This window comes from Peromyscus leucopus, unplaced genomic scaffold (assembly GCF_004664715.2).
Source record: "Peromyscus leucopus breed LL Stock unplaced genomic scaffold, UCI_PerLeu_2.1 scaffold_1435, whole genome shotgun sequence".
Lineage (NCBI taxonomy): Eukaryota > Metazoa > Chordata > Mammalia > Rodentia > Cricetidae > Peromyscus > Peromyscus leucopus.
In genome coordinates, this window is record NW_023504595.1 from 573 (window position 1) to 72661 (window position 72089).

The 72089-nt window shown below is 36.9% G+C and overlaps 1 protein-coding gene across 5 annotated transcripts; it reads left to right on the forward strand.

The window, feature by feature from the left end:
• Positions 1 to 3639: 3639 nt before the first annotated feature.
• LOC114688807 (vomeronasal type-2 receptor 116-like) lies at positions 3640 to 46415 on the forward strand. Of its 5 annotated transcripts, none has more exons than XM_037201786.1 (7): positions 24574 to 24756; positions 25974 to 25987; positions 28941 to 29232; positions 29506 to 30303; positions 31683 to 31910; positions 40628 to 40754; positions 45667 to 46415. In XM_037201786.1, exons 1-7 carry the CDS (start codon positions 24574 to 24576, stop codon positions 46413 to 46415), a joined length of 2391 nt encoding a protein of 796 aa, XP_037057681.1. The 5 variants fall into 5 exon arrangements, with proteins under 5 accessions (XP_028719154.1, XP_028719151.1, XP_037057681.1 ...); XM_028863319.1 differs by having other exon boundaries at positions 40628 to 40751; positions 45514 to 46415; XM_028863320.1 differs by having other exon boundaries at positions 28941 to 29190; positions 40628 to 40751; positions 45514 to 46415.
• Positions 46416 to 72089: the final 25674 nt, after the last annotated feature.

A 72089-nucleotide genomic window follows, 5' to 3' on the forward strand; every position in this document is an offset into this window, starting at 1 on the left:
GGTACAGTTTTGACTTCTTTGTCAAAAATCATATGTTCATAGATTTGTGGATTAATATCAGGGCCTTCAGTTTGATTCCATTGGTCCACATGTCAGTTTTTAAGCCAGTACCAAGCTGATTTTACTACTATAGCTCTATAGCAGAGCTTGAGGTCAGGGATAATGATGCCTCCAGAGGTTGCTTTATTATATGAGATTGTTTTAGCTTTCCTAGGTTTTTTTGTTTTTCCATATAAAGTTAAGCATTGTTCTTTCCAGGTCTGTGAAGAATTGTGTTGAGATTTTGATGGGAATTGCATTGAATCTGTAGACTGCTTTTGGTAAGATTGCCATTTTTACTATGTTGATTCTACCTTTCTATGAGCATGGGAGATCTTTCCATTTTTGATATATTCTTCAATTTCTTTCTTCAGAGATTTAAAGTTCTTATCATACAGATATTTCACTTGCTTAGCTAGAGTTACCCAAATGTATTTTATATTCAAATCTCTTATAACTTATATTACACTCAGTTGTGAACCATGATATTTGTTCTGGAAATCAAATCTTTGCCCTATCCAGGACTAGCTGCTGTTCTTAAATGCTATGCCATCACCCTGTCTCCAAAAAAAAAAAAAAAAAAAAAAAAAACAGTTTCAAAAGCTGTGGACCCAAATAGAATAAAAAAACTTTGATACCACAATACCTGATATTTGCTTTCGTAATGATGTAAGTACATGCGGGAAAAGAATATTTGTGGAAGGGATTAAGTTTTACAAGGTGGAAAGGCAACATTCTTTTACTATAGTTCATTTTAATGAGTCTACCACTTCAACACTCAGGAAAAGAAGCAAGTATCCAACAGACAAAACTTGGTCAATAAGTTAGTTGTAACACAACAATACCATTTTATATTTATATTTATGGGAAGAATAATAACTCCCATGTTTTCCAACTCATTTCATATTAAATGACCATTAAATGTCAAGCTCAAACATACTATTTCATTCTGAATGATTGATTCATAATTTGGTATAACATGTATGGAAAATATTTTCCATGCATCTTATACTTTCTATTCATCTATTTTACAAACATATAATACTGGCATGAAACATTTCAAATAATTTCCAGATGTTACTTGTTCTCAGTAGATTGCAAATGCTCTGTTAGTGAAACTGGAAATGTAGACAAAAGGTGTTGTCTAGAAAATATGTCCAAATAAATTAATAAGCATGTAGGACTGCTATTTCAGTGAGTGTATGTAGGACTGTCTTATAGTCCAACCACATTCCTCATGTAACCTTCTGAAAATACACAAGTAAGCATAGCACACAGATACTTTTCTGCCAATGTTTATTCCATTATTTTTCAGCATTTGCTAGATATGGAGTCCCCCTTGATGCCTGTCCACAGATCAGGAAATAAAAAAATTCAGCTAAAATTTTGTATATGAATAAAGATTCATTATTGTTATTTGCAATGCATTATTAGAATTTTGAAGTTTTTCCCATGAATTACCATATTTAAATATATACACAGTGATTTTTAACTATGCCATATACATGAATTTCAGGGAAGTTTAAATAAATAGATTCTATATAATTTCCAAATGACTGAAATCAATTATAAAATTTTAAAAATAAGATTATTGGGTCCAGACTTCTATTAGACATATTAGAATTCAGAGGAAAGCCACATAGGATTTATTTACATATAATGGAATTGTCTTCAGCATGCAAGAATTAAATGATGTCATTAGCAGGAATTGGGGATGAATTAGGAGGTCATCATGTTTCATAAACAGTCTCTGTAAATTCATGCTTTTCAGACTGTAGATATAATTGTGTGTGTGTGTGTGTGTGTGTGTGTGTGTGTGTGTGTGATTGTCAGTTTATGTGTACATGTGTATGTGTACATACATTAAAACATTTAAGGTAGGAGAGGAATTATTTGAGAATTTAAGGCCTTAAAGAACTAGGGATTGGGAACCCAGTGAAGTCAGTATAAGGAAAATATCACACCTGTCTCATTAATTCAATATGTTAAAAAACATCATGAAGTCAGAAGGAAACTTCTTACATTGAGGAAGATGAACAACTGATGTTGGTGAGAGGGGGAAAATACCAACTAAAGACACATGACACATATGTAAATTGCCAGAATAAAGTCCGTTACGCTGTATATTAATTAAAAAAATAATTATGCCACACAAAACAAAGCTGGATACAATACCTAAAATGGACAAGTGGAATTTTTATTTTCACACTTCATAAAAGGTGAATTTCCTGTCTTCCTATGAAAGATTTTTCTTGTCTCATTGCTCTATTCATACATCTTATGCCCCTAGGTTAGTTCATCACAAATCCAGAGGTCATGCACTATTTAAATATTTATTATTAATGGACAATCATATGCACATAAGAACATTAGCCCTATGTGCCTCATCTCAGATACTAAATAGGGCACATTTTCAACCACAGCAATGATGTGTCCTACTTTGTTCTACTTTCTTTGTAGTCCATATCCACCGAAGGAGGCTTATCAACCCACACTCATCAGAACACTCTGACACTGCAGGTTCTAGAGTGCAAACAAAAACAGAGGTCTAGAAAAATGTTATAAGATCAACTTTCACATTAACACAGGGTCACTTCCCATTTTGTATTTTCTTCTAAGATCCTCAAAACAGACTTCTTCACAGCCACTTCTGGACTGTAAAGTGGGCAAAAACAATGTAGGAAATCAAAGATAAAGCAAAAGAAATGGGTCAAGACAAGGAATTGAACTATTAGAACTGAGGCTTGGGGAAGGAGATGATGTTTTAGAAATCAAGTATTTACTTTATCTTCTCTGTAATAAGGATTGATTTGGAGGATCAGTGAGAGATCTTGTTTAGTGATTGATGTGTAGGACAGATGATCTCTATGGATCTTGTTGAATATTAAAAAAATTGTAATATAAGTGCAACAGTACATATGCAATGAGCTGGATAGGTATAGAACAGCAGGATTCAGGAAATTTTGGAATTTTGCCTGATTATTTGTTCTCAACACAGTGGAAGCACAGAATTTGGTTAGATATTCTGTAACTGTTATTGGAGTAGTATAGGTCCCACTCTGCATGCTGTGTGGAACTCAATTGCTCTAAAAATGGAGCTGCTTTTCCCTGAAAGGGACTTCATAATACAATTCCCATTGTATAACCAGGAATGTTGACTTTGTGAGTCCTTCCTGAATCATTACAGCATGTATCAATGTGAAACATCTGCCAAAATCTACTGACGTAATTTCTAAAGGCATTAAAATACACAGATTGTTCAAACAGTCCAGGGATCAAGTTTTCCCAAAATGGTATCCTCCAAAGAGCCTTGATTTTCACAACTATGAGTGATGTCATGAAACTAGCTGAACTCTCCTCATATATATTTATCAACCAAATTTAATTACATGAGCATCAGATGTAGAGCCCCAGGGAAGGGAGTGTCCAAGAATCCTACAAGGGGGAAGAACCATCTGGAAAAAAGGGATTGTGAATCACAAATAGCCAGTCCTTTGGCTACAGAGAAAAAAAACAGGTGGGAATATGTGTGCCCATATAATGTGCTAATTTTAATAGCATTTCACAATACACACTGACCAGGTTTCAAGTAGGACAAAGATGTTTACTTTGATTTTTCTGTTCTTGCTCCTGAACATTCCAATACCTGTGTCCAGTATTATTCATCCCAGATGCTTTTGGAGAATGAAGCAGAATAAAGACAAGGATGGAGACCTGTTGACAGGTTGTATCTTCTTACTTATAAGATTGCAGTGGACTGTGGAGAAAGATTATTTCAACCACATTCTTAATATACAGTAAGTTCCTTTATATTTTCCATATAAATGTCATCATGAATATTTCATTGTGGGTAGGAAGATGAGAGTCAGAGCAATGCTTTTTGTATTTGGCCTGATACCCAATCTGAAAACTATGAAATGACCTCAAGTTCTTTTAGAGACTCAATGCTCTTTTTCTGCTTTAAATTTGTCCAGAGAGTGTTTTGTTTTTCTCCCAGTTTTCCCGCTACTAAAAAGGCTGGAAGCTGAGTAAAGAAAGGGCTCTTTATCTTCTTCCATCACATGTAACCCTCCTCTTGACAGTTTCCACAGCACAGTAGCTGGTGGTGTCTTACAGAACAAAACCCCAATCTACTCAATGACTATCATTCTAAATGAGTGTAAGTAAATGATTGTCAAGTAGAGTCTGTGATGACCCTTTGATCACTATGTCACTCCTAATGCATGTGCTAGGACAAATAATATTTGCATCAACACTAGCTCCAGAGAATTTTTCCATAGCTATTCAGTTCCTCTCTCAGATGCTCTGCATGTGGTCACATTGTGACTTCTAAAGCTGCATCAAGAATGAAGTAGGAGACCTGTCCACTCTGAAGGTCATATGTGTTCCTGTTTCTCTATACTTCACTTATATACATGCATAAATACTGACCTTTAAATTCATAGTCTAGTTCTTTACATTCTCTATAGGCAAAGAAGCAATATGTAGACTATAAAAGATATATTTTCATTTTTTGAAATGTAAAGCTGTCACTAACATGGCGACTCCTTACTCTCATTGTCACTTCCCTGAATAAGAGCTGTGGCATGTGATACTTGGCAACATTTGGAAACAGCTACCTACCAGTTCATCTTTGCCATTATTTAAGAGTAATGTGTCTCTTCCCTTTATGACTAGGCTGTTTATTCCCTGACACTGATATCACACTAACCTCCTCTGTTTCTCTTTCTGTAATTTTACTAATTATAGTTACATATTTTACCAATTTGGGCACAATACACATTTTATTTTGTGTATTGCTGATAGTTGTTTCAAAACATAGCTCTTTAGTCCAGTAGGCAACTCTAACAGCTCAAGTCATTGATGTTTCTTAATGTTTAGTGTGCAGGAGTTAGTGTTTCAGATTCATAAGTTATAATCTCAAATTCCTGTTAACTGTTGCTGAAAATTTCAATGACACTTTTCCATGTGGTAACAAAGAATATTCTAAGATATTTTTGCTCACCAAATGTATAGATAAATATATTTATACACAAAGATACTACAGTGGTAGAATTTCTATGTGGGAAAGAGATTGTATTTAACTCTGAGAGAATTATTCAGAATAAAAGAGTATATTTGTTTGAGTTTGATTTTTATTGGTCAGATGATACAAAGTGAATAAGAAGATATGGTATTTATTATTCTTCCAATAAATATAAACAAAAATGCTATTGTTCTACTCCTACTAACTTGCTGACAATCTTTATTTTCAAAATTCGTAAATATTTCCTACACATCATACACTTTATATTCTTTCATTTTACAAATATATCTCACTGCAATTTTTAGATGACCCTAGTTCTCAATACAATGCTAGTTTTGTGTATTTGTAACTGGAAATGTATATAAAGTGTACTCTCTATAAGAAAATTTATGTTAGACAGATACACCAAGTATATTTCCATTGAACATACTTCTGTAAACATAAAATACATGAACAATACTGGGTATATGCACTTAATCTCTGCATTCAGGAAAAGAGCAGGTGTATTTCTGTGAATTTGAGGCCAGTTCATTTTAGAGCCACGTGTCATTCAAAACTATGGAACTCATGGCCCTCGTATGGCCTCAATGAGTATTTCTCATGTCCATACATACAGATGAATGAATTTACCAAATATATTGTAGTATTTATTTATTTAAAAATAAATCTTTTGAAAAAACATTTTTGAGCCTGCAATAGATAAACCAGAAAGAAAAGAACAGGATGGGGATGGACTTGAGGGAATATGTTAACTATATTGCCCACTAATTATAATTAATTATAAGTATAGGAGCCAAATGTTGCCTGAGAAACACTACTGAGCACTTACCAGTCCTGATTTGAATGCCTTATCTAATTCAGTTTGTTTCCTTAAAATTACCAGAAACTGCTCTTGCAGTACATGTATTTTTCATAGTGTTGAATAATTTCAAAATGAATTCATGATCAGGTTTACTGTTTGGTCAAGGCTGTGCCCTTGTATTTACCTTCTGAGCAAGCACTCAAAAACCAAAGATGGACAGCCCTCTCTGTGCAAAATGCAAAGCCTTATATTGTTAATGGGAGATGCATTCTCATGAACTTTTAAAGCTTTTGCAAGCTTCCAGCTTCTTATGTCATCCCAACCTCACAACAGAGAAGATTTGTTTCAATCATAGTAGATGGTTGGGAACACTATCCAATACAAGATAATCCTCATTCTGTCTACAAATGATCATCTGTAGATTTTTGTCCACAATAAACACTGTTCAATTTACAGAACATCAACTGTAACCTACCAGTTTAGCCTGGCCTTGGCTATTTCCATTGATGAAATCAACAAGAACCATGATCTTTTACCAAATATATCTGTAGTATTTGAATTACTAGCAGAAAGTATAATACTGTGTCACAATTACACAGTCTCATTAATTTTTTCTGAACAAAATCATGGAACTCCCCCTAATTGTGTCTGTAATGAAGTAATCAGGTATGCAGTAGTGCTTTCAGGACCTTACTGGGCAGCATCTGCAATAATTGGAACATTACTGGACATCTACAAATCTCAGCACATAAGTTTTTCTTTTGGAGGGTGTGATTCTGCAAGAAATCTTGTCTCCATTGGTGCTAAGATTTGTGAGGCAGAAACTGGCATCACACTTACGTTAAACTGTGTAGTTCAAGAGTACTACTCAGAGACTTGATTGGACTTCCACATTTCCTTGTGTGAAGCAGTGATAAGGGAAGAAGTAATAATGGAATTTTCTAGAACACTGCTTATAATTTCTTAGCAGTGCATGATACCTCATGCTGCTTCCTATGTCCTAGGTCCTTCAGAGCTTACTTATGGACCTTTCTTTCCATCTTATCTTGTTTGATAATTATCAGTTTCCCTATCTGTACCAGATGGCCCCCAAAATACATATATATCCTTGGCCATGATCTCATTGATGCTTTTCTTCAATTGTAATTGGATTGGGCTGGCCATCCCAGACAATGATCAGGCTACTCAATTTCTCTTACATTTGAGAACAGAGATAGAAAAATACAGTCTACTTCACCTTCATGAGCATGATCCCAGGCAACCTTCATTTATACATGCCAAGAGCTGAAGTGTATTATAACCAAATCAAGACATCATCCACAAATGTGGTTATTGTTTATGGTGACATGGACAGTACTCAAGGGGTGAACTTTAGAATGTGGCAATCTCCAGATATACACAGAATATGGATCCCCAACTCACATTGGGATGATACTGCACATAAGGTAGACTTCACACTTAACTCATTCATTGTGACCCTAGCTCTCACACAACACTGTAGACAGAAGTTTTCCTGTGTCCTGCAGCTGCTTGGTCACAAATAAACACACAGAGGCTCAGCAAATTTCCATGAAACACCACCATGCTGAGATTTCTGACTTTAAATTTTTTGTCCAGATATTCATCCATCTCACATACTCAGATGAATACATGGCAAGGCTGGGTGGATAAAATTTAACTATGAAGTCACAGCATCTAAGTCGAAGGCACTGAAGAACTGCTCATCAAATGCCTCATTACAATGGCTAATGGTGCAGACTTTTGATTTGGCCTTTATTGATGGCAGTTATGATGTATACAATGCTTTGTATGCTGTGGCCCAATCCCTGTATGAGATGTTTTTTTCAGCAAGAAGATATTCAGCTAATGGAAAATGGGAAAAAATCCTTTAACTTCTTGAAGGTAGTGTTTCTTGTATTGGATGTTATTTGGTGTTGTCAGTGTCATAGTGCTTAAGAATCTCTTAGATGCTCAAATCTAATGTATTAAGAAATATTCATGAAATATATTTCTAAACATTTTTTTCTTGTTGAGGAAATAAATCTAGCCATTACTATATGTCTCTAATGCAAAGGAAATTAAATCAATTATCAATGAAAATCAATGATTATGTTACAAAACACCTGAATATCTTCACCCCATCCTATACTGAAAACATATCAGTCCTAAGACATTAATGCTCTCCATTTTGAGAATATGAGCCTTCATTTATTAATTTTCAACCATATTCTAATCAGTGTAGGAGATGGTTTTCACATGTGTCTTTGGCTGTTTCTGCTCCCACTCTATGCTCTAAGGACCTCATTTATAACTCTGAGAGTAATTGTATAAGAAATTTGCTATGATTCATTTCAGTACATACATGCATGCTTGTGTATGTGAATGGATATTGTCACTGTGCATGGATGTATGTTTGTGTGTTTCTGTGTATGTGTCTGTGTTGATTTATATACATGTGTGCATCTGCCTAGTTGCAAATCTGTCTGTTTGTAGAAGTGATCATAACTTTGCCTTATGGCAATGTCTTTTTGTATAAGTGTTTGTTTTTGTGTGTATCTTCCTGCATGAATTAGTTAGTGCATGGGTCTACATGTGTGTTTTGCATGTTTCTGTGTATGTGCTTGAACATGCATATATATGTCTTTGTTGCTGTGCATGTGTGTGTCTGTGAGTATGTCTTTGGATATGGGCATAAATTTGTCTGTGTCAATGTCTCTCGTATATTTGTTTATATCTGCATATCTCTCACTCAGTGTATTTTGGAGATTATGCATATTTGTGTTGGCCTGTGGATGTATTTTGTGTGTTTCACTTTCTGTGTGTCTGTTTGAATGTATATGTCTCTCTGTTTATGGGTGCCAGTATGTTTATCTGTGTCTGGGCATGTACCTGAGTGTGTAGAAATGAGTATATGCCTGTATTATTTATGTATCTCCGTTCGGATGTCAGTATGTCTGTGTGTAGCAGTGTGTGTGTATGTGTGTGTGTGTGTGTGTGTGTGTGTGTGTGTGTGTGTGTGTGCTGTAACATCATGATCTCCTTCAGTAGTTTTACTGTTCTTGCTAAATCTTCAAATACTATATTGAAAAGACATAAAGAGAATAGACAGCTTTGTCTTGTTCCTGATTTTAGTAGGATTACTTTGAGTTTCTTTCTTTTCATTTAATTTGTTGTTGGCTATGGGATTGATGTAAATTGCCTTTATTATGTTGAAGTATGTTCCCCCAAGACTTCTTTTTGAGAAAAAAGTGTGTTTTTTATTCTGTGATTTGCTTAATATGATTAATACGGTTATTCCAATTGCATTTAATTTCCTACCAAAAAATACCCCACAAAAATTATCTTCATTTCTTTACTACTGAAAAACTTTATGCTTATATACCATGTGTTTCTCATTCAATTCTCTGTTGTTCTATTCATAGTCATTTAATTCTATGAAGTCTTTAATTTCTTTATTCTTGTCTTAATTCCCTAGTCATTCACTAGAGAGCAGTTCATTTTCCATGAGTTTGAAAGCTTTCTGTTTTTTTTCTCTTATTGTTAAAGTTTAGGTTTAATCTGTGGTAGTCTGTTGGGTTGCAAGGGGTTGTATCAACATTCTTGATTTATTTGAGACTTGCTTTGTGACCAAGTATTTAGTTAATTTTGGAAAAAGTTCGATGAGGTTCTGAAAAGAAGAAATATCCTTTTGTGTTTGAGTGCCATGTTCTGTAGATATCTCTTAGGTATTTTGTTTATAACGTCTATTAGCAAGAATATTACTCTGCTTTGCTTTTGTCCTGATGACTTGTCCTTTGGAGAGAGTGGGATATTGGAATCTCTTACTACCAATATCTAAGAGTCAATGGGTGATTTAAGCTATAGTTACACTTCTTTTTCTTTCTTTTTATGCGTCAAGGATATTTTAGATTTAACATTTCCTTTCTACATTCATATGTTACTTCACCTTTTTCCTTGTACCATTTAATATTCTTCCTTTGTTCTCTATGTTTAATGTTTTGATTATATTGTGTTGGAATAGTCATGGTTTGCTGTAGTAAGATAGCTGGCATTGGGGATGACATGATGTGTCAGCTGTTGCTGATTGTATACTTACACTTTTGTGTCTAGGCCTCTGAGTTTATGATAATTAAAGCCCTAGATGCTTATTCAAAGTTCTCCTTATTTGTATAAGTGTTTGGTTCTTTTGTTTCTGTTTTCTTTTTTGTCTTCTGGCCAATGTGTCCTGAGGTTCCTCAAGGCATCTCCACACAACTTGTGGGAAAAACTTCTAGTGTCCAGATTGGCTTCTGTTCCAGCAAGGGTACTCTCTGCAAGTTGAGCATGGAGACTTTGATGAAGAGGGGATTGAGATTGTGGATATGGTGTGGGTCAGGACATCAAAATGTGGGGTAGTAAAGAGAATGGTCACCAACATGGACTTTTTACAATCCTGCATTTTCTCTGGCTGAGTAGGTAATCACCCACAATGTTTTTGGTCTGAAGCACTGTGGTCTGGGATGTTGGAAATGGGCAAAAGCATTTTGTGGACAAGGACAGCAGGGGAGATTCAAAGATTGCCTACCTGGAATTCTGGGGGCCATTGTGGTCTCTGGTAGATCTGGGAGAATCTGATGTAGGTTGGCCTGCAATATTGTGGAAAGGGGAATGGAAAAGAGGGGCTAGGATGGGCTGGTATCAAGAGAATAGGAGGCTTGGGGTTCACCATGTAAGTGGCCTGCCTAGACTTTTGTTGGCAGGCATTTTACTAAGTAAAGACTTGATTGACAAGTGTAGGGTTGTGTTGAAACATTGACTTGCTCTATCACTGGTCTTTTATCTGTGGCGAATAGTCATTTGTTCATCTGTCCATGAAATGTTACACATTGTTTAAAATATGTGTTGTAATAACTTTTCTAAATAGTCAATTAGCAAAAATTAAGTAAAAATTCAAAGTAAATGTATTCAGATGCATCTCATAATGCTTCCCAAGTTGCATTATGGGCCTGTGTTGCAGCCTTTACTATAAACCCTCATCAAGTGTATTTTGCATCACCTGTTCCATCAAACCATGCATGCTATTTGACTAACTGCAGATCCTTCCTTTCCCTCCACTCCACCAAACCCAATCTCACAATCTCTTCCCTAGCTCAGCAGCACCCTACCTGCTGTGGACTCAATTCTCTACCTCTGGCCCTGTTGCCAGTGGAACACAGAAAATTTCTCTTTCTAATTTCCCTCCTATCACTCATTGCATTATCACTGCCCCAAATTCCAGGAGACTTATCCTGGATATTCACAGACCACTCCAGCCAGGGAAACATAAAAGGTAACTGTGAACATTCACCTTTCCTTTAGTTCCTCAAAAAAACATAATGCCATGTCATGTGCCCAGCTCTGTAGCTGAATACCCTCTTCTGCTAGCCACATCAACTTCTTCAGTGGTTCACAAAGATCTTCCCCCACCAAATCTCCTATTCCATACTCTACAGTTTATTCCAGTCATGCAACCTGTACAACTAATCCTAGGAAACACTCAAGACACTGTGGCCAGAAAAGCTGACTAGCTATCCGCAGATATTTACTTCTCCTTCCATTCTTCCCAGTCAAATTACCCATTACCAAACACAGTTTTATAACAGACATTCTGTGCTACACTTTCCTGACTCTTTAATGCATTCCTATGGGACTAAGAAATACTGATGGGAAAACCTGATTTCTTTGCTTCAATGTATCCCTTCAGATCCCACCTACATGTCCCATCTTCATTAATCAGTTTCAGCTCCCAATATCTAAAAATATATTTTACATGATAACCTCAGTAGACAATTCAATCAGGATGTCAAAAATTTTTCTACCAGGCAACACACAGCCACCAAAAACTACAATGACTAAATCACAATAACAGAAATCAACACTCATTGTTCATTCATATCTCTCAATAGAAATGGTCTCAAATCCCTTAAAAAAAGAGAATCAGAATACTCATAACAAAATGGATGTGAAAATATGACCCATCTGTTTATAGAATCCAATAAAGTCTCCTCAAAATCCAGGATTGACATTGCCTCAGCGTCAAAGTTGAAAAAAGATATTCCTAGAAAATGGACCTAAAAAACAAGTTTGGATATTCACTTCAATATAAAACAAAACAGAATTTAAATCAGAACTAATCTGAAGAAATAGGAAAGGGTACAATATACTCATCAGAGGAAATAACTACCAAGATGACATTTCTATCCTTAACATGTTTGGCCTCAAAAAAAGGGTATCCGAGTTTGCAAAATAATTACTACTAAAGTTTCACATACAGTGGGATACTTCAGTACCCTACTTTTACCAGTGGCCAGGTCAGTCCCACAAAAGATAAACAGGGACATCCTGGAGCTAACAGAATTTGTAAACCAAATAGACATAACAGATATTACAGAGCATTTCACAAAACCAAAAAAATACTATACACTCTTTTTGGCACCTCAACGATCTTTCTCCAAAATTGACGATATGCTTAGAAATAAACGAAGTTACAATACATATATGAATATTAAAAAAACTCACCACATTCTGTCAGATCATTATGGATTAAAGCTGGATATAAAACAACAGCAACAACATAAAGCTTAAAATATCAAGGAACCTTAACAGTTCTCTAATGAATTAAAATTGGATCAAAATAGAAAAAAGAAATTTTAGACATTTTAGAATTCAATGAAAATGAACACACAGTGTACACAAACACATTAGACATAATGATAGCCTTTGTAAGAGCCAAGTTTATGTCACTACATGCCTACATAAAAAGAATTAGTTTCATATTGGTTTTTAACAGCACACTAGAAAGCTCTAGAACAAAAAGAAATAACACCACGGTGTAGTAGACAGAAGTAATAATCAAGCTGAGTGACAAAATCAACAAAACACAATCAAAGAAAATAGTACAGAAAGAGTCAATGAAAGAAAGAGAAAATCTATATGGACAACCCATATTCCGAATTATGTAAAATGTGAAGTGTGTATATTCAAATTAACAAAATCTGAAATATAAGGGGAGGAGACTTAACAACAGACAAAGAGAAAGTCCTGATAATCATAAGGACATACTTCAAAAACTTATACTCCCCCAAATAGAAAATCTAAAATAAATGGATTGTGTCCTCAATGCATTCATTCCACTTACCAGACTTAAATCAAAGTTAGGTAAGCAGTTTACATAGGACTCAAAGAAATAGTGAAATAGAAGCAGCCATTAAAATTCTCCTAACTAAAAAAATGCAGAACCAAATAATTTTAGTAGAGAATTTTACCAGACATTCAAAAAGTGTTAATGCCAATATTCCAAAATTATACCAAAACAGAGAAGGAACACTGCTCAATTCACTTTATGAAGTTATAATCACAGTGATACTCAAACCAAATTAAGACATAACAATGATAGAGAATTACATACTAATTTACTTTGTAAACATTGATACAAAAATATTCATTAAAATAGATAAAATAAATCCAAACTAAATCCAAGAATACATCAAAACATTAACTATCATATTCAGTAGACTTCACCCCAAGGATGCTAGAATGTTTCAATTTATGAAAATGTATATCAACAAATGTATTCCACAAAACTCAGAAAAATAAAAACAAAGCATCATTGCCTCAGTTACAAAAAGGAAAACTTGACAAACTTTCAGAACACCTTCATGATAAAAGTCCTGGAAAAATTAGGGATGCATGGGACATATGTCTACCTAATGATGGTAGTTTACAGCAAGACTATAACCCATATCAATTTAAATGGAAAGAAACTCAAATTAAACCTACTAAAATCAGAAAGAGGACAAAGTTTTCTACTCCCTACATACTTTTTCAATATAGCATTTGATGTCTTACCTAGAATTACTGGAAAACTGAATGAGCTAGAAATTCTAAATGAAGAATTTGAAAACAAATATTTGCTGGTGATATGAATCAATACATAAATGACCCTAAAAATTCCACCGGGGATTTCCTATGTCTGATAAACGCTTTCAGCAAAGGAAAAGGGGATATAATTAACTCACAACAATCAGTAGTTTTTGTACATACAAATGCCAATTGGGCTGAGAAAAAAAAAAAACGGGAAACACTAACTATCACAATAGCTAAAGGCATAAAATTTCCTGGGTAACCCTAACTAAGCAAGTGAAAGACTTCTATAATAAAAACTACATGAACAGCCTGGACATGAGCCAGACTAATGAAGGGCAAGGGTCGAGGGAAAGAGATCTTGAGGGAGTGGGAGATCCCAGCTGGATCAAGAACAGAGAGGGAGAACAAAGAATAGGAGACCATGGTAAATGAAGACCACATATGAATAGGAAGAAGAAAAGTGCTAGAGAGGCCCACAGAAATCCACAAAGATACCCCCACAACAGACTGCTGGCAATGGTTGAGAGACAACAGGAACTGACCTACTCTGGTGATAGGATGGCCAAACACCCTAATTATCGTGCTAGAAACCCCATCCATTGACTGAGGGAACTGGATGCAGAGATCCATGGCCAGGCCCCAGGTGGAGCTCTGGGAGTCCAATTAGCGAGAAAGAGGAGGGTTTATATGATCAAGAAATGTTGAGACCAAGGTTGGATAAATCACAGGGACAAATAGCCAAACGAATGGAAACACATGAACTATGAACCAATGGCTGAAGGGCCCCCAACTGTATCAGGCCCTCTGAATAGGTGAGACAGTTGATTGGTTTGATCTGTTTGGGAGGCATCCAGGCAGTGGTGCCGGGTCCTATGCTCAGTGCATGATTTGGTTGTTTGAAACCTGGAGCTTTATGCAGGGATGTTTGTCTCAGTCTGGGAGGAGGGGACTGGACCTGCCTGGACTGAGTCTAACAGGTTGTTCTCAATCCTCAGGGGAGGCTTTGCCCTGGAGGAGGTGGGAATGGGGGATGGGAGGGGGGAGGGGGGAGAACAAGGGAATCCATGGCTGATATGTAGAACTTAGTTATATTGTAAAATAAAATAAGATTAAATTAAAAAAAAAACTTCAAGTCATTGAAATAAATTGAAGAAAGTATCAAAAGGTCAAAATATCTCACATGTTCATGAATCATAAGGTTTAACATAGTAAACACTGACAGCTTAGAGAAGCAATCTACAAATTTAACTCAATCCCCATCAAAATTTGGACACAATTATCTAAAAAGGAAAATTCTAAGTATCATTGAAAATATAGAAAATTCATGAAAGCTAAAACAGCTTTAAAAAATAAATAATGAAGTCATGCTATGCAATGTCTTTCTGTATGCTGTGAATATTTGTTGCTCTGATTGGTTGATAAATAAAATGCTAATTGACCAGTAGTCAGGCAGGAAGTACAGGCAGGGTGAGGAAAAGAAGAGAATTCTGGGAAGAGGAAGGCTAAGTCAGGAGATATCAGCCTGTCATCCAGGGTGCAGCATGTAATGGCAAAGAGGTAAAGCCATGGAAAATGTAGAGACATATAGATAAACAGAAATGGTCTGAGTTCAAGTGTAAAAGTAGTCAGTAGTAAGCCTGTTTTAGTTAATGTAAGTTTCTGAGTAATTATTTAATCAGTGGGCCACAGTACCACAGAAAGCCTGGCAGGACTGGAGAAATCTTCCATCTACATTTAGCATACCAACATGGAGCCTTCAAACATCTATAAGCCCTAAAACAGTTTAAAAAGGTCTTCTAAACACACAATAATGGAATCAAAAATATCTCTCTACTTCATGTGTCATGTGTGCTGAGATATAGAGACACCGAAGAACAGAGACTTCTTTGTGTATAGACTTGAGCTATAGTATGGTGGGTTCACAGTGTGTGGGTTGAAACACAGTGTGGCAGAGTCCCATTTGGGGTACACAGAAGCATCTCCAATCCAAGCAGTATGCTGCATGGTGATTTAGCATTTGCTAGTAAAAAAAAAATAGAAGAGTTTTCTGGGTTACATGCTGCTGCATGGAGGCATGGATCCACTGCCTCCCAGAGTCAGCAGAGAACATGGTATCCAGGGCACATTTAAAAGCTGAGGTGGGTGGAGTCAGTAACCAAGGCTCATTCTGTTTGTACTAGCCATGCAGTACAAAATTTAAAATCTCTCCTGGTTAGAGAAAGATTATAGATTCACAATAAGACAGACTCAGATGAAATAGAACTCTTTTTACAATGTATGTAAAAATGTACATAGGCTTGGAAGATAAAAGAAAATGAATATAGACAGTTATACTAAGAAATAGTTTTAAAAAAATAAAGTTTTTAAAGAGACAGTAAAGGTAGTATAAAAATAAGCCATGTAAAGATGGATATTAATTACACAGAGAATGTGGACTGTATTGTCTTTGAGATTTTTAACTGCAGAAAGACATTTGATTATAAATGCCACTCAGTTAAATCAATATGTGTATTTCAAAGGTGTCTTTATTTCAAAATTTGTGTTTAAGGATATGTTGCTTTGGAAAAGAGGTTCTGCTTTAGTTTTCACAGAAGATGAGAACCTATGGATTGCTTCCAGCCTAATACAGTTTGATCAAGGAAGACTCCTGAGAGGTCTCCAGATGTTCCAACATCCAGATCAGCTTCAAGGCAACTGGCTCAGAGATTATAGTGTCACAGACTATTCTAGTCAGTACTTGACTGTAATTCTCAATTTTCTCAGGATCTCCATAAGAATACAGTGCCCTCAAACAGCAGAAAGTCGCCTTGATAACTATGCCTACATTCCCCAAAAGTGGATTATGGATATTTGTCTTTTCTAGAGATTGGTTACATATTGTTATTGGTCATAGTCAGTATCTTTCTAAAAGTAAAACGGGGGAATATGACATAGATTTGATAAGATGAAATGATAGATTATATAATCTACTTTTTGAGAGCAACTTGCTATAATTTGCTATAGATTTTAATGTATTGATACAAATTTAAAGTTAATTTTGTTATACTCTATGTATATTTATACTATTGTTTAAGGATAATTAAGCAATACAGATTAATAATTAGTCTTCTATGATAGTCAAATTTATAGTCATGTCAAGTTTTATAGGTACACATGGATATAATTCAATTAGGTGGGTAACCTTCAGACACTTCAAAGGCCTACAGAATATCACATTTAAAAGTCTTAAAAACTTAGACTTTCTGGAGAATGAGACAACTCTGCCCCTGGTAACACCCATTTATTTCATGGAGGAAGATGGGCATTGAATACACTCCATATGGAGTTTATCTTCTTCTTGGGAAAAATAGCCACTTTGGCAAGAAACAGCTCTTGCCTGGACTGCTTGAGTAAATGTTGTTTAAACTGGACATACAGGATCCTTGGAAAGGTGACCACTAAACTTTTCAAGGCAAGATGCTCATTCAAGTTCCTGTTTCACAGAAGAAACTGCCAGAAATTCTACAGGGCACAGAGTGAAGTGACTGAGAGACTCTAGAACTATAGGCTAAAGAAGGATGCCCCCATATTGCACAGAAGTTGCAGTGACTGTCCAGGGAGACAGCTGTCTGTCATTCTAGATTTTTGAAGTTACTTACAACGCTCTTCCTGTTTACTTAGGTAATATTATATCCTGCTGAGTTCTTTGATGTAGTTGAAAACTAGATAGTTATAATTACAATTTTACTTGTTTATGCTAAAAGTTAAGCTAGATATGAAACCTTAGACTCACAAATGTAGGATAAACAGTATATTTTCTTTAATTATGCCAAATACAAATAAACTAGATATTATAACTGTAATTCATTTTTGGTAATTGTTTTGTTATATGTAATTTTACTATATTAAAGCTAAAACCTTCCTTTTTGTGTAGACAGAGAAGGGGAAGTGCTGTGGAATGTCATTCTCTGTGCTGTGAATGTGTGTTGCTCTAATTGGTTGATAAATAAAATACTGACTGGCCAGTAGCCAGGCAGGAATTATAGGTGGGATAAGGAAAAGAGGAAAATTCTGGGAAGAGAAAGACAGGAGATGTCAGCCTGCCATCCAGGGAGCAGCATGTAATGGCACAGAAGTAAAGCCACAGAAAAGGTGGTGACATATAGATAAACAGAAATGGACTGAGTTTAAGTATAAAAGCTAGTAAGTAGTTAGCCTGAACTAATAGCCGAGGAGTTTTAATTAATATAAGCCACTGTGTGTTTTCATTGGTCTGAGCAGCTGCGGACAATGCGGGACACAGGAAAACTTCAGCTACAAGTCAGAAATGTAAACAGGAATAAATGCAGCATCTTCAACAAATAGTGCTGATCAAGCTGAATGCCTGTATGTAGAAGAATGCAGATAGACCCATCTTCAATAATTTTCACAAAGTCTAGTACAAATGGATTAAAACCTCTAAATAAATACAGATACACTAAATCTTATAGAGGAAAATGTGGGGTATAGCCTTGAACTCACTGGCACAAGAGATGACATTTTGCACAGAATGGTGATATGACAGGCACTAAGATCAACAATTCATGAATTGGACCTTAGGAATCTTAAAAGCTTCTCTGAGGTAAAAGCACTGTTATTCTGACAAAAAAAGTAGATTACAAAAAAGAAAATGTTTTAGCAACTCCACAACTGACAGAAGCTAATATCCAAAGTATAGAAATAATGTTAGAAAAATTCCCCATTAACCAATAGGCCATGGCTGCCAGAAATCAAGATAGACTACCTGCAGACTTCTCTTCATTCTTTCAGTTCTAACTCCCCAATTCTGGTCATAAGTTTTACAACAGATCTCCTGTGGCAGCATTCACAACCCGACTCTTCCCATTTCCTTTGAATCCTACAAATCCCTTTCCAACATTCTTTTCACCACACACTGCTGTCTCACAGCATCCATATACAGCAGGGTCAGCAAGGCTTCTCATTAACCTTTTTTCTCTCACAGTTTCCTTATATCCAATTGCCCAGACTCAGCCCAAGCTCAGCAACAGAACACTTCTGAGAGCCTTCTCCCTGGCCTTCTGCCCTTATTAACTAGGGACCCCAAAGATCTTTCATTTATAAGCTCCAAACCCCAACTTGTTATATTTTATCAGCCCCCAACAGCATGTGGCATCCCCAGATAACCCAGGGGCTGCTTCTCAAAGGGCAACAAGTGGGGAGATAGCACACCCACAGCTCTCCTACTTCTCCTGACATCCAATCACCCAGGTCTGGTTCTTGGACCATTGTTGAAAAATTGTTTTTGTCTCTAGTTTCATCTTGGACACTCTACCCAAGAGATCATAGTCTTTTCTCCTCCAAATTTCTTTCCCCCAACTTATCCCAGTATTCTGGTCTCCAACACAAGCAGTCATTCCATGTGAACATAACAGAGCATGTCAGAAAAACAACTAGCACATTGCCATCTTTCTTCCAAAAAATCTAGTGTGGAAAGAGAAACCAAGGAACAAAACACTCACCTAAAAAGATAAAATCTAGAAATTGGCACCCATATCTATAAAGCTTCTAGACCAAGACACCCAGAAGCAAGCATATAAACAATCTATAAAGGCAAGCGAGATAAATCTCCACTAGAGCCCAGTTATCCTAATACAATGGGTCCTAAATATTTCAAGATAGATGAAGCCCGTGAAAAGTACCTTAAAATGAACTATATAAAGTTGGTACAGATCTATAAAGAGGAAATGAATAAACACCACAAAGAAACCCAGGAAAACACAAAGAGAAATTGGAGGAATTGAAGAAACCCCATAAACAAATCAAGAATATACAAATACAGAGGTGAAGGAAAATAATATAACTGCTAACAACATGAAAATGAAAAGAGAAATAATAAAGAAAACACACATTGAGACAATAGTGGAAATAAAAAACTTAGGAATTTGAATAGGAACTATAGATGCAAGATTTTACAAAATAAATGAAGAAATGGAAAATAGCATCTTAGGCATTTAAGATATGGTAGAAGAAATGAAAACACTGGTCAAAGAAAATATTATATCTGAAAAAATTACCAACTAAAACATTGAGTAAATTTGGGACACTATAGAAAAACCAATATAAATGTAAAAAAAATCAACACAGTAAAGGCCAAAAAAAATTTCCAACAAAATCAGAAGAAAATTTTAACCTACAATAGGAGATGCCTCTAAAGTACAAGAAGCATAGAGAAAACTAATATTAGATCCAGAAGAGAAACTTTCCTAATATTATCTTATTATTATAAGATAACAATCAAAAAGCCAAACATACAAAACAAAGAAAGCATATTAAAAGCAAAAAGGGAAAATACCAAATAACATATACAGACAATACTGACTTGCAAAGGGAGACTCTAAAAGTTAGTAAGGCCAACACCGATGTGCTATGGACTCTAAGAGACTAGAGAGAGTAGGTCAGGCTACTAAATCCAGCAAGGGATTCAATTGCTATAGATGGAGAACATAAGATATTCCACGATAATTCAAAATATAAATAATATGTATATACAAATAGAGGCAGAAAGAAGTTTCTAGGATAAAACCACCAACCAAAGGATTTAATTATTTCCATGAAAACACAAGGTATAAATAATCTCAGACCGGAAATAAAGTAAGAGAAACACACACACACACACACACACACACACACACACACACACACACATACACACACACATACAGCACCAACAAAAATATCAGGAATCAACAACCATTGGCCATTGATATCTCTCACTATCAATGGTCTCAATTCACTAATAAAAAGACACACTGACAGAATGGATGGAAAAACAGAATTCATTCTTTTACTGCATATAAGAAACACACCACAACATCAAGGGTAGTCATTACCTCTGGATAAATTGTTGGATTAATTTATTTCAAGTAAATGCACCTAAGAAGCAAGGTTGTGTAGACATTTTAATATTTGACAAAAAAGACTTCAAATGAAAACTAGTCAAAAGTGTTAGGAAGGCCACTGCATACTCATCAAAGGAAAAATCCACAGAAAGGATATCAATTTTTTACATCTATGCCCCCAAGACAAGGTCGCCAAAGTTCATCAGAGGAACACCAATACTGCTTAAATCATATATTGAACACACACATTGATAGTGAGAGGATTAATTACCCATTCTCACCAATAGATAGGTCATCCAGACAAAAACTTAATGTTGTAAATGAAATGGCCCTAACAGATATTTGTAGAACATTGCACCAAAACACAAAAGAATATACATTCTATGCAAATCATGGTACTTTCTCAAAAATTAACTGCAGTCTCAGAAACAAAGCAAGTCTCAACAGCTAGAGGAAAATTGAAATAACTTTCTGTGTCATATCAGACCATCATGAATTAAAGCAAGATATAAACAAAAGCAACAGAATTCTCACAAATTCATGGAAACTGAATAACTCTCTAGTGAATGAAAAGTACATTGGGACAAATAAAAAATATGACATCCTAGACTTCAGTCAAAATGAATATACTGATTACCCATAATTGTGGGACTCAAGAAAACAGTGGTACTAAGACGAAAGTTCATAGCACTAATTGCCTACATAAAAATACTGGAGAGATTTCAAACTAACAACTTTACAACACACCTAAAGTCTCTTGCAAATAGAAAGTAATGTTATCCCAGAGGTGAAGAGAAAAAAATATATAATCATATTTATCTTTAAAATCAATAAAATAGCATCAACATGAAAAAAGTAAAAACATTAGATGACAAAACCCAACACAATTTAATCATAAAAGTCCTGAACATGATATGGATGTAAGGGACCTGCCAAAACATGATGAATGCAGTTTACAAGTACATGGCCAACATAAAAATTAGTAATGCTGACTTATTTAAAACCCGCATATTTTACTTCCCTTTTTAAAATTATATATGACAACATTAGTGTGAAATTACATTTAAATATTTTAGCTATAATGATGGAAAACCACAGTTAAGATGTTCCACTTTACAGTGAGAATGAATAGTTGAAATAAGACCAAGCCAGGCAGTGGTGGTGTACACCTTTAATCCCAGCACTCGGGAGGCAGAGTCAGGTGAATCTCTGTGAGTTCGAGGCCAGCCTTGTTCACAGAGTGAGTTCCAGGAAAGGCACAAAGCTACGCAGAGAAACCCTGTCTCAGAAAACAAAACAAAAAAAAAATTAATGAGCATGTTTTTTGTTTTTAGAATGAGTAGAAACTAAGGTCCTCATTGTGGTAAGTACATACATCTAATTCAGTCAGTAAATGCAGCAATATCTTGAGGTCCATCTACACCCTCTATGGAACTTTCTGAAAGTAGATAAATCTGCATAGCATATAGACACTTGTCTGCCCATGTTTATTTCAGCATTATTCAGAATACAGAAGATATGGAATCAACCTTGATGCCCCTAAACATAAGATGAAATAAATAAAATACTTCCTATAAAATTTTGTTTTTATTTCATATAAACAAAGATTCATTATTGCTATTTCCAATTCATTTATAAAAATTTGAAAGTTTCATTTCATTAACTACCACAATTAAATATACACACAGTGATTTCTTTTTTACATTTTGAGAGAGTGTTTCATTGTGTAACAGTCCTGTCTGTCCTTAAACTCACTCTGTAGAACAGGCTGGCCTTGAACTCACAGACATAAACTTGTCTCTGCCTCCAGAGGGCTGGCTTTAAGGAGTGTGCCACTACCATTTGGCCAAGTGATTTTTTAACTATACCATATACATTGATTTTAGAGAACTTTAAATAAATAGCTTGTATGCAAGTCAAACGATTAAACCAGTGATGAAGATTAACAAATATGATTACTGGGTACAGAATGCACTTAGGCATGTGCAAATTCAGATGAAAGTCTCACAGGATTTATATACACATAGTGGAGTTTTCCTCCAATCTGAAATAAGTAGAAGATGTCATTAGCAGGTATTGGGGATGGAGTAGGATGTCATGTTAACTAAAAGGACAAAATCTGGAAATTAAGATTTTTCACAGATTCTAGATTTCACAGTATGCCTCTCTTTTTGGGTGTGCATAAATACACATATACACATTTTTTCATATGAAGAAAGTAGGAAAGGTATTATTTGAGAACAGAAGGCCTAAAAGAATTAGGACTTACTTCACATGTGAAGTAAGTATGACGAAAACATTACACGTCTCATAAATTAAACAAGAACAAATATCATGAAGTAAAAATAAAGGTGTTCTAACTAAGAAATGGAATCAGTATTTTCCTGAGCAATATATATGGGTGACAGAGGGGCAAATACCAACAAATGAAATGCTATACATGTGTTAATTACCATAATAAAAGCATTTATGATGTATGTTAATTAAAATCATTATTACACCCAAAACAAAATTAGAAACAATCCTGAATCTGGACCACTAGAATTGTGATTTGTACTCTCTAAGAAAGGTAAATTTGCTCTGGCTTCATAAGAAAGAATCTTCTTTTCCCATTCTATATCCACATATTAGGCCCCCAGTATAGATCATCACTGGACCAGAGGTCATGTACATTTTAAATATTTCTCTTTAAATGTACACTAAAATTTACAAGAGGCTAGTAGTCCCATTTGCCTAATCTCAAGTACTAAAGAAGACATATCACCACACACAGCAAAGACTTGGCCCATGTATTCCTAGTTTCTCTGCAGTCCATGTCCACTGAAAGAGGCTCATCATTCCATACTCATCAGAACACTCTCACACAGGCAGTACGTGTTCTAGAATACAAACTAAGTAGAAGACTAGAAAATGGTATAAGGAGGTCACATCCCAGTTTCTATTTGCTCATCAGATAGTAAAAATAATCTTTGCAGCCACAACTGGATTGTAAAGTAGGCAAAAACAATGTAGGAAATCAAAGATAAAGAAAAATAAATGGGTTATCGCAAAGTATTGATCTGTGAGACACAAGTCAGGAAGGAATATTGTGTTTTAGAAATCAAATATTCAGCTTGTCTTTTCATTAATAATGTTTGATGGGGAGTAGGAGAAGTGATATGTCTTATATAGTATATTAAATGTGGTTTGGTGTTCTCTCTGGGTCTTGTTGAATATTTAAAAATCACATTTAATGTAAAAATGAACTGTGATTCTTTGATGAGCTGGATAGTTTTGGAACAGCAGAATTCAGGAAATTTCTGAATGTGGCCTGATCACTGGTTATCAAGAGAGTAGAAACACGGGATTTGGTAAATATTCTGTACCTGTCATTTTTGTAGCATAGGCCCCATTGTACAAGTTGTGTGGAACTCAATTGCCCCAAATATGAAGCTGCTTTACCCTGACAATAACTTTGTGATACAATGCCCAGTGTGTAACTATGAATTCTGACTATTTAATCCTTCTGAACTAATAGTGCATGCCTCACTGTGGATCATCTATTAAATTCCCTGACAACCCATCTAAAGACATTAACATTAATGGGTTGATGAGGCAGTCATGGTCCCTAATTTTCTCAAGATTGCATCCTGCCAGGGGCATTAATTTCCACAAAGATGAGTGATGTCATGAAACTACCTGAACTCTCCTCATATATATTTATCAACCAAATTTAATCCCATGGACTGCAGACATCAGATGCAGAGCCACAGAGAAGAAAGAGTCAGAGATTGTTCAAGGAGTGAGGAAACAGCAGAAAAAAACAAAAAGCATCATAAATGCACAGGTGTCTCCTCTCCATCCACAGAAATGAAAGCAGATGGGGATACATGGCTGCCCATTTGATGTGCTTATCTGCATGGCTGGTCACAAGTGACAGTGCTCAGGCATACAACTGGACAAATATGTTCACTTTGACTTTCCTCTTCTTGCCTGTGAGCATTCCACTTCTTGTGTCCAGTTTCATTCATCCCAGATGCTCCTGGAGAAGAAATCAGAATGAAGACAAGGATGGAGACTTAGTGACAGGTTGTGTCTTCTCCCTTGCAGCAGTGCAGTGGCCAATGGAAAAAGGGAATTTCAACAATGTTTTATTTCATGAGGGATAGAAGATGAGAATCAGAGAAAAGCTTTGAATCTTTTGCCTCAATATCCTATCCTACACATCAACAAACACCCAAAATTATTTTAGAGACTCATTGCTATTTTTCTAATTTTATTTTGTCCAGAGTGTTCTCTGTTTTTCTCTCAGTTACAACTTGAACTTACAAGGCTGGAAGCTGAGTTAAGAAAGGACTCTACCTTGTTCTATCACATACATCCCTCCTCTTCAAAGTTTCTGTAACACAGTAGCAGGTGATGCCTAATCAAATGGACCACAATTCTGTTTCAATTAGTATCATTCTAGCAGGATACATGTAAACAGCCCTAGAGTAGATTCAGCTGATGGTCCCTCCATTACTGTGTAGGTCCTAATGCATGTGATAGGACAACTAATATTTGTGGCACACTTAGCTGCAGAGAATTTTCACATAGATGTACACTTACTATTTCAGACATTCTGAATGTGGTTCCATTATGTCTTCTGAAGCCTCATCGAGAATGGAAGTAGAAGACATGTTCATTGTGAACATCATGTTTTCCTATCCCTCTGTGCTTCACTTACATACATGTACAAAGCCTGGTCTTTAATTTCAAAGTCCAGTTCTTCACTCTTTATTTAGTAAATAAGGAAATTATAGAGTGTAAATGATTTATTTGCATTCTATGAAAAGTGAGGCTGTCTGTTTGCCAGTATTTTATTGACTAATTTTGCATCCATGTTCACGAGGGAACTCGGTCTGTAGTTCTCTTTCTTTGTTGTATCCTTGTTTGGTTTAGGAATCAGGGTAATTGTAGCCTCAGAGAAGGAGTTTGGTAATGTTTCTTCTGTTTCTATTATGTGAAACAATTTAGAGAGTATTGGTATTAATTCTTCTTTGAAGATCTGGTAGAATTCTGCACTGAAACTATCTGGTCCTGGGCTATTTTTGGTTGGGAGACTTTTAATGACTGTTTCTATTTCCTTAGGGATTATTGGACTATTTAAATAGTTTATCTGGTCTTGATTTAACTTAGGTATGTGGTGCCTATCCAGAAAAATGTCCATTTCTTTTAGGTTTTCCAGTTTTGTAGAGTAGAAGTTTTGAAATATGACCTGCTAATTCTCTGGATTTCCTCAATGTCTGTTGTTATTTCCCCCTTTTCACTTCTGATTTTGTTGATTTGGATTCTCTCTCTCTGTCTTTTGGTTAGTTTGGATAAGGGCTTGTCTATCTTGTTGATTTTCTCAAAGAACCAGCTCTTTCTTTCATTAATTTTTTTGTATTGTTCTCTTAGTTTCTATTTTATTAATTTCACTTCTCACTTTGATAATTTCCTGGCATCTACTCTTCCTGGGACAAAGAAGCTGAGAAGGAAATCAGAGATACATCACCCTTTACAATAGCAATAAATGACATAAAATACATTGGGGTAACACTAACCAAGCAAGTGAAGGACCTATATGACAAGAAATTTAAGTCTCTGAAAAAAGAAATTGAAGAAGATGTCAGAAAATGGAAAGATATCCCATGCTCATGGATAGGCAGAACTAACATAGTAAAAATGGCAATTGTACAAAAAGCAATCTACAGATTCCATGCAATCCCCATGAAAATACCAACACAATTCTTCACAGACCTGGAAAGAAAAACACTCAACTTCATATGGAAAAACAAAAAACCCAGGATAGCCAAAAGAATCCTGTACAATAAAACAACATCTGGAGGCATCACAACCCCTGACTTCAAGCTCTACTATAGTGCTACAGTAATAAAAACAGATTGGTTTTGGCATAAGAACCGACATGTGGACCATTGGAATCGAATTGGAGACCCTGACATTAACCCACACACCTATGAACATATAAGCCAAACATGTACAATGGAAAAAAAAAAGCATCTTCAACAAATGGTGCTGGCATCACTGGATATCAACTTATAGAAGGCTGCAAATAGATCCATATCTGTCACCATGCACAAAACTTAAGTCCAAGTGGATTAAGGACCTCAACATAAATCCAACTACTCTGAACCTACTAGAAGCGAAAGTAGGAAGTAGTCTTGATTGCATTGGCATAGGAGATCACTTCCTAAATATAACACCAGTAGCACAGACACTGAGAGAAACAATCAATCAATGGGACCACTTGAAACTGAGAAGCTTTTGTAGAGCAAAGGATACGGTCAACAAGGCAAAGGACAGCCTACAGAATGGGAAAAGATCTTCATCAACCCCACATCTGACAGAGGACTGATATCCAGAATATATAAGGAACTCAAGAAATTAGACATCAAAACAACCAACAGTCCAGTTGAGAAATGGGCTTTAGAACTAAACAGAGAATTCTCAACAGAGGAAACTCAAATGTCTGAAAAACATTTAAGGAATTGCTCAACATCCCTAATCATCAGGTAAATGCAAATCAAAACAACTCTGAAATACCACCTTATACCTGTCAGAATGGCTAAGATCAAAAACACTGAAGACACTTTATGCTGGAGAGGATATGGAACTAGGGGAACTCTCCTCCACTGCTGGTGGTACTGCAAGCTTGTACAACCACTTTGGAAATCAATATGGCACTTTCTTAGAAAATTGGGAATCAATCTCCCTCAAGATCCAGCTATACCACTCTTGGGCATATAACCAAGTAATGCTCAATCATACCACAAGAGCACTTGCTCAGTTATGTTTGTAATAGCCAGAACCTGAAAACAACCTAGATGCCCTTCAACTGAAGAATGGGCCACTCTAATGGCTGAGGTCTTGAGTTTCTGAATGTTTCGTGTGCAGGAATTAGTGTTTGACCTTCACTAGTTTTGGTCACAAATTCCTATTGTGTGATACCAAAATTTTTAATGATATTTTTCTGGATTGTAATAAAGAAACATTAAAATAATTTTTATTTTAAAAATGTACAGGTAAATCTCATTTATATACATAACGAAAACACAGTGGGACAATTGCTAAGTGGAAATGAGACTACTTTTAACTCTGATTGAATCATTCAGAATGAAAGAATATGTTTGATATGTGATGGTCAGATGATAGGAAATGACTATAAAGAAACATAAGTTATTATTCCAATAAACATAAACACAAGTTGATATTGTTCACTCCCAACTGTATATTACTCATTTTTATTACAAAACATACCCTCATAAACAATCTTTCATACATTTTACACTTTATAGTCTTCCATTTTATAAAGATTTAATACTGGCATATCCAAATTTCAGTAGGATGTGAATTTTGTTTTAGTGTAAGTGGAAAGATAGTCATGAGATGTTTTCTAGAAAAAAATATGTTGATCAGATATAATAAGGGTGAATATTGACTTGCCTGTGAAAACATAAAATAGATGAACAATACTGGGGAGGTACTAAATGCCCTTAATCTCTGCACTCGGGATCTGGAGCAGGTATATCCTTGTACATTTCAGGTCAGTGTGCTATAGAGTAAGGTATCGTTCAAAAGCATATAATTCATTCCCCACTATGGCCTATGTAAGCATTAGTCCTGTCCATACATACAGTTGAATGCTGACACATAACTTTACCAAACACATCTCTGGTAGTTAAATTTATTTAAAAAATTCTCTAAATAAAGATTTTACACCTGCATTAGATAAACCATAAAAACAAAAGAACAAGACAAAATGGATATGAGGGTATATGTTAACTAGATTGCCCACTGATTATAAAAAATTATAAGCAAAAGACCCAAGTGTACAAACTATTGTGTGCTCATAAAACATTATTTGACTGCATTGGCCAAGTCAGTTAAAATCATAAGAATATGCCATAGTCTCATTGGTTCACATGTCACATGTATTTTTCGTTATTGCTTGATAATTCCAAAATGAAAACATGATCAGGATTGCTGCTTGGGTAAAGCCTGTGTCTTTGTCTTTATCTGCTAAGTAAGCACTCCCAAAGCAGAAATGGACACTACTGTCTGTGGAAGATGCCAATGGCTCATGTCATTTATGGGAGATGCACTCTCATGACATCTAAAAGCTATTTTAAGCTTCCAGGTTCTTATGTCATTCCAACGTCACAGCACAGGACATTTGTTTCAGTATTTGCGGGTGGTTGTGAATACCATCCAGTTCATTATACTCCTTCTATTGACTACAAAGGATTATCTGTATATCTCTGTCCATAATAAATACCATACCCTTTTCCAGAACACGAACTGAAAACAAACACTTTCCATTGGCCTTGGCTTTTTCCCTGGATGAAGTCAATAGGAACCCTGATCTTTTGCCAAATATGTCATTAGTATTTGAATTCTCTGAAGGTGCTTGTAAGACTGTGTCAGAATTATACAGTCTCATGCCTTTATTTGGAAAAAATCAAAATTATTACCTTAATTATAATTGTAATGAAGGCACTACGTGTATAGTGATGCTGACAGGACCAATCTGGGAAACATCTGCAATCCTTGGGACAAGCCTGGACCCCTACAGATCTCAACAGGTAAGACTTTTGTGGTGTGGGTTTGCAAGAAATCCTGACTCTGTTGTTACCACTCTCAGATGCTAAGAAGAGTGTGAGGAGGATACTCACACTTATGTCAAACAATGTGGTCAAGGATACTTTTCAGAGAATTGATGGGGCTTCATTTCCTTTTCTGAAACTGAGATGAGGAAAGAAGTATCAGGTAAGAGTATTTAATGGAACTCTTTGTTGAAAGTTTGTTTACAAGTTCTTAGGAGTGCATGCTACCTCATGCTGCCCACTGTGTTCCAGGTCCTCCAGCTTACCTATGGACCTTTCCATACCATCCTGAGTGATGATGAAAAATTTCCCTATCTGTATCAGATGGCCCCCAAGGACACAGCTCTACCCCTGGCCATGGTTTCTTTGATGCTTCACTTCAATTGGAACTGGATAGGACTGGCCATCTCAGACAATGATCAGGGTTCCCAATTTCTATCACATTTGAGAAGAGAGATGCAAAAAAATACAGTCTGTTTTGCCTTTGTGAGCTTGATCCCAGTCAAGATGGATTTATACATGTCAAGAGCTGAAGTGTATTATAACCAAATCATAACATCATCTACTAATGTAGTTATCATTTATGGTGACACAGACAGCACTCTAGCTGTGAGCTTTAGAATGTGGGAATCTCTAGGTATACAGAGAATATGGGTGACCACCTCACAGTGGGATGTCACTACAAGTAAGAGAGACTTAACACTTGACACATCCCATGGGACACTAGTTTTTGCACAACACCATTCTGAGATTTCTGGTTTTAAAACTTTTGTCCAGACACTGAACCCTCTCAAATGCTCAGATGAATACCTTGCAAGACTAGGATGGATGAGATTTAACTGTGAAGTCTCAGCTTCTAAGTGTGAGACACTGAGGAATTGTTCATTCAATGCTTCATTGGAATGGCTAATGAGACAGACTTTCGACATGGCTTTTAGTGATGCCAGTTATGACATATACAATGCTGTGTACACTGTGGCCCATGCTCTCCATGAGATGCTTCTTCAACAAGTGGATGATGGGAAAGGACACTATGGTAACTGCTTGAAGGTAGTGTTTCTTCTATTGGATGAAATGTTGTGTCATCAGTATCATCACCTTAGTGTCTGTCAGATGCCCTGATTTACTTTATACATATTATAAATATTTACTAAAATAGAAATACTTCTGAAATGTTTTCCTGGTAAGGATGTAATATATAAGTTGGTATAAATCTTAATGCAAAACAATGGAATGTAAAACACAATTTATCAAGGAGTATCAGTGATTATCTTACAGAGCATGTGAATATCATCACCCCTGCTCTATCATTGGAAATATAACAGTCCTTCCTTATCAATTCTCTCCATGAGAAGAAGAGATCTACTTCATTAATTGTAAAATATATGGTAATCAGTGTATCAAATGAATTTTACAAGTGTTCTCAACAGATTCCGCCCCACTGTAGGCTCTGGAGAACTTCTTTGGCACTCTGAGAGTAATTTCACATGAAACAGTGCTACGATTCATTTCATAAATTACATTTGTATACGTGTGTGAATGGATTGTTCTCATTGTGGATGGGGGTATGTTTTTGTGTATCTGTGTATATATCTGTGTTGAGATATATATATATTTATATATATATATATATATATGTGTGTGTGTGTGTGTGTGTGTGTGTGTTTCTTGCACATATATCTGCATATCTATCTGTCTGTGAAACTGTGTAATTTTGTCTCATGTCAGTGTCTTTCTGTATGGGAGTCTGTTTCTGTGTATAACTTCCTGTGTGTGTTTCACATTATATGTGTCTGCATGTGACTATTTGTCTGTTTTGCATATTGCTTGTATATATTTGTATCTGTATTTCTGTGTGTCTGTCTGTCTCTTTGTCTGTCAATTTGTCTTTGGATGTGAGGATAAATTTGTCTATGAGAATGTCTCACTCTGTGGGTGTTTCAATATGTGTATGTCTCCTTGTGTGTATTTGTCTATAAAAGTGTGCATTTGTGTGTGATACTGTGTGCTTGGCAGGTTTCTGTTTCTGTGTGTCTATTTGGGTTCATGTGCCTGTCTATGACTGTATTTTCATGTGTGTGTCTGGCATGCATATTTAAGTATGTGTATATTGTATGTAGCTGTGTGATGTACGCATGTCTCTATGGATGTGAGTCTCTCTCTGTGTCCGTGTGCCTCTCTCTCACTCTGTGTGTGTGCATTTTTCATATCAGTGTTTGGTATCTGTATGTATGTGTGTTTCTTTTTGGTAGTTTCCTCTGAAAGAATTTAAATTCTAGGAAGGTTATGATACTTTTATTTGTCCACTTACTTTTATTATATTTCTCCTCTGGACACCTTCAAAAACATTGCTTTTAAAATGAAATCAGTATATTTTCTGACTTCAGGAAAGGTCACACATACAGTATAGAATGCTTCCTCTCTTTCAGCTGCACTCCTTTCTGAGGAAGACTCACTTCACTAATCCTGTTGGAGAAAAAGTGAATATGAACCAGAGAGTAAACCAGCAGGCAGAATATGACATTTTCCAGGTTTGGAATTTCCCAAACGGATTTGGACTTAAAGTGAAGATAGGAGAATTTAGTCCATATTTTCCACATTTTCAACAGCTCCATTTATATGAAGATGTGATAGAGTGGTCCACAGGAAATAGACAGGTGGGTCTGACCTAACTGCAATCATTTCTGATACACAGTGGTAACACAGTCAAGTGGGCCCATATCTCCCGCCTTGTAAGTAGTTAAATGAAACATACGATCACAATAGGAAGCTATTCCTAGCCTCCCTCTATTGGTGAAATTATTAAGGCCACTCCACATAGTTAAAAGGAAGATTTATTTAGTGGGTAACTTACAAATGAAGGGATAGGTAGGTTGTGGCATCTGGGGAAGGTGTATCACAGTCTAGCGGTGTTCTCTGGAGCTCTGCTTGGTCAACCTCCACCGCCAAGATTCCAGGAACAGAGTGAGTGCTGGCCCATCCAGATCTCAGGTCTCCAGGTGCCTCCCTTGGCATTGCCTTGTAGGCATGACAGTTGCTGAAGTCTCAATGGGGGTCGGAACTTCCAGATCAAAGCTGGAGTGGCTACCGACTACATCCGTCCTTATGTTTTTTCTTTTCAGTTTTTGATGTGACATTTTATTAATCCTTTGAAGGTCTCAGACATGCATGCTACCCATACAGTGAATTTTTCTCCCTGCAGAAAATGTTTCTGGTTTTTAATATAAAAAGAAAATTGATTGTTACCACCGTACTATATCATTTCCAGTAAAGTGAGCAATATCTCTTGATGCCATTCTGATTACTACACAGTGCTTGTCCTTTATTCTGATGAAAATTTGACATAGATGCTGAAAGACTGAGGCTAAATGAAAGGAGGATTAAAGTAAACATTTGCAAACCATTATTATTATATAATTCACCTTGAGAAATTTACCAACAGGTTCCTAAATGATCAACATCTCTAACCACACATGAAGATAATATTTTCATAACCCATTTAAATACCCTATGAATGATAACTTTGTTCTTTTTTCCCTTCTTTTTCCTTTTAAATAAGTATGGATGTCTTGTCTGCTTGTATGCCTCTGCAACACTGGTACTCCTTGTGCATATAAATGTCAAAACAATGATTTGGATCCATGGGAATTGGAAAGAGTTCAGGGCCACACAGTGGGTGCTAAAAGTCAAACTTGGGCCTTTTATCTGGTCAGGAATTGTTATAGACAACTGAGCCAATTCTCCAGCCATGAAGCACGTCCTGTGTAAAAGAAATTACTCATTAGAGGAATGTTTCTTGATCCCACTAATTCTTTCACAGTTCATCCATACAAGAGTATATCTAATTTCCTTATGTGTGTGGGGAGGAGGTAGTAGAAGAAAAATAAATGGCTTCTTAAAATTTATAAATGATTTATTCTCCTATAAGTCTAAGGTATATTATAGGTATGAATTCTGATGTAGGTAGTTTCATGGTATCCAATTCCAAATTCCTGACAATAAATAAAGTAGCATGAAATTTAAAGGTGCAAACTTCAGAAAAGTCCTCAAGTTTGAAACAAAGTTGTATTTCATGAATACCAGATAATATAAAATCTACAATATTCTTTTTCAGAATGACAAGGAAAGTTATTATCAGGGAAGAGGACATATGTGCTGAAGGTTCAGAAAAACTGAACTTTCTATCTATTCAGAGAGCAGCAATGAAATTTCAAGTGTGCTCTAACCAAGCTCACTTGAGTAGTACAAAAGACATCCGCTGGAGGCATATAGAAGATTAGGAACAATGCAAGCAGTGCTCTACTCCCAGATATAAAATTTTCAATGCAGAAAAAAAACAAAAGTATAAAGAAATCAAATCAATACAAATCCAAATGTCAGAGTCATAGGCTTAATTGTGAGTATGTTCAAAGACATACTAAAAAAAGAATCCAAAGAATGATTATAACAATATTCCAGAATATCAAACAGGACAAAAATCACCTCCAGGAGAATGCAATGAGATCACAAAAACCAGCATACAATAAGGAACTGAGTGAGCATGTGACTAACATGTTTGAAAAGGTATAAAATGATGAAAAAATTCAAACTAAAATATGTAAAGGAAAGAAAATAAATAAAAAAATTCTAGTAAAAATTCTCACTAACAAAATATCTCAAGTTGAAGATAATATAGCATACTTGAAGACAAGGTAAAAGAATTAGAAAACTGAAACTGTGACAAAGGTAAAAATAAGGACAAGTTAAAGATATATGGGACCAGGGGGATAGGATTAAAGGATCAAATTTACAATGAGCAGACAAGAAGAAGGACTTACCAAGACATCAACAGTATATCCAGTAAAATACAACGGGAATTTTCCAAAATATAGGGAGACATGTGGACATCTAGAGACAGGAGGCATTTAAATTCTAAACATGTATCAGATACCTCCCCATGACATATTTTACTTAAAATTTGAATTATAAAAGTAAAGAAAGGAAACTGAAGGCTGCAGACAGAGAAACCCATTTCTTAGAAAGGTCCCTTCTAGATAACAGCAGATTCCTTCATGAACTCTTTTAAAAGGGGAGAGTATCAGTGATGCAATTCAAGTAGGTAGAGATATAACTGCCAAACTCTCTTACTAGACTCAAGAAAGTTATCCTTTATAATCAAAGGAGGCTCTTCACAGGTATAAAGTTGAATACATCTGTAATTTATTATTATTATTTTTTTGAGACAGGGTTTCTCTGTGTAGCTTTGGTGCCTGTCATGGATCTTGCTCTGTAGTCCAAGCTAGCCTCAAACCAACAGATTTCTGCTGGCTCTGCCTCCTTAGTGCTGGAATTAAAGGCGTGAGCCACTGCCAACCAGCTCATCTGGAATTTATTAAACCTCAAAAATAGAAGGCATACTTGAGAGGCTTTTTTTCTTAACTTAATTTCAAGTAGGAAAATACACTTGTTATCCAGATTTTTTTTTTTTTTTTTCGAGACAGGGTTTCTCTGTGTAGCTTTGTGCCTTTCCTGGGACTCACTTGGTAGCCCAAGCTGGCCTCGAACTCACAGAGATATGCCTGGCTCTGCCTCCCGAGTGCTCGGATTAAAGGCGTGCACCACCACCACCTGGCTGTTATCCAGATCTTTAAGATAGGAAGACGTGCCTTATATTGAGTAATGGTGGTACATGCCTTTAATCCCAGCACTCAGAAGGCAGAGGAAGGTGGATCTTTGAGTTCCAGGCCAGCCTCATCTACAAATTGAGTTCCAGGACAGCCAGGGATACAAAGAGTAATCATGTCTGTGAAACAAAACCAAAAAAAAGAAAGAAGGAAGGAAAAGGGATCATGACTATAATTGATATTTTTTTTATTGTTTAAATTTAAATTTTTATATTTTTTTTATTTTTCAATTTAATTTAATTTTACATATCAGCCACGGATTCCTCTCTCCACCACCCCTTCCTCCCAGCCCACTGCCATTCCCATCTCCTCCAGGGCAAAGACTCCCCCAAGGATTGAGTTTAACCTGGTAGATTCAGTCCAGGCAGGTCCAGTCCCCTCCTCCCAGGCTGAGCAAAGAGTCCCTGCATAAGCCCCAGGTTCCGAACAGCCAGCACATGCACTGAGGACAGGTCCTGGTCCCACTGCCTTGATGCCTCCCAAACAGATCAAGCTAATCAACTGTCTCGCTTATCCAGAGGGCCTGATCCAGTTGGGGGCTCCTCAGCTATTGGTTCATAGTTCATGTGCTTCCATTCATTTGGCTATTTGTCCCTGTGCTTTATCCAACCTTGATTTCAACAATTCTCTCTCATACAAACCCTTCTCTTTCTTGCCAAATGGACTCCTAGAGCTCCACCTGGGGCCTGGCCGTAGGTCTCTGAATCTGGTTCCCTCAGTCATTGGATGGGGTTTCTAGCACGATAATTAGGATGTTTGGCCATCCTATCACCACAGCAGGTGAGTTCAGTCTTTCTCTCAACCATTGCTACTCACAACTACAGGGAGACTACCTAGAAAACAGGACCCCCCAGCACTCGGGAGGCAGAGCCAGGCGGATCTCTGTGAGTTCGAGGCCAGCCTGGGCTACCAAGTGAGCTCCAGGAAAGGCGCAAAGCTACACAGAGAAACCCTGTCTCGAAAAAACCAAAAAAAAAAAAAAAGAAAGAAAGAAAACAGGACCCTAAGAAAGACGCAGGGATTGCCCAATGACAGAGAAATGGATGAGATCTACATGAAAAACCTGGACGTGAGTAGGGGTAATGAAGGGCAAAATTCAAGGGAAAGAGAGCTTACGGGAGCAGGAGATCCCAGCTGGATCAAGAACAGAGAGGGAGAACAAGAAATAAGAGACCATGATAAATGAAGACCATATGAAAATAGGAAGAAGCAAAGTGCTAGAGAGTTCCACAGAAATCCACAAAGATACCTCCATAGTAGATTATAATTGATATTTTTTAATATCACACATTTTATTTTCTGGATCTTAAGTTGGGCAGACACAACTTTAAATTACATCATTTAATATAGAAAATTCATCTCTAATCTGGGCTACACCCTCTTCTGGAAGCCTACATAAGGACATAGAAAAAGGAAACTTGTGCTATTCGACTGCTTGCTAAATTAGTCCATTTATTCCCTGGTATTAGAACCATAATCTATAGGACTTAAGTGTTTAATGAAGATCAACTGAGACATACATTATCATGGAATGAAAAGTTTCTCCTTCCCTGGACTTGGTATATACCTAGCAATTGTTAGATTATTTAGACCACTTCCTAAAAGACATCCTAATACATTTTCTGTATATATATATATATACATGAATAGAGAAAGTCAGAGGAACATAGTAAGGGAGACAAAAAGACATAGAAAGATTCATTTTTATAATTTCTGTTACTCTAAAGAACCCTAACTAATACAGAGACAGACCAATGTTCAGTGATGTATGTAAGTTTTAAGAATTCATAACCAAGCTAACATTTCTAAGGAAGACACATAAAGAACTCATACACACGAAAAAGTATGATAAATACAATTGGTCATGGAAGGCAAAGCTAAGATTAGAATACCAGACAGAAAAACAACTGTTAGGGGAGCTCAGCGGTGGTGGAACACGCCTTTATTCCCAACACTTGGGAGGCAGAGGCAGGCGGATATCTGTGAGTTCGAGGCCAATCTGGGCTACCAAGTGAGTTGCAGGAAAGGCGCAAAGCTACACAGAGAAACCCTGTCTTGAAAAACCAAAAAGAAAATGAAATAAAAGATAGAAAAACAACTGTTAGTAATCTATAACAAATATTGCAATAACAAAATGGACAATAATTAGTAAATAATTCTCAATAACAATTCAATGTTAATCCTCACATTTTCTTTTTTTTCGAGACGGGGTTTCTCTGTGTAGCTTTGCGCCTTTCCTGGAGCTCACTTGGTAGCCCAGGCTGACCTCGAACTCGCAGAGATCCGCCTGGCTCTGCAACCTGAGTGCTGGGATTAAAGCCGTGCGCCACCACCGCCCGGCAATCCTCACATTTTCTATCAATAATGCAGAAATTACAAGATTGCTTTGTAAAAATGAACATTCATTTCTGTTTGCAAAAACAAACTGAGCTTACAAGCATGGAAAGATCCTTTCTGTAAATATGAGGGAAATGGTTTTGAGGAAATGGAACATAATAGAAAATGACAGACTAAACACTTTGATGGACATGGATGGAAAAACTTCTCAACTAAACACTGACTAATGTAACTAAACAACACAACAGAATGGTGTGTCCCTGTGACAAACATGACTTCATTCCAGGGATACAGGGATGGTTCAACATATGCAGATCTATCTGCTAAGTAAACACGGCACAAAAATAGACTCAAGCATAGGGCAATATGATTATCCAAATATGTGCAGATAAGCTTTTACCAAAGTCCAGCATCAATTCAGATTTAACATTTAAAACAAACCAAAACCTGACAAAATAGAAGGAGGATATCTTGATTAATAAGGTTTTCTTTTTATTATTCCAACCTGATCACATTAAATTTTTTCTATGGCAATCCTATTGACAATATAGTACTACAGGGAGAGAAACTGAAAGAATTTCCATTAAAATCTTCAGGGAGGCCAGTGATTCTTGGTGGTGCATATCTCTAATCAAAACTCTCAGAAGGAGAGGCAGGTAGAACCTTCCCAGTTTTTGGCCACTCTGGCATGCATAGCAAGTCCAAATGAGCTAGAATTGCATATAGAGACCCTCCCTCTAAAGAAATGAGCAGATATTGGACAAGGATGATTTTTTTTGCTGCAGAGTAATACTCAATTGTGTAAATGTACCACTTTTTCTTTATCCATTCTTTCGATGAGAGGCATCATCCAGAGTAATGTAACTCAGACCCTGATACACAAACACAGTATGCCCTCATTCATTAGTGGATATTCAATGGAAAGAAAATGATAACCAGGCTACACTCCACAGCCCCAGAGAAGCAAGGTACAAGGATGACCTTAAGAGGGACACATAGATCATGCTAGGAAGGGGAAATTGATGAGATCTCCTGGGTAAACTCCTAGGGGTAGAGGACAGGGGATGGAGGATGGAGACATGAGGGGTTTGGATGGTCCAATTTGGCGAGGGATGGAGAGAGAGAGCAATAAAAGAGACATCTTGATAGAGTGGGACATTATGGCATTACCGGGTTAGGGAGAAACCTGGTGCCAGAGAAATTTCCATGATTTCCCAAGAATGACTCCAGCTGTGACACCTAAAGAGGGTGCCTGAACTGTCCTTCTCCTATAATCAGATTGGTGACTACCCTAATTTTTTCATAGAACCTTCATCCAATAACTATGGAAGTGGATGTAGCGCTTCAAAGCTAAGCACTGGGCCACATTCTAGGAGTACAGTTGAATAGAGGGGAAAGGGATTATTTGAGCAAATGTGGTCAAGATAATGACAGGGCAACCCACAGAGAAAGCTGACCTGAATAGTAAGAGCTTAGTGTCTCTCGGCCTACAGCAGCGCGCTTCCATGGTACCTACCTAAGCCCCTTGCATGTGGGTGATAATTATGTAGCTGAGTCTGTTTGTAGCCCCTAGCAGTGGGACAAAGATCTGTCCCTGGTACATGAGCTGCCTTTTGGAACCTATTCCCTATGGTGGGATTAATTACTCAGCCTTGATGCAGTGGGGAAAAACTTGGTCCTGCCTCAACTTGGTGTGCCATTCATTGTTGACTCCTGTAGGAGACATTACCCTTTCTGAGGAGTGGATGGGGTGGTAGAAAGGAGGTGTGGAAAGGAATGATGAGTGGAGGGAGAGGCAATTGTGGTAGTTAAGTAAAATAAATAATTCCATAAAAAGAAATTGGACAAGCATATATATTTTCTACACTCTTCTTGAAAATCGTCCTTAATCTTAGCAAGTACAAAAAGAAATGGTAAATATGAAATACAGAAATAAGGGAAGAAATGTGCCCACTGGTAGCATACACATTTAATCTCAGCATTCGGGAGGCAGGAGAGGAAGATATCTGTATGATCTAAGTTAACCTACTCTATAAACATAGTTAAGGTATACCAGCATACATTTTGAGATCCTGTTTCAAGAAAACCACAACAAAAAAGGAATATTTGTAGGTAATCATATTATGTAGAAAGTAAAAGAGGCCATGCATCAGGAGACACTGTGATTTTGACACAGAATTCAATACTGAACAAAGGATGCAAAGTGAGTATGCAATAATCAGCAGCTGTATAAATCAGTATATAGATCACTATCACCAGGTTTTGATTATATAAAGTTTTTGTATTATAAACTTTAAGAAATCCTTGAATTAGCCGGGCGGTGGTGGCGCACGCCTTTAATCCCAGCACTCGGGAGGCAGAGCCAGGCGGATCTTTGTGAGTTCGAGGCCATCCTGGACTACAAAGTGAGTTCCAGGAAAAGGCGCAAAGCTACACAGAGAAACCCTGTCTCGAAAAAAAACAAAAAAAAAAAAAAGAAAGAAATCCTTAAATTAACTTTAAACTATCTAAATTTTATTCCAGTTCCCCAAATACTTTCAGCCTTTGTAAGACACTTTGACCTCAGTAAACATTCCACCTTCAACCTCAATACATACCAACCCAGCACTTCTTCACCACAAATACAACAGGCTCTGCCTATTTGGCTGTTTTTCTCTTTGCACTCTGTTTTTCATGCTTTTCAGTGGTATTTACTGGAGTTATTGTTTCCTGCCAGAGGTTTGAAGAGCTATTTCCCATGTTTCAGATATCCATTTATCCTAGCTTTCTACACTGTTGCTGTGATTAAACACTGACCATCAGCAAACTGAGGAGGAAGGACTGATTACGCTCATGGGTTACAGTAAAGGGAGGACAAGGCAAGAATCTGGAGACTGCAACTAAACTCTGAAGGAACTTTGTCTACTGCTTTGCTCTGCTTGATTTTCCTACAGCCCTTATAGAGACAGCACTGCCCACAGTGGGCTGGACACTGCTACAACAATTACCCATTAATGAAATGCATAAATAATATGACAGCAGCTAGTTCTTGGAGAGAAATATTTTAGTTAGGCTTTTCTCTAACTTTTCAATGGGCTTTCTGTCAAGGTGATGAAAATTAACTAAAAAAAAATCACTTTGCACTCTATGGTGTTTGCCCACAGCAAACAATCCATTTTCCCCTAAATTTCTAAGATTGGGAAGCTACTCAACTTCACATCAGATTGTTTTCATACATTTTCTTGTTGGGCATTACAAAATATACTAAGTTTAATGTGGTCACTCATTTAGTGTATCTACAATAAGCTTATCAATATTTAAAAATGCTAATATAATGTAGTTATGGAAGGAGTAGGTAAAACTCCTGATATCACTATGCATCTAATTTTCCTCAGATGCTACCCTCTGTGTGCAGTGCTGATTGTGGTCCTGGATTCAGAAAATTCTTGCAGGAGGGAATTGCAGCGTGCTGTTTTGATTGCATCCCCTGCCCAGAAAATGAAGTTTCTAATGAGACAAGTGAGTGTTTGCTTCTGAGATAAATCCTTCATATAGATCATTTCTCCCAAACACACTGGCATGATCAAAGGTTCTAAAAGTCCACTGTACAAATAAATCATATCACTTTCCCAAGTTAGTTTTTATGGGACTATGATAATTAACAATGTCACTTTAAATAACATGTTATGCCATGACATACATCTTTGACTCCCTGAAAATCCATGGTAGATGATCTTTTCTCAGAGAAACAGTTTGATAATAAGACTATAATGTGAGGAAATTCTACACAATGTCTTAAATAGTGACTAATCTTTTCTGGAACTACATGTAGATTACATTCCAATCATAAATCTTTAACATTTAATATTTAATTTTTTTCTATTTCTATGTCTGTATGTGTCCTTACTTAAGATTATAGGTCCCATGAACATTCAGGAAATCAATTGAGAACAGACTAATGTATTAGATACATTGAGCTCTTTCATGTGGGTACTAGAAACCAAATCTAAGTCGCCTGTAAGATTAATGAAGAGTGTAAATAATTACTTGAAAAATTATAAGAAAATGTTCTGTGCGATGACTATTTCAAGCAATATGCAAAGAGCCCCCTTTTCAAAGGTTCAATGTGATTTGAAATCTAGGAAATCATGGATAAGTGTTGGCACATAATGTAGAAAATATTGAGTCTTATATTCAGTTTGTTTATATACAGCACACAATTAATAATGTCAAAAAGTAGATTAAAATGATTTCATATGAAAGTAACTAGCCACAATTATTTCAAAAGGTGTTGTCATGTACACAGTCCATATTTGTCAAATGATTATTTGTTTAGAGTTGGTTATACAAATGTCAGATACATAGATTTTTTCTCATTTTGCCTGTCTTCCTATATAATGAAAGACTTTAAAGGACATTTATGGCCATTAAGATGATTCAGAAATTATATCCCTTGCTACTAAAGCTGATGATGAGTTCATCCCTAGGACCCATGTAGCAGGAAGAGGTTTCCAACCCCTAGAGGTTGTGTTCTGATCCCTATGCAATCACACATACAACATACTCCAATTTAATTATACAAACTATAATGAAACTGTTTTAAATATAAAAACATAAAAGAGTAAAGGGTATTTACAACATTAAATACAGCAACAGTAAAATTTAATTATTTCTTTCATTTTCTGTATGTATGTGAGATGAGTGGTTATGTGTACACAATTGCAGGTGCATGTGAGAGTCATCCAAGGCCTTGTAGTTAGATTTACAGCCAGTTGTGAGACACCCAATATAAGTTCTTGGAACTGAATACAGTTCTTCCTCAAGAGCGGTACATTCTCCTCACAACTGAGACAACTTTCCAGTTCACTAAACAAATTAACCTATTACATGGGTCCCTAAATGCATTTTTCAAGAAAAAAGACTTAAAACCTAGAAACATGAAATCAATCTATTCAATTATTTGATGATTCAGAGCAAATATAGTCTCGTTTCATAAACTTTCCACAGTAGAGATTAAAACTTACGGATGGGGTACTTTTCCTCAAAACAAACCTTCTGTGCTATCACTCTTGCTCGAGTGTTCTTCTTTTATTGTGATCATGGCATTATGTCAATATCTACTTCACACTTGAGTACACTCACATAGCCTGGGTCTCACAATGACAGAAATTAGTGAAGGAGAAAAGTGATTATCTATTCCCAAAGGTGATGGAATCAAGAGGTAAGGCTTTTAAATAAGTATGTATAGTGGTTTCTACTTTCAAGATATGGTTACTCCTTCTTATGAACAAGACTTAGGGTTAAAGCATTCCTAAAGCCAGATGAGGACACAACTGAGGACATATTTATTTATTAAAATTTTACATTTTAATACATAAAAATTATACTTATGTAACATTCTTTTCTCATTATCATCCTCCTGTCTTCCTCATATAAACCAATCACTCTCATATTTGAGCTCTGTTGTTACTTTTACGTGTAGATTCACATATACATATAAACACACACACACACACACACACACACACACACACAACCTACTGATCTTGAAAGAACTCTATTGAGGCTGATTATGGCAAATATGGTTCTAGCAAGTCCTGCTTATCTCCCCCATTCCTTTTGCCTTGCTAAGATCCATTAGATTCCAGTGATAGTTTGAATGAAATTGGCCCAATCAGAAGGTGTGGTCTTGTTTGAGAAGATGTAGTCTTATTGGAGGAAGTGTGTCACTGTGGATGCAGACTTCAAGGCCCCTTAAAATTTTAAGCCATACACACTGAGACAGCTTTCTTTATGTTGCCTATGGATTAAAATATGTAAAATGCTCAGCTTCTTCTCCAGAACTATGTTTGCTTGAATAGCAACATGGCCCACCATTATGATAATGGACTGAGCCTCTTAACTATAAACCACTCATTAAAAGGTTTTTCTTCATAAGAACTACTGTGTCTTGTATAATATTAGAAGGACTAGCCTTAGTATTATTCATCTCAGGGTCTCAGGAGAGAGATCTATGAATGGTGAGAACTATTTTCGGGAAATAGAATCTCAGTACACCAAGCTCTTAGTCCAGTTATTTATTCTTCCCAATCTTCTCCATCCTCTGTACCCTGGGCATCCCAGTATATGTACAAGCAGTAGTCCCTTGGCTTCCAGGCATCCAGGGTCAAATGGAGGGGTGTTAAGAATCATATGGGGGGACAGTAATTGTTAATTATCATTTGTACCCCAAAAGGGAAGTGACTAATGGGGAAATGAATTAACTAAAGCTTAAATTCAGGTAATATCTAAGAAGAGGGATCTTATTGCTCAACTATAATCTTAAACGTGATTGGTAGAAAAATGTTAAGATTCTATAAGTTGCTAGGTCAATGGGAGAAAATAAAACTGTTTCTTTTTTTCCTGTGGCTCCTATCTGTCCAAGCTATCTGCCATTTTTTTCTGCAGGGTGGGGGAAAGTGTCATCAGTCGATAGGCAACCTGTGTACAGCTAGATGCCTCTGATGATAGTTAAAGGGAGATCTGGAATTTGAGGTAAGATTTGGGAAAGTAGGTATTTAAGCTTATTTGGCACATCTTCCAGGTCTTCTCAAATGGCTAGTCTGGATGCTTAAGTCTGTTCTTAGAGAGTACAGAGGTATCTCTGATAAGGTACTTTCCTTGGTCTGTGGATGGACCTGGCCAGATGCTGCAGGTGACAATAATTACAGGGAGGCTTCAACTGGGGTTCTGACTGTGCATAGCTGTCAGTGCACAAGGTTATCTAAATATTCCTAGAAGTGATTAGGTAAGGAGTTAGAGGTCTATTAAGTTAGAAAGACTGTAAAAAAAGGAGGGTCTGAGCTAAATTGTGTGACGCTATTACTTAAGATCCACCAGACCTAGGCAGTGTCTCTGTGTGGACTTTACTATAATTCAGGAGACTTATTATGTGGTGGTTTGGACTGTTGTTCCTGTTAGTCCTTCAGTGTGGTTAAAGGGGATATCTGATTCCAGTGCTGAAAGGGAAGAAATGAATGGGTTTGGGGGAAGAAAGCCTTTCCTGGGGATGTTCTCCAGATACCTTGACTGTATATGTCCAAAGAGTGATCATTTCACACTGTTAGCAATTCTTAGGGAAAAACAAATTGGGAAAACTTTGAAAGCACACATGATTCTCATAACAGAAGACAGCTGGTATATAACAAGCCAAATAACACCAAATGCTTTGGCTTCCTCTGAAGGAATTCCTTGATCCCTTCAGGTGGTGGCTTTGCCATAACCAGCTGAGTTCCTATAATATATTCCTGTGGCCCATAGCAACTGTGGTCATGGTTCACTTTATAGCAATAGAAATGAGGCTACAATCCTAAAGATAGCCACCAGGGTCTATTCCCTTATTTGGACAATTTCTCCTCCTGAGGCTGACTATCAAGGTCCAGCTACTAAAATATTGAAGTATAATTACAGAGCCTCCCTTGTGACTTTCCTAAATAATATATCTAATCAAAATTAAATGCTTCATCCTAACATGGGTTTCCCATTTTTTTTCCTTTATACACTGCCATTTTCCTAAAGGTCACATCTCTGTCCTCTCTATTCAGAGGCAATTCTTTGTCCTCCCTGTCCAAACACCCCTTCCCCAACTCTCTTGTTGCTTTATCCTTCTCTTTCATTCTCTATCTTATGATTTTGCTTCCTATTTCCTGGCCATTGACCTCTGGTGCAAACAAATATACTTTGTGTTGAGAACTTGGTCTTGACATGTCATGTGCAAACTCCAAGGGACCTAACTTATTCTGTTTAGTATTTTCTCTATGTCAAAAGGTTTGGGCTGGTAATATGATACTAGAAAGTGTACCACAGGACTTGTCCAAATAGAAAACCCAGTCTCCATCAATTACAAGAACAGCATTAATAAAAGAGATAGAAAGACTTCAGGAGGCACTATAACTATGGAATCTAAGACTACAATACACACTGAAAAGTAATGGTAAATTTACCAGTTGAAGTCCTTTCATCACAGAATTCAGAATATACTGAAATTACATGTACTTTCTGATAATATAGCAAATGGCATCATCAACACAGTTAAATAGACAACATAAGAGTGTTTAATTAAATCCTCATAAAATAACGAATGAGTATTTTGAAATGTAAGCATTGGTTTGCAGCAATGTACTTCAATTACATCATCTGAAACAAATGCTGATATTGCAATGCTTGCTTCTTCAACACACTTAATTTTAATATGTCACGAAATGACTGAAGCTGCATTAATCATATTTTCTCTCTCCATCAGATGTGGATAAATGTGTGAGGTGTCCAGAGGACCAGTATGCCAACAGAGAGCAGGACCAGTGCATTCACAAAGCAGTGATCTTTCTGAACTACGAAGAACCGTTGGGGATGGCTTTTGCCTTAATGGTATTATGCTTCTCTGCATTCACAATTCTGATTTTTGGGATCTTTGTCAAGCACCATGACACTCCCATCGTGAGGGCCAACAACCGGAATCTTAGCTACATATTGCTCATCTCACTCATGTTTTGTTTCTTGTGCCCCTTGCTCTTCATTGGCCAACCCAACTCAGCTACCTGTGTCCTGCAGCAAATCACATTTGGAGTTGTATTCACTGTGGCTGTTTCCACTGTCTTGGCCAAAACAGTGACTGTGCTGCTGGCCTTCATAGTCACAGCCCCTGGAAGAATGAGATACTTTCTGGTCTCAGGGGCACCCAACTACATCATAAGCATCTGTACCTTCATCCAAATTATTGTCTGTGCAATTTGGCTTCAAGTTTCTCCTCCCTCTATTGACACTGATACACACTCTGAGCATGGCCAAATCATCATTGTGTGCAACAAGGGCTCAGTTACTGCATTTTACTGCGTCTTGGGATACCATGGCTCGCTTGCCTTAGGAAGCTTCATTTTGGCTTTCTTGGCCAGGAATCTCCCTGACAAATTCAATGAATCCAAGTTGCTGACCTTCAGCATGCTGTTGTTCTGCAGTGTCTGGGTCACCTTTCTCCCTGTCTACCATAGCACCAAGGGCAAGGCCATGGTTGTTGTGGAGGTCTTCTCCATCTTGGTCTCTAGTGCGGGCCTGCTGGGATGCATCTTTATCCCCAAGTGCTACATGATTTTGTTTAAACCAGAGAGAAATTCTCTTGAAAAGATAAGGGAGAAAACTTCTTCCTGAACATTCATTTCATAAATTGTTACTGATAACTCTAGTGTTGGTATAGAACTACCTATTCTAATGTAATACAAGATGTATGCATTAGCTATTGATTCTCATTGTTTCTTCTAAAGATGATGTCAAGAAATACCATGTATACCACTTTTCTGTGGCCTACAATCTTCCACTCAGCCTCTTATTTTATAAGACCTGATTCTTTGATATTAGTGCATGTGAGATGTGTTTTCTTTCTCTAATGCAAAGTAAATAGAAATAAAAAATAATTCTTTTGATATATGAGTAAATGTGTGACACAGAATGTAAGAGAAAACAGAAAGTTTGTGGTAGATTGAATGAATGTTTTCAGATGATGAAACTAATTTTCCCCTTGCAGAAGAAGACAGAAAAATACTGTTGCGTTCTGGGAGTTAGAAGACTAAAACTTAAAATACATAAAGATGTTTTGTTAAATAGCTAGAAAGAATATTGAGAAATATGGAGAGATATCTCAGCATTTACAGACATGTATGGCTTTTTTAGAGGAGATGGGTTCACTAAACAATCCACACATCTTGCAGTTTACTGCCAACTATTCACAGCAGCTCTAATGGATCAGATACCCTCTTCTGGCTTCTGAGAACACCTACACACAGATGTGAACAAAATAACACACTCAAAAAGCATAGATACATAATTGAAATTAAATTAATGTTTTAAATTTAATTTTACATAGCACTATAGTCCAACACTTGTTTTCCTTGTCTTCCTGTTCATTGAAAATAAATTTTCTTTCACATAATGTCCCCTGATTATTTTTTCACCTCCCTCTGTTTTTCCAAGCTCCTCCTCACATCCCTTCCTATCTGAAACCACCCCATTTCTATCATTCATTGGAAAACAATCAGTGTTCTTTGAGATAATAATAAAAATATACTAAGATAAAGACAATCTAACACATTGGAATTGGTCAAAATGGGCAAACAGAAGTAAAAAGAACCCAAGAGAAAGCATGGAAATCTGATCCATGTGTTTGCATATTCAGAATTTCGATAAAAATTACAATTTTATACATATACATATACACATATGTTGATATATACATTTTGTATGCATTTGTATACATTATATATTATGTATATCCTAAAATTATATGTATATGTGTATGTGTATGTGTATGTATAGTGTATGTGTATGTGTATTTGTATATGTATGTACTCTTGGTTTTTTTTGTTTTGTTTTGTTTTGTTTTTTTGTTTTTTGTTTTTTTGTTTTTCAAGACAGGGTTTCTCTGTGTAGCTTTGCGCCTTTCCTGGAGCTCAATTGGTAGCCCAGGCTGGCCTTGAACTCACAGAGATCCGCCTGCCTCTGCCTCCCGAGTGCTGGGATTAAAGGCATGCGCCACCACCGCCCGGCATGTATGTACTCTTTATACATATGGTTCCTTGCTATTCTCTGTGGCTTGTAAGGAGATATGTGAAGGAGACAGTCCTTTACATTTAGATTTATTTTTCTCACTCTAATGTCTGTCTCTTGATTTCTATATTCATTCCCATCTATTGCAAATCAAGATTATCTGATAATGTTCGAACAAGGCCTTGATCTAAGAGTATTAACACAATGCAATTGTAAGACATTTTATTGCCTTTTAAAGAACTGTAGCATTTGTTTTTACTGTATAGCTGAGATATTTAGATTCTGATTCTTTTTTCCCCAAGTTGAGTATTTATTCATTCAAATCAGATACTGGTTGCTTACTCTTTCAAATTTGTGCAACAATTTCCCTAGTTATCCTGTAGGCAGAACATCATTGTAGATCAAAGGGTTTTTGGATGTGTTGACAATTACAGTTGTTTTTTGTTAATGGCCCTAGTACATTTCAGTATCAAAGACACAAGAATACTGGATGAAAGTTCAATGAAGGCACCAGATCAACTTCTGCATGTTTAATCTGTTATGAAGATGAAGCTGGGAAGGTCTTATTAATGGGTACTTGCCACCAGTTTGTAGAGGACAACCTACAATCCTGGACACAGTCTGGATTTTTTTTTGGTGACTACCATGGGGTTCCTTTAGGCAAGAATTTAATTAGATGTAACCCAATTCATTTTGTGATGAAATGGCTAGTTGGGTCTCTGTCTCCCTTATTATTTTGTGAATTTATTTAGATCCCCTTTAGGCATGTGTATAATTTAGAAAGCTTCTACTGTATTAGGTTTATACAATACTCCTCAAATGGCTTTTAATTTTAGCTATCTTTCTATACATTTCTTCACTCTTTCTTCTTGCCAGCACTCTCCAGGTGATGTAACCATCTAGTTAAATAACAAACACAAAGGCAATGCAGAGATGAAAGCCCAAGAGGTCAGAGCTAAGAACTAAAAACCTTACCCTTCACTGCTGCTGCTGTCCTCTTCAGCCTAGAGAGCTACTTCCTGTCTGTTTGTCTTCTTTTATATAGACTTTCTATTCAGACTTCTTATTGGTTGTAAACCCAACCACATGACCTACTCATCACTGCCTGTCTGCACAGACCTCCAGGTTTTTTATGGTTTGTATTGAGATTAAAGGCAAGTGTTTCCATGCTGGCTGTATCCTTGAACACACAGAGATTTGCCTAGCTCTGCCTCCCAAGTACTGGGATTAAAGGTGTGCACCACCACTGCCCAGCTTCTACTATGGCTTGCTATAACTCGGACCCCCAGGCAACTTTATTCATTAACATACAAATAAAATCACATTTCAGTACAAATAAAATATCACCACATTTCCCCTTTTCTATTTTAATAAAAAGAAAAAAGGAAAGTTGTAACTAATATAAGAAAAACTATATACAAAAGTACAATGACTATATACCATATATACAAGCAATAAATACCTTAAAAATGTCTAGTCCATTTGTATTTGACAAATTCAGAGAAAATAATTCCATTGTCTATCCTATTTTGGTAAGTCCAAAATGTACCTAATTCACTTTCTATCCTCACTAATCTTCAACTATAACTAACTAATCTTCAACTCCCTCAGAGACCTAAGAAGAAAATAATATTACCTAGCAAAAATAAAAACAGGAAGTTCAAACAACTTCCAAAAAATTTGTGAGTTGACAGAAACAGGCAGCTGCCTGGACAGTCACCCAAAGTTTCTCCACAGCATTGGGACATCATCTTCAGCCTATAGGCTTAGTGTATCTGACAGACTCATTTGTGAAGTAGGATGTACACAAGGTCAGCAGTTGGATCTTGCATTTGGTGAGAGCAGTCCATGTATCAGAAACACATGAATTCCACTAGTGTCATGTCATGATTCAGAATCTTAAATTCTGGAAATGTTGATGTTTTTTGAATTCAGCTCTCCATTCTTCTTGGCTATGTGTGTGTGTGTGTGTGTGTGTGTGTGTGTGTGTGTGTGTGTGTGTATGTCTTTCTCAGCATCCTAATCTTCTCTATATCCTTCTATTCAATGCCAGTCTACTATTGAGAGGTGTGAGTTTAGTTACTCTTCAAGAATAACTGTTTCAGCTGCTGTTCGACTGCACATCAGAAGCCACTGGCCCACTGGCTGTTCAGCTGCCTTTGAAGAAAAGGGCATGGTAACTTTTCCAGCTTGCAAAGGCCACTTCAGGGATGGTGCCATATTGTACTGAGCTGAGAAGATGCCTTTTGATAAAGCCACAACCACACTTGTCTTAGAAAGAATCAGTCCTTTGTTTCATGTTCTGTCTGTCCATTTTGTCCTGTTGTCAGCAGTTGATTCGAGGATACTTTGTTGTCCAGTGACTAATTTTTGCCACAATGAAAGTTACCTCCATATGCAGTTTCTTCAAAGCCTATATTTTCTGTGAAGTAGATTGGTACTGCCAGGAGCTGACATGTCTCATAGTCATAACAAAAAAAAATTCTAAGTTATTAAAACATTTTAAATGCCATATTCTGTAGATCCCTGAAGGGTTTGAAGATGACCTGTCTATCTAAAATATATCTGCTCAATCTTGAAAACATACCTAATATGACCACAAGTTCTATTGTAATGTCTAAATACTAACTTTCATTTCTTTATATCCTAATAGTTGGTAGAATCAGCAAATTGTATTACATTGTTAAATGAATGATATGAATACAATATCTTGAACAAGATTAGAAATATACATATAGAATTTTCTAACAATATCAATTTCAATATATATGTGCAATTTGTATACAATATAAAACAATCCAATCCAATGTAAAGTATTTAAAACTAATAATTGTCCTTTTCTTTTTTTTAAACAAGAACCTTAAATCTAATCTCCTTTGCTTAGTCCTTTTCCTAACACTTAACAGCAACTTGTAACCAACCCTCCTAAGCAATGAAAATTATCCCAGACCCAAAACCCATTAAAAGACCAAAAAAACCACCTGCAAAAAACACCACCTCTTTGGGAATGTGGGCGTCATATTCTTAAAATTGCTTCCTGCTGGGTATGGGCAAAGGTATCTTTATTCTGAAAAGAAAAATTTTAGGTTAATTGTCAAATTCTAGGAAATGTAACAATATCCTTTATTGTCCAGTTTGAGCATAATAAACTCTGAGTTCAGAGTTTATCTCAAGTCCTTATTCAAGTAGTCTTTGAAATTGGATCATCTCAGGTAGCACTCTCAAAATTGCTCTGAGCACTTGGTATTCTAAAGCTGATCTGTAGATGATGTTTGTCATCTTAGTGATATTATTATTGTCCACATGGAATTGTTCTTGTTGTGGGGCTCCATCTTCTTCCTGGAGACTTCAGTTGATGTTAGGCCTGGAATGATTTCCTGCAGAAACCTGATAAGAGACTCGAACACAAAGACATGTATAGCAGCTAATTAAAGCCTTTTTTCTAGAATTATTTAGTACTCTATTTGACCATTCATATCTTAACAAAGTTTAAAATGTATGTATGTATATATATATACATAATATATATATATATTAATATATTATATAATCTTGTAAATTTGATATAAAATTCACACATTAAGAAAAGTTTAAAAAAATCAGAATAGAATTAAAGAATTGAGATTAGTAGTAGAATAGTCCCTTAATTAATTTGTTTTTTCTCCAGTCCCATATCAGAAGATGGCTCTTTACTTCAGGCATGATACAGGGAGTTTGCATTTTCCTTTTAGCAACATGCTTGAGTTTAAAGAAGGAGAGAGCCATCCTCCAACTCCAAAGACAGCTTTAAATTTTAATTGAACTGGGACTATTAGAAGTCCAATAGTGTTAAATGTCTTTAGAGAAGAGCAGAAACAAATATTTAGGAAGACTTATAATTTTTTTTAGATGATATACCCATAGGCCACTTCACTCTGTTCCCTGGGATAGATGACTTGTTCCTTTTCTTCATTTGTCCAGTGTTCTTCAGATTCCTTAACCTTCATTCTCCTAAAAAACCCTTTCAGCAAGTTATTATCTAATTAAATGAAAAGGCCTGTGTTACTAGTATAAATAGTTTAAATTGGATGTTCGTGCTAGTTGATGAACTATCACCTCCTCTAATTAAGAGGTCTCTCTTGTTCAAATTGAACCTTTATCAATTTTGATGGTATCCACAGCTTATGTTCTCCTGTAGAACCAAAAGCAAAACATCATCCCCAAGGTAACATGGTTCACTTTCTGCCCATAATTTTTCAATGTCCTCTTTAGTTGAAGGTACAACAATTTCTGCTGGGTCTATTCCTGCTAATTAATGAAGTCTCACTTTTCCTTTACAAATCACATCAGAGATTTTTACACATAAATTTTTAATTATTTATTTGGTTTATTTGGTAAAAATATCCATTCCAATATAATATCTTCCCTCTGCATTAATATTCCTGTAGAAGACTGCCTAGAGAGTAAAATAACCAAAATGAAATCCTGCTTTAGATCAATACGATCCACGTGCCCTTCATGTACTTTCTTTTCTACCAAGGCCAATTCTTTCTCAGATTCAGGTGATAATTCTCTTGGACTATTTAAGTCATTGTCACCTACTAAGATTCTGAACAAATTATTCAGTTCATCATTTTTTACCCCAACAATAGTTCGTAGATGAGAAATGCCTCCAAATAATGTTTGAAGAGCCATTAAGAGTCTATAGTCGATCATTTCTAATTTTCACCTTTTGGGGTCTAATTTTTTGTAGTTCTATTTTATATCCTAAATAATTAATAGAATCTCCTCTTTGTATCTTTTCAGGAGCAATTCGTAATTCCCAGAAAAGCAAAATTTTCTTTACTTCTTCAAACATTCTTTCTAAAATATCTGCATTTGAGTCAGCTAGTTAAATATCATTCATATAATGATAAATTATAGATTTAGGAAATTTTTACTTACCACTTCCAATGGCTATTGTACAAAATATTGGCACAGGGTTGGACATTCAACATTCTCTATGGAAGGACCTTTCATTGAAATCTTTTAATCGGTTGAGAATTATTATAAGTAGGCACTGTGAAAGCAAATCTTTCTCTGTCTTTTTCTTGTAAGGGTATTGAAAAGAAACAGTCTTTTAAATCAATAACTATAACTCCTTTTGGTAACAGAGTAGGCAAAGGAATTCCAGATTGTAGAGAGCCCATTGGCTGAATTACTTTGTTAATTGCTCTAAGGTCTGTTACCATTCTCCATTTACCAGAATTCTTTTTTTTTTTTTTTTGATTTTTCGAGACAGGGTTTCTCTGTGTAGCTTTGTGCCTTTCCTCAGACTCACTTGGTAGCCCAGGCTGGCCTCAAACTCACAGAGATCTGCCTGCCTCTGCCTCCCGAGTGCTGGGATGAAAGGCATGTGCCACCACTGCCCAGCTCATTTGCCAGAATTCTTTTTAATAACAAATACAGGAGAATTTCAAAGGCTGGTTGATTCTTCAATATGCTGAGCATTTAACTGTTTCTTCTACTAGCTCTTGTAAAGCCTGGAGTTTCTCTGTTTTTAAAGGCCATTGCTGAACACATACAGGCTTGTCTTTTAATCATTTTAAAAGTAGAGCTGTTGGTGTCTTTGGAAGATCATAAGTTGTTGTGCCCTGTTCTTGTATATGGATGGCCGGTGACCACTCATTAGAATAATATCTTCTAATATTTCTCTCAGAAACACGTGCTAGTTTATGACTTGTTTCTGAGATTGGAGGGATGTTAATCATAGTATTCCATTTTTGCAACAGGTATAGGCCTCACAGGTTCATAGCTATGTTAGCCACACATGGTTTTAATTTTCCTCTCTGTCCTGGACCTATACACTCGAGCCATCTTGCACTCTGTTTCACTTGAGATAATGTCCCAATTCTTAACAGTTGAACATTTACCTCCTGAAGAGGCCAAGTTGGATGCCAAAATTCTGGTGCCATTATGGTAACGTCAGCACTTGTGTCTACCAGACCAGATAACAAAACACCTTTTATTCTTATTGCTAATTTTGGTCTTTGTTCATTTATAGAATTTTGCCAAAAATTTTCTTTATGTTTTCTCCTGAATTTTCTATTCTCTCTGTTTTATCATCCCAAGCAACCTGGTCAATTCCAATTGGCATTTGGTTATTTAATTGCTCTGAGTAGGAGGTTCCTCTATGACTGAAGGAAAGGTCTGAACTGGATTTGCTGTGGGGTCTGCCTGAGGCCCATCTGGGAGTTTCCTGAAGACTGAGGCAAAGGATTAACTTGCCTTTCCCTTGTTGATCTACATTCATTGGTCCAGTGTTTTCCCTTATGACACCTTCTGCTTACTCCAGAAGGAAGGGGCATTCTGTTACCACTGTTCCTTGAATAATCATTGATTCTAGGATCGACCTGTTTACATTCCCCTTTCAAATATCCTTGCTTTCCACATCCAAAATATCTGACATTCTTCAAACCTCTTTAAATTGCTTCTCATATTCATATACCATGGTAATGTGCTTCAACATTAACCTTGTCTCCAATCCAATCTTCAATGGGTGCAGATCTTGCCTTTAATGGCCTGATTATTCTCTTGCATGCTGCATTTGTGTTATCAAAAGCCAAAGATTTGATTATTATCTGATGGGCTTCTGAATTTGGGACCATTCTGTTTACTGCTGAAATCAATCTTTGTAAGAATCTGTGAAAGATTCTTTTGGGAACTGTATAACCTTTGTAAATGACTCAGTTTTCTTTCCTGGTTCCTCAACTCTGTCCCATGTATTCAAGGCTGCCATTTGACATAGAATTAAGGTTTGGATACCATATAAACATTTTGTTTGTATTGAAGCATATTGGCCTTCTCCAACAAGCTGATCCTAGAAGACTTGTATACCTTTATCACTCCATTGCTTTTCTGTGTTTTTAGCCTCCTCTTTGAACCACATTTGCCACTGGAGGTGTTTTCTGGGTTCCAGAACAGCCTGTGCCAGCTCCCATCAATCCTGTGGTATAATCCTATTATAAGTTGACCAGGTGTTTAACATTTGCTTTACATATGGGGAATGCATGCCATAAGATACTATTGCCTCCTTAAACATTCACAAGTCTAACATTTCAACTGGAGTCCAAAAGTTTTGTGTATTCACTGGATCAGGTAGCTACTGTATGGCTACCAGATAAATGGGTGATTGTGTGAAAATAGGCTTTCTTTCTGTCACCTTATAATCCAATTCTGAAACAACTTCACTGTTAATTTCTTCTGTCTGTATCTGAATTTCTCTATAATTCATTTTAATAGGTTTAACAGTTTTTTCTAGAACTTTTATCCTGGAACTTAAATTGACTATCTTTTTAAATAGTAAAATAAGGATAAGAAGAATAATAAAGTACATAATTCTATCAACATTAATCTCCTCATATATTTGTTCCATAGTCAGACTGCCTAAAATTTCAAACAAAGCCCAAATTTCATCCAATGTACACATAAAATCATTTTTTTTAATGTGGAAAAAATTTCTTTTAAACAGTTTCCTTTAAAATATCTGATATCCTCAACCCGGACCACATCACTGGGCACCAGTCACTCCAGGAAGACCTGCCCAACTTGGCCACAGGTTCTGGCCACCGTGCAGGTCCTCTTCTAGCCCCACCAGGAAAGTTCCCATTCTCCAAGCCGCCCCCCCGACAGCCCCTGAAATCTCTATGCCCTGCCCCCATGCCCATCTGCCGAGACCCCAGCCACTTCCTGAGACTTAGAGACCGGATCCCAGCTCCCATCCTGTCCCTGACTTCCCTTCTGGACCAGAGAGGGCACCCATCTTGCCCTGGACTTCCCTTCTGGACAAGAGCTCACATCCTGACCTGGAATTCCCTTCTGGACAAGAGCGCACATCCTACCCATGACTTCCTGTCTGGAAAAAAGCTCCCATCCTGCCCCAGACTTCTGGTCCAGATAAGAGCTTCCATCCTGCCCCAGAGTTCCCATTTGGACAAGAGAGAGAGACTTCCTGAACTCCCATGTGGACAAGAGAGAGAGACTTCCTGAATCTGAACCAAGTACACTGAGAAGCCCAAGAAGGAACCACAAGGAGATGGGCAGACATCAGTGCAGAAGCACATACAACAAAATGAAGAGCAATAAAGCATCACCAGAACCTAGCCCGCCTCCAACATCTAGACCTGAACATCAAAAATTGGAAGAAGCAGAAGAAAATAGCCTTATGAGTAACATCATGAAGAAGAAGAGGCTTGTGTAGAGGAAAACACAAAAAAAAATTGGGAAGAACGCTGTAAACAACTAGAGGAAAGGGCAAACAAATTAGAAGAAAACAATAAAGTATTAGAAGAAAACAATAAGTACTGGAAGAAAAAATAAAGTACTGAAAGAAAATCATGAAAAAGTAATGTAACAATTAAAGGAAACAGTCCAAGACCTGAAAAGGGAAATTGAAAAAATAAAGAAGACACAAACAGAGGGAATGCTAGAAATAGAAAATCTGAGTAAAAGATTGGGAACTTCAGATGCAAGTATAACCAACAGAATGCAAGAGATGGAAGAGAGGATCTCTGGCATTGAAGATACAGTGGAAGAAATAGTTTCATGAGTCAAAGGAAACAGAAAGCCAACAAAGTCATGAACCAAAATGTCCAAGAAATTTGGGACACCATGAAAAGACCAAACCTATGAATTATAGGGATAGAAGAAGGTGAAGAATACCAACTCAAAGGCACAGAAAATATATTCAACAAGATCATGGAAGAAAACTATCCAAGACAAAGCCAGATTTAAACAATACCTATCCACAAACCCTGCCCCACAGAAAGCACTAGAAAAAAAATTCCAACCAAAGGAAGTCAGATTCACCCTCAAAAACACAGGCAATACATAAAGCCACAGCAGTAAACCCAAAAGAAGAGAAGTACACACAAAATACCACCAAAAATAACAGGGATGACCAATCACTGGTCATTAAAATCCCTTTCAGCACAGAAATCTACCAGATCTTCAAAGAAGAGTTAATACCAATACTCTCTAAATTGTTCCACACAATAGAAACAGAAGGAACATCACCAAACTCCTTCTATGAGGCTACAATTACCCTGATTCCTAAACCAAACAAGGATGAAACAAAGAAAGAGAATTATAGACCGATCTCCCTCATGAACATTGATGCAAAATTACTCAATAAAATACTGGCAAACAGACTCCAAGAACATATCAGATCAATTATCCACCATGATCCAGTAGGCTTCATCCCAGGGTTCAAGGGTGGTTCAATATATGAAAGTCCATCAATGTAATACAACATATAAACAAAATAAAAAAAAAACACATGATTATCTCACTAGATGCAGAAAAGGTATTTGACAAAATCCAACACACCTTCATGATAAAAGTCTTGGAGCGATCAGGAATACAGGGAACATACCTACACATAATAAAGACAATTTACAGCAAGCCAACAGCCAACATCAAATTAAATGGACAGAAACACAAAGCAACTCCACTAAAATCAGGAACGAGGCAAGGCTGTCCACTCTCCCCATACTTATTCAATATAGTACTTGAAGTTCTAGCCAGAGCAATAAGACAACATAAGGAGATTAAGGGGATACAAATTGGAAAGGAAGAAGTCAAGCTTTCCCTATTTGCAGATGACATGATAGTATACTTGAGTGACCCCAAAGATTCCACCCAGGAACTGATAAAGCTTATAAACACCTTCAGCAACATAGCAGGATACAAGATCAACTCAAAAAAATCAGTAGTCCTCCTATATACAAACGGATAAAGAAGCTGAGAAGGCAATTAGAGATGCATCACCCTTTACAATAGCATAAATGACATAAAATACCTTGGGGTAACACAAACCAAGCAAGTGAAGGACCTATATGACAAGAACTTTAAGTCCCTGAAAAAAGAAATTGAAGATGTCAGAAAATAGAAAGATCTCCCATGCTCATGAATAGGCAGGGTTAACATAGTAAAAATGTCAATGTTACCAAAAGCAATCTACAGATTCAATGCAATCCCCATCAAAATACCAACACAATTCTTCACAGACCTGGAAAGAATAATACTCAACTTCATATGGAAAAACAAAAAACCCAGGATAGCCAAACGAATCCTGTACAATAAAACAACATCTGGAGGCATCACAATCCCTGACTTCAAGCTCTACTATAGAGCTACAGTAATAAAAACAGCTTGGTATTGCCATAAAATCTGACATGTGGACCAATGGAATTGAATTGAAGACCCTAACATTAACCCATACACCTATGAACATAAAATTTTTGACAAAGAAGCCAAAAGTGTACAATGGAAAAAAGAAAGCATCTCAAACAAATGGTGCTGGCATAAGTGGATATCAACGTGTAGCAGGTTGCAAATAGATCCATATCTGTCACCGTGCACAAAACTTAAGTCCAAGTGGATCAAGGACCTCAACATAAATCCAGCTATTCTGAACCGGCTAGAAGAGAAAGTAGGAAGGAGTCTCAAACACATTGGCATAGGAGATCACTTCCTAAATATAACACCAGTAGCACAGACACTGAGACAAACAATCAATCAATGAGACCTCTTGAAACTGAGAAGCTTTTGTAGAGCAAAGGATACGGTCAACAAGGCAAAGCGACACCCTACAGAATGGGAAAAGATCTTCACCAACCCCACATGTGACAGAGGACTGATATCCAGAATATATAAGGAACTCAAGAAATTAGACATCAAAACGACCAACAGTTCAATTGAGAAATGGGATTTAGAACTAATCAGAGAATTCTCAACAGAGGAAACTCAAATGGCTGAAAGACATTTAAGGAATTGCTCAACATCCCTAATCATTAGGTAAATGCAAATCAAAACAACTCTGAGATACCACCTTACACCTGTCAGAATGGCTAAGATCAAAAACACTGAAGACACTTTATGCTGGAGAGGATGTGGAACTAGGGGAACTCTCCTCCACTGCTTGTGGGAATGCAAGCTTGTACAACTACTTTGGAAATCAATATGGTGCTTTCTTAGAAAATTGGGAATCAATCTCCCCCAAGATCCAGATATATCACTCTTGGGCATATAGCCAAGAAATGCCCAATCATACCACAAGAGCACTTGCTCAGCTTTGTTCCTACTAGCATTGTTTGTAATAGCCAAAACCTGGAAACAACCTAAATGCCCTTCAACTGAAGAATGGATAAATAAATTGTGGCACATATACACAATGGAATACTACTCAGCAGAGAAAACAATGACATCATGAGGTTTGCAGGCAAATGGATGGATCTATAAAGAATCATACTGAGTGGGGTAACCCAGACTCAGAAAGACAAATATGGTATGTACTCACTCATAGGAGGATACTAGATGTGGAACAAGGATGACTGTACTGCTACTCACATTACCAGTGAGGCTACCTGGAAAAAAAGGACCCCCAAAAATACATGGAGAAATGGATGAGATCTACATGAACAGCCTGGACATGAGTGGGAGCAATGAAGGGTGAGGGTCGAGGGAATGAGAGTGGGATATCCTAGCTGGATCAAGAAAAGTGAGGGAGAACAAGGAATAGGAGTCCATGATAAATGAAGACGACATGAGAAAAGGAAGAAACAAAGAGCTAAAGAGGCCCACAGAAATCCACAAAGATACCCCCACAAAAGACTGCTGGCAATGGTCGAGAGACAGCCAGGAATGACCTACTCTGGTGATGGGATGGCCAAACATCCTAATAGTTGTGCCAGGAACCCCATCCAAGGACTGAGGAATCTGGATGCAGACATCCACGGCTAGGCATCAGGTGGAGTGCTGGGAGTCTAATTAGTGAGAAAGAGGAGGGTGTATATGAGCGAGAATTGTTGAAACCAAGGTTGCATAAATCACAGGGACAAATAACTAAATGAATGGAAACACATGAACTATGAACCAAAGGCTAAGGGGTGCCCAACTGGATCAGGCCCTCTGAATAGGTGAGACAGTTGATTGGCTTGATCTGTTTGGGAGTCATCTAGGCAGTGGTACCAGGTCCTGGGCTCATTGCATGAGTTAGCTGTTTGAAACCTGGGACTTATGCAGGGATGCTTGGCTCAATCTGGGAGGAGGGGACTGGACCTGCCTGGACTGAGTCTATCACGTCGATCTCAGTTCTCGAGGGAGACCTTGATCTGGAGGAGGTGGGAATAGGGGGGGAAATCTGATATCTTAATTGACTTACCAAGTCTGGGTAGAACAGTAGAAATACAAGGGAATTTCAAAACAGCTGCATAGTGTCAGAGGTGTGAATCCAGGGAGAAGAGAGAGAGAGAAAGAAACAGAGAGAGAGAGAGAGAGAGAGAGAGAGGGAAGGGAGGGAAGGAGGGAGGGAGGGAGGCAGGGAAAAAGCAAGAAAGCATAGGCACAATTTCTGGCAAAAGCTTAAATCCAGCCATTTGTTCCTGCTTGAGTCGAGTTGAGCCTGTGCTCTAGTTTCCTTAAATTCCAACCACATGCATTGGTGTTTCAGCCATAAGCTACTGCAATTAGTGGTAGCTCTGGCAGGGCATGCCTGAGTTGTTCACAGCACCAGCTTTAAGCAAGTAGCTTTAGGTGCAGTAACTTTTAGCTATGGTCAATCGGGCCTGCAGCCTAGACCAAGCTAGGCCCAAGCTGGGGAGCGAGGGAGCCAGTGGGCCACCAAGCTGCCATAACCAGCTTTGTGTAGCTCAGGTCCAAGTGGGAGCCTGATAGGCCACAGGTCAGTGACTGTACTTATCAGGAATATTGGGCACTAGATGTTGATGTAACCGTCTTGTTAAAAAAGAAACACAGAACCAATGCAGAGATGAAAGCCCAAAAGTTCAGAGCTAAGAGCTAAACACCTTATCCTTCACTGCTGCTGCTTTCCTCTTTAGCCAAAAGAGCTACTTCCTGTCTGTTTGTCTTTTTTATAGACTTTCTATTCAGACTTCTCATTGGTTGTAAACCCAATCACATGATGTCCTCATCACTGCCTGTCTGTACAGACCTCCATGTCTTCTATGGTTGGTATTGAGATTAAAAGCATGTGTCTCCATGCTGGCTGTATCCTTGAACACACAGAGATCTGCCTAGCTCTGCCTCCCAAGTGATGGGATTAAAGGCATGCATTACCACTGCCCAGCTTCTGCTATGGCTTTCTATAGCTCTGACCTGCAGGCAACTTTATTTATTAACATACAAATAAAATCGCATTTCAGTACAAGTAAAATATCACTGCATTCTTCCTATTTGATCTTCAAAATATTTTTAATTTGTACTTTCATGGTTTTTGAAGATGTTGAACATTAAGTGTTGCGCATCCATGTGTGTTTCATCTTCTGAGAACTCTTAGTTCTGTGCAGTTTCTAAACTGAGCTAACTTTTTTCAGATTTTGCATTCTTTTAGATATACTAACACTTTATTGCCACGATCCAAAAAGTATTTGTTAAGCTGCTGCGTCTTTTTCCATTGGTGTTTTTTAAACCCATGTCAATGCTGAGCTAGCTTGCTATAGCTGTGCAATCTAATTGTTTTTTCTATTTCACTGAAATATTTGTATACTGTAGAGTCAGTATTATGATCCTCTGTGACTGTGTCAATAGTGTAATAGAACATATTTATTACCATGCCTCCAGCTTTGTTCTTTTGGTTGTCAATTGCTTGGTCCATCCAGAGTCTATTTTTCTATTTGAATTTTAGGACTTTTTTCATAGTCCTATTTTTTTTCATATTGTGATGGATTTTTGATGAACATTGTGCAGAATATCAGCATATTATTCATTATATAGGCAAGTATTATTTGCACAATATTAATTATCAGTCCAGAAGCATGTTAAGAATTTTTGGAAAATAAACTCACTAAGATTGTAAAATGCATAGTTTTGAAAGACATCATAAGATAGTTTTCTGTTAGTAATACAAGATAGGTATAAAGTGAATTAGGTACATTTGGACTCACCAAGATTATATAGATAATGGAATATTTTCTCTGAATTTGTCCAGTGCAAATTTACTAGACATTGTTGATGTATTTATTGCTTGTACATATGTATATAGTTATTATAATTATTGCATATAGCTTTTCTTATATTAGTTATAAATTTTTACATTTTTATTAGACAAAAAGGGGAGATGTTGTGATGTTTTGTGCTGAAATGTGGTGACATTTTATTTGTATTTTAATAAATAAAGCTTGCTTTGAGATTAGAGGAAAAAGTCAGCCATTATAAGTAAACACAGAAGTCAGGCAATGGTAGCACACACCTTTAATCTATCACTTGGGAGGCAGGGATCTGTCTGAATCTCTGTGAGTTCAAGGCCACACTAGGGAACATAGCCAAGCATGGTGACATGTGCTTTTAATCCAAGACCCACCATAGAGTTCTGAAGCTCTGTACAGACAGACAGGAAGTGACAGAGCTGGGCAGGAAGAGGAATTGATGTAGCTGGGCTGAAAAAGCCAAGAGAGAACAGAACAGAAAGGCATATACTCATGAGTAGACAGAAAGAAACTCTTTTTAGAAGGTGCAGAGTTGGTGAGGTGAGGTTGGCTGGTGGCTTGTCTCTCTCAGGCTTTAACTCCAAATTCTGGCTCTCTGTTTTTTATTTAATAAGAGCATTTACAAATTCATCAACAGCAACCCAATAGGCAGCTAATAATAATCATAAAGCCAGTTCTTATGATGCAAAGCTGTATTTTGGTCTCTATGGTTACAGCATGCATATTAGAAAACAACTTTAAAGAGGAAATGAAAGTAAAATAGTTTTTTAGATGAGAAAACTAACCATTAGAAACTGTGACCAGGGATATTTATACTACAAAAAAAGTCTTTTGTAGTCTTTGGTAGTTCTTATTATAAAATATTTGTATTAAGACACATGAATTCCTAAAATAGAAATTTGAGAAATTCAGAGAGATTTGATGGTCAGAGTCATCTAAAATCAATTTGCCAAGTTGTTCTTCCCATATCAATTCCTTAATTGTGTCTTTTATAGTACATTTAAATCTGAATATGCAAATAGGGAAAGCTTGACATCGTTCTTTCCAATTTGTATCCCCTTAATCTCCTTATGTTGTCTTATTGCTCTGGCTAGAACTTCAAGTACTATGTATGGGTAGAGTGGACAGCCTTGCCTCATTCCTGATTTTAGTGGAATCGTTTTGAGTTTCTCTCCATTTAATTTGATGTTGGCTGTTGGCTTGCTGTAAATTGCCTTTATTATGTGTAGATATGTTCCCTGTATTTCTGATCGCTCCAAGACTTTTATCATGAAGGTGTGTTGGATTTTGTCAAATGCCTTTTCTGCATCTAGTGAAATGATCATGTGGTTTTTTTCTTTGAGTTTGTTTATATGGTGCATTACATTGATGGACTTTCGTATGTTGAACTACCCTTGCATACCTGGGATGAAGCCTACTTTATTATGGTGGATAATTGTTCTGATGTGTTCTTGGAGTCTGTTTGCCAGTATTTTATTGAGTATTTTTGCATCAATGTTCATGAGGGAGATCGGTCTGTAGTTCTCTTTCTTTGTTGTATCCTTGTTTGGTTTAGGAATCAGGGTAATTGTAGCCTCATAGAAGGAGTTTGGTAATGTTCCTTATGTTTCTTTTGTGTGGAACAATTTAGAGAGTATTGGTATTAACTCTTCTTTGAAGATCTGGTAGAATTCTGCACTGAAACCATCTGGTCCTGGGCTTTTTTTGCTTGGAAGACTTTTAATGACTGTTTCTATTTCCTTATGGGTTATTGGACTATTGAAATAGTTTATCTGATCTTGATTTAACTTAGGTATATGGTACCTATCCAGAAAATTATCCATTTCTTTTAGATTTTCCAGTTTTGTGGAGTAGAGGTTTTTGAAGTATGACCTGCTGATTCTCTGGATTTCCTCAATGTCTGTTATGTCCCCATTTTCATTTCTGATTTTGTTAAATTGGATGTTCTCTCTCTGTCTTTTGGTTAGTTTGGATAAAATCTTGTCTATCTTGTTGATTTTCTCAAAGAACCAACTCTTTGTTTCATTAATTTTTTGTATTGTTCTCTTTGTTTCTATTTTATTGATTTCAGCCCTCACTTTGATAATTTCCTGGCATCTGTGCTTGCTTCAGCAGCACATATACTAAAATTGAAACGATAATTTCTTGGCATCTACCTGGTAGACTTTGTTTCTTCTTGTTCTAGAGCTTTCAGGTGTGTTTTTAAGTCACTAGTATGAGATTTCTCCATTTTCCTTTTTTTCTTTTATCTTTTTATTTATTTATTTATTTATTTATTTAAATTACACTCATTCACAGTATTCACTCAATTATATATATATTTAATTTTAAATGTCAAATATCATTTCTTGAAGGGGGTAGGAGGTATTAATTACAGACTTACAGCACAATGGGAGGATCCCAGAGGGCAGAAGTTCGCTACTGGTGTTTTACAATTTTGCATCTAAGCTGTTAACACCCATTATTCATGATACACAGACAAGGTACTTTCCTTAAACATTCAGGATGGTGGAACCTGGCATGGAATTAGCATTGGGAGGATATCAAGGTCAAGGTACACAGGCAAGGCAACAGTTACCCAAAGCGGGGCCAAGATCCCCCTTTTATTAAAAAATGAGCTTCTGACTTGGGTTGCGTGGGACGTCAGCAGGTCACTTTACCTGTCATGGAGATGCCTGCCCAATCCACACAGGTGCTCTGTCTTAGGTTGGTGAGTGCCCCCAGGTATTACCCATCTCTGAATACTCATTATCATACCAGCTCAATCATGTGTGAGCTGCATGGTTAATTGTTGCCAAAGATCTCAAAGTGGCACTGGGCTTGCAATCTGTGTGTTCGATACAGAAAAGACCAACAGAGGTCCTATCTCACCCATATAGAGTAGGCTAAAGGCAACTGAGCCATTCCCTTCCTTATTGAGCCATACTATATGTTGGAGTCCATGTAAGATAGAATCCCAAAAGCAACTGGAACTTGAGTTTATAAATTTATAATTTTTTTAAATTTTATTTATTTTATTTTACAATACCCTTCAGTTCTACATATCAGCCACGGGTTCCCCTATTCTCACCCTCCCACTCCCTCCCCTTACCCCCACTCCACACCCCATTCCCACCTCCTCCAGGGCAAATCCTCCCCCAAGGACTGCAATCAACCTGGTAGACTCAGTCCAGGCAGGTCCAGTCCCTTCCTCTCAGACTGATCCAAGTGTCCCTGCATAAGCTCCAGGTTTCAAACAGCCAACTCATGCAATGAGCACAGGACTTGGTCACACTGCCTAGTTGCCTCCCAAAATGATCAAGCCAAACAGCTGTCACACCTATTCAGAGGGCCTGATCCAGCTAGGGGCCCCTCAGTTTTTGGTTCATAGTTCATGTGTTTCCATTCATTTGGCTATTTTTTTCAATAATTAAGTAAAACAGAAATTTATTATAACCCACAGTCGTCCTAGGGACCTCCATGCTATATATATAGCCTCCATGGTTCTATGGGTTGTGGTCTGATTGTTCCTTATTTTATATCTAGAATCCACTTATGAGCAAGTACATACCATGACTGTCTTTCTGGGTTTTGGTTACCTCACTCAGGATAATTTTTTTCTATTTCCATCCATTTGCCTGCAAATTTTATGCTTTCATTGTTTCTATAATTTTCAAAGCCAATCAAGATGTATATATCTACTGGATTAAATTTATCATGCCCAATAGAATGAAAGATTAACTAACTGTAGTAGCTACTTTTGTTGCCAGGTTCTCCACTGCGTTAGCTGTAGCAAGCAATTATGAAATGGTAATCCCAGAAACAGTAGCAGCGGTGTGCGCCATTGTTCTAACAGCAATGTCAAATTCTCCTCTGGAATGTGTGGACATCCACTGGCATGGATACAACTCCAGGAACACAAATTGCCAAGGCCCGTTTTTCTTGATCCAAGCATGACTTTGGCTGCCAGCTCTTCTGGAGAATCCAATCTCTTGGCCACAGTTCCTAGGCTTACAATAATGCTTGCCAAAGCTGGCCATATTGGTCTCTCAATCTCCATTGGCATCAGAAGGGTAGATTTTTTTCATGATGACCCATTAGGTCTCTGTTATGTTGGGCTTCAGCAGCAGCCACAGGGCACATTCAGTGCTCACAAATCCAAAGAGCAACCTCATTGTCCTGAGGAAAGACATAAATCAATCTCCGGGGCCACACCAACACTAGATCGGGTCTCCTCCAAATGCTAGTAGAAAGATCCTTTCATCGCTCCACAGGGTGATCTGCAACAGGAGCCCTCCAGTACTTTTTTGCATTGGATCCTCCAGCAAAATCCACTGATAAACTCCAGCAGAATCTACCAATAAAAAAATTTAAAATATATAAAACAAGGGAAAGAATACAATGTGTAGAGGAATGATGAGTCCCTAGTTCTCCCTTTTTTTAACTTTTGTAAAATGTTTGTTTGTTTAATATTTCAAGTTTTTCTCTTTTTATTTATTTTTTATTGTTAAAAATTTATTTATTTATTTATTTTCTATTATCATCTTGATAGAGTATGTACATATATATATATATATATATATATATATATATATATATATATAGCCTCCATGGTTCTGTGGGTTGTAGTCTGACTGTTCTTTATTTTATATCTAGAATCCACTTATGAGTGAGTACATACCATGACTGTCTTTCTGGATTTGGGTTACCTCACTCTGATGATTTTTTTTCTAGTTCCATCCATTTGCCTGCAAATTTCATGCTTTCTTCCATTGACGGGCATCTAGGTTGTTTCCAGGTTCTGGCTATTACAAATAGTGCTGCTGTGAACATAGCTGAGCATGTATCTTTATGGTATGAATCGGCATTCCTTGGGTATATGCCCAAGAGTGGGATGGCTGGGTCTTGAGGTAGTTCAATTCCTAACTTTCTGAGAAACCGCCATACTGATTTTCACAGTGGTTGTACAAGCTTACATTCCCACCAACAGTGGAGGAGTATTTCCTTTGCTCCACATCCTGTCCAACATTGACTGTCATTGGTGTTTTTGAATGTAGCCATTCTGACAGGTTAAGATGGTATCTCAGAGTCGTTTTGATTTGCATTTCTCTGATGATTAAGGATGTTGAGCATTTCTTTAAATGTCTTTCAGCCATTTGTGATTCTTGTTTTGTGAATTCTCTGTTTAGCTCTTTAGCCCATTTTTAACTGAACTGTTTAGTATTTTGATGTCTACTTTCTTGAGTTCTTTGTATACTGTGGAGATCAATCCTCTGTCAGATGTGGGGTTAGTGAAGATCTTTTCCCATTCTGTTGACTGTCTTTTTGTCTTATTGACTGTGTCTTTTGCCCTGTAAAAGCTTCTCAATGTTGAGAGGTCCTATTTATTAATTGTGGTGCTCAGGGTCTGTGCTGTTGGTGTTTTATTTAGGAAATGGTCTCCGGTGCCAATGCATTCAAGAGTACTTCCTACTTTCTTTTCTATTAAGGTTAGTATAACTGGATCAATGTTCAGGACTTTGATCCACTTGGACTTGCGTTTTGTACATGTGACAGATATGGATCTATTTGTAATCTTTTACATATTGATATCCAGTTATGCCAGCACCATTTGTTGAAGATAATTTCTTTTTTCCATTGTATAGTTTTGGCTCCTTTGTCAAAAACCAGGTATTCATGTGTGCATGGATTAATGTCAGGATTTTCAGTTCGATTCTATTGGTCGGTATGTCGGTTGTTATACCAATACAAAGCTGTTTTTATTACTATAGCTCTACAGTAGAGTTTGAGGTCAGGGGTGGTGATGCCTCCAAAGGTTGCTTTATCGTATAGGATTCTTTTAGCTATCCTGGGTATTTTGTTTTTCCATATGAAGTTGAGTATTTTTCTTTCCAAATCTGTGAAGTATTGTGTTGTAATTTTGATGGGGATTGCATTGAATCTGTAGATTGCTTTTGGTAAGATTGCCATTTTTACTATATTAATCCTACCTATCCATGAGCATGGAAGATCCTTCCATTTTCTGATATCTTCTTCAATTTCTTTTTTTAGAGATTTAAAGTTCTTATCAAAAAGGTCCTTCACTTGTTTAGTGTTATCCCCAGGTATTTTATATTATTTGTGTCTATTGTAAAGGGTGATGTTTCTCTGACCTCTTCCTCAGCCCTTTTATCATTTGTGTATAGGAAGGCTACTGATTTTTTTGAGTTGATCTTGTCTCCTGCCACTTTACTGAAGGAGTTTATCAGCTGTAGGATTTCCCTGGTAGAGTTTTTGGGGTCACTTATGTATACTATCATATCATCTGAAAATAGTGAAAGTTTGATTTCTTCCTTTCCAATTTGTATCCCTTTGATCTCCTTTTGTTATCTTATTGCTCTAGCTAGATCTTCTAGTACGATATTGAATAAATATGGGGAGAGTGGACAGTTTTGTCTTGTTCCTGAATTTAGTGTTATCACTTTGAGTTTCTCTCCATTTAATTTGATGTTTTCTGTTGGCTTGGTATAAATTGCCTTTATTATGTTTAGAAATGTTTCTTGTATTCCTGATCTTTCTAAGACCTTTATCATAAAATGGTGTTGGATTTTGTCAAAGGCTTTTTCAGCATCTAATGAGATGATCATGTGATTTTTCTTTCAGTTTGTTTATATGGTGTATTACATTGACTGATTTTCATATGTTGAAACATCCTTGCATCCCTGGGATGAATCCTACTTGGTCATGATGGATAATTGTTTTGATGTATTCTTGGATTTGGTTTGACAATTTTTGTTGTGTATTTTTGCATCAATGTTCATGAGGGAGATTGGTCTGTAGTTCTCTTTCTTTGTTGCATCTTTGTGTGTTTTGGTTATCTGGGTAATTGTAGCCTCATAAAAAGATTTTGGTAGTGTTCCTTCTGTTTCTATTGTGTGGAACACTTTGAAGAGTATTGTTATTAGTTCTTCTTTGAAGGTCTGGTAGAATTCTGCACTGAAACCATCTGGTCCTGGGTTTTTTGTTGTTGTTGTTGTTGTTGTTGGGAGACTATTGATGACTGTTTCTATTTCTTTTTTTTTTTTTTTTTTTTTTTTTTTGGTTTCTCGAGACAGGGTTTATCTGTGTAGCTTTGCGCCTTTTCCTGGAACTCACTTGGTAGCCCAGGCTGGCCTCGAACTCACAGAGATCTGCCTGCCTCTGCCTCCTGAGTGCTGGGATTAAAGGCATGCGCCACCACCGCCTGGCGACTCTTTCTATTTCTATAGGGGTTATTGGTATTTTAAATGGTTTATCTGGTCATGATTTAATTTTGGTATGTGGTATTTATCCAGAAAATTGTCCATTTCTTTCTGGTTTTCCATTTTGTGGAGTACAGGTTTTTGAATTATGATCTGTTGATTCTCTGGATTTTCTCATTGTCTGTTGTCTTCCTTTTCATTTCTGGTTTTGTTAATTTTGGTGCTCTCTCTTTGCCTTTTGTTTAATTTGGATAGGGGTTTGTCTATCTTGTTGATTTTTTCAAAGAACCAACTCTTTGTTTCACTGATTTTTTTGTATTGTTCTCTTGTTTACTATTTTGTTGATTTCAGCCCCCATTTTGATTATTTCTTGGCTTCAATTTCTCATGGGTGAGTTTGTTTCTTTTTGTTCTAGAGCTTTCAGCTGTGCTGTTAATTCATTGGTATGGGATTGCTCCATCTTCTTTATGTGTGCATTTAGAGCTATAAATTTTCCTCTTAACACTGCTTTCATAGTGTCCCATAAGTTTGTACTTTCATTTTCATTGAATTCTAGGAAATCTTTAATTTCTTTCTTTATTTCTTCCTTGACCCATTGATGTTTCAGGTGGTCATTATTCAGTTTCCATGAGTTTGTGGGTTTTCTATAATTTTTGTTGTTGTTGAGGTCTAACTTTAACGTATGGTGGTCTGATAAGATACAGGAAGTTATTCCAATTTTTTTGTATCTGTTGATATTTGTTTTGTGGCCAACCATGTGGTCAATTTTTGAGAAGGTTCCATGGGGTGCTAAGAAGAAGGTATATTCTTATGTGTTAGGATGGAATGTTCTGTAGATATCTATTAAGTCCATTTGAGTCATAACATCTGTTAGGTCCTTTATTTCTTTGTTAAGTTTCAGTCTGGTAGATTTGTCTTTTGGTGAGAGTGGTGTGTTAAAATCCCCCACTGCTAATGTGTGGGGTTTGATGTGCATTTTAAACTTTAGTAGTGGTTCTTTTATGAATTTGGGTGCTTTTGTATTTGGAGCATAAATCTTTAGAATCCAGACTTCATCTTGGTGGATTTTTCCTGTGATAAATATGTAATGTCCATCCTGATCTCTTTTGATTGATTTTAGTTTGAAGTCTATTTTATTAGATATTAGGATAGCTACACCAGCTTGTTTCTTAGGTCCATTTGCTTGGAAAGCCTTTTCCCAGCCCTTTACTCAGAGGTAGTGTCTGTCTTTGAAGTTAAGGTGTGTTTCTTGTATGCACCAGATGGATGGGTCCTCTGTTTTCTTATCCATTCTGTTAGCTGGTGTTTTTTTTAGGTGAGTTGAAACCCTTGATATTGATGGATATTAATGACCAGTGATTGTTAATTCCTGTTATTTTTTGTGTTTGTGTTGTGTTGTCCTTCTGTGGTGTATGTTGGTGTGGGATTATCTATTGCTTGATTTTTCATGGATGTGTTTAGCTTCTTTGGGTTGGATTTTCCCTTCTAGTGCTTTCTGTAGGGCTGGGTTTGTGGACAGGTATTGATTAAATCTGGTTTTATCCTAGAATATTTTGTTTACTCCACCCATGGTGATTGAGAGTTTTGCTGAGTATAATAGTCTGGGTTGGCATCTGTGGTCTCTTAGTGTCTGCATAAGATTTGTCCTTGACCTTCTAGCTTTCATAGTCTCTATTGAAAAGTCTGGTGTTATTCTGATGGGTTTGCCTTTATATGTTACTTGGTCTTTTTCCATTGAGGCTCTTAATAATTTTTCTTTGTTCTGTGTGCTTAGTGTTTTGATTATTACGTGGCAAGGGGACTTTTTTTGGATCCAGCCTATTTGGTGTTCTGTAACCTTCTTGTATCTTCATAGGTATATCTTTCTTTAGGTTAGGAAATTTTTTTCTATGATTTTGTTGAATATATTTTCTGTGCCTTTGAGTTGGTATTCTCCTTCTTCTATCCCTATTATTCTTAGGTTTGGTCTTTTCATGGTGCCCCAATTTTCTTGGACGTTTTGAGTTACGAATTTTTTTGTCTTTAGTGTTTTCTTTGACTGACGAATCTATTTTCTCTATTGTATCTTCAGTGTCAGAGATTCTCTGTTCCATCTCTTGCAATTGGTTGGTTATGCTTGTTTCTGTAGTTCCTGTTCATTTAGTCAGGATTTCTATTTCCAGCATTCCCTCAGCATGTGTTTTCTTTATTGTCTCAAATTCATTTTTTTCAGATTTTGGAATGTTTCTTTCACCTGTTTAATTGCTTTTCCTTGGCTTTCTTTGATTTCTTCCCTTTTTTGTTTGATTTTTCTTCCATTTCTTTAAGGGAATTTTTTATTTCCTCTTTAATGGAGTTTTTCTTTTCTTCTTTAAGGGAAGTTTTTATTTCCTCTTTAATGGAGTTTTTCATTTCCTCTTTAAGAGAATTTTTTATTTCCTCTTTAAGGGAATTTTTTATTTCTTCTTTAAGGGCCTCTATCATCTTCTTAAAGTCATTTTTAGGATTGATTTCTTCTGTTTTTTCTGTCTTGGTATGTTCAGGTCTTGCAGGTGTAGAATCACTAGGTTCTGATGTTGCCATATAGGTCTTTATGTTGTTGCATGTATTTTTTGCACTGGCACATACTCATCTCTTCCTCTGTTCTCTGCTTGGTGCAGGTGGTGTCTGTGTCTGAGAGTGCCTCTCTTGTTCTAATTTTTAGTCTTAGTTCACTAGGAGTTCTTGGTTAAATTGGTGCTATTGGGCTGTTTCTTCAGGAGCAGCTTATCTCAGTTGGTGAAGTATATACTTATGATTCTGGTGATCTGGTTTGGTGGCTGGGCAGCGCCTTCTTCTGTGTTCCCAGGTCACGTTTTGTTCATTTGTCAACTCCTCAGCTGAGCTTGTTTCTTCAGACTTCAAACTGTAGGGATCTGAATCCTCTCCCGGATGGATTTCAGTTGAGTGGGGCAATCTCACCAACACCTCCAAGTTGTTGGCTTTCACAGGATCAGCAGCTGGGCCCTGGGTTGGCTTCAGATGGAGTGTTCATATTCATTCTGTTTCTGTCCCACAGAGATAGCTTCTTCCCCGGGTGATGGGGTTAAAAGCATTCCTGCACCAAGCTCTTGATTAAGAGCTTGTTTTCACTAGCTCTT

Excerpts from the sequence above, each read along its gene's own strand:
- LOC114688807 (XM_028863318.1), top strand. The coding sequence starts at position 3,640 with ATGTTTACTTTGATTTTTCTGTTCTTGCTCCTGAACATTCCAATACCT. Across the intron at positions 30,304-31,682 it reads ACTATGGTAACTGCTTGAAG|CTGCACTCCTTTCTGAGGAA; the intron begins GTAGTGTTTCTT and ends CCTCTCTTTCAG. Across the intron at positions 31,911-40,627 it reads GGTCCACAGGAAATAGACAG|ATGCTACCCTCTGTGTGCAG; the intron begins GTGGGTCTGACC and ends AATTTTCCTCAG.